Source organism: Cucurbita pepo, chromosome 1 (genome assembly GCF_057944985.1).
Source record: "Cucurbita pepo subsp. pepo isolate OVF chromosome 1, ASM5794498v1, whole genome shotgun sequence".
In the NCBI taxonomy this organism is placed as follows: domain Eukaryota; kingdom Viridiplantae; phylum Streptophyta; class Magnoliopsida; order Cucurbitales; family Cucurbitaceae; genus Cucurbita; species Cucurbita pepo.
In genome coordinates this window covers 13,461,247-13,533,335 of record NC_141798.1, presented here as the reverse complement: position 1 = coordinate 13,533,335, position 72,089 = coordinate 13,461,247, and the positions used below count along the sequence as shown (strand labels likewise).

Below are 72,089 nucleotides of genomic sequence, written 5' to 3'. Positions count from 1 at the left end.
TCAAATATCATGAGGGGAACAAAGACAATCTTCAAATCTATAACTGCAGTAAAATTAAGCTGCATTAAGATTAAAGTACGAGTGATTATTATGAAATAGTATCACTTTATTCTAGTGGACCCATATTAATGAGCCTACAAGCAAGAAAAACTTCCAATACATGGAATCAAACACTCCACAAGCCCAAGGAGAAACAATAACTAAAGAGACTACCTACCATTACTGCACTCTAAATATATACAAAGAAGTACTTCGAAAGCAACAAGTAATGGTGTTGCCATGACAGCATGCCACGGTGCCCACTGTGCATCACAAAGGAATGTTTAAATTTGTGTTCTTTACCGAGGAAGAACAAAATGAAATTGGTTAGGTTATATGAGCTTAGAAAACAAAGTAGACGAATCACATACATATCGGTCATGAGGCATTGATGGAGCAGGTAGAGAAAATCTGCCTCTTGCTGCAACTAAATGAAAAAGCCATAGGGGTGAAAAGACAACCCTGCAGACAAAAAGGATAAATTGATTCTATCTATTAATTCAGATGTTAAGAGCGGGAAGGACTTTTCCAATGCATTCCCACAAATCTCCAAAGAGAAAATAATAGAACATGTAAATGGCAGCTCATTCATGGCAAAGAAAAAATCTTCATGCATATCTAGGGCTGAGTTAACCATGTTAAGCATGAATTGCAATGTAACTTGCATTCATATGAACAAACCATAAACTACCCCAGAGTTCCAGACTAAACCCAAGAAGACACTCTTCAATATTTGAACCTACTTCAAACTAGGCCTTATAAAGGACTAAACGAGCTCTAGATTTTGGTATTGCATAAGACTCCTCTACATTCAAGTTATGGCTGGATATTGTTCTTCCACAATTCCATGTCAAGACAAATATATTATAGACGCACAGTCACAATATATTACAGTAATGTTCTAATTTCATAATATAAGACTTCCCGTCCTCTTAAAAAGCAAGTTTATGTAATGACAGCTGACAGGTATTAGCAAGCCAAATCTCAATAGCCAGAGATTATGAGTGCCCATCTGAAATTTACCCTTAAATATACCCAAGAGTGGAAATAAATGCCGCAACCTTCTTTTCAACACAAGCACAGAGATGAAATTTCAGAAACGATTAACCAAGGCCTTTCAAATTAGGTGGGACCCAGATGCAGGTTTCTCTATAATACCCACCAGACAGTGAAATAACTTCGTTTGGGAGTTCAAACCCAAGCCCATATGCAGGCCCCTCCACCCATACCAGAAAGTAATACAAATGACCAATCAAATCCAAGCAAACAGAGCCTCAGAAACATTTTTATATTCAAATTTCCTTATGAGGTAGAAAAACAAAGCAGGGCAGAAATTGTTAGCAGAAGATAAGAGCAGAGAAACACAACAAAATGCTAGCGAGATATCAGGCTAACACCTCCAAATTCATTTCTACATTCTCCATACCACCAAATAATGAAGGAACTTCAGAATTCAGACCCAAAAAAGTTCAAATTACACAAAATTACAAATGGGTTCCACTAATTTTCTGCAAAAAAAACAGAAAAGTTGAATAAGGAATTGAGAGAGGTACGAACCACCAAGAGTAAGAGACGAGATGGTCGAGCTTGAGAGCAAGCGTAAGCGTGAAGGACAAAAGAAAACCATGGGCTGCCAAAGCCTGGAGAGACTTGAACACCCTCCTCCATGTCAACACTCTAGTCTCCACCACCATACCCAGAAGAAGAAGAAGAAGAAGAAGAAGAAGAAGAAGAAGAAGAAGAAGAAGAAGAAGAAGAAGAAGAAGAAGAAAAAGAAAGAAGAATTTGGTCTGTTCAGAAAAGATTAAGCAAAAGAGAGAGAACTGGAGTCCTCTCCTCAACCCCCGCCACCTCTCTTTCTAAGAAAGTTCGGCCTCAACGCTGAAATTGAGAGAAGAATTGAAATGGGGCAGTGGAAGGTGGGGTTAACAAATATTCCCGAGCGCCAGCGGTTTCATTTCAACACTTTGCTTTTACGCGAAAGGAGGAAAAAGACGTTTAATTAAATGTAAGCGTTGAATTTTGAAAATTATTCGTTTTCTTTTTCCCCAAAATACCCTTTTAGGTCTTTTTTTCCGATCAATATCCATTTTAATTATTTTAATTATTTTAATTAATCAAACTACTTCCGCCACGAAAATTTTTGTCCACAAATTTAAATTCTCAATAATAAATAAGTAAAAAAATAATAGGGAGAAAATAAAATTAGCTATTTAGTTCTTTAATTTTCACTTATTACCCCCACCAAACTTGGGAAAATGGTAATTTTCTGTTTGGGTTTTTTATATTAATACCTATTTTTCGAAACTCAATAACTAAGTTTCATTTCGTTTTTTCTTTTAATATTAAATCTATAAATATCACTGCAAATAAATATGAGTTCGAAAAATAGGCTAAAAGTGATATTTACCTTCCAAAATTTTAAGATGAGTTAAAAGGGAAACATGTTTAAAATAATCCCAATAACCTGAGAAAAATATGAAAGAAAATAGTGAAAAATTACGAAAAAGTCGCCCAAAGACTCTTCAGGGATAAAAATGTCATTTTGAACCCTCTTTCTTTATTGGGTCCGTGAGTGCCCTAAGCATACCATGAAAGAGGAAGAAATAAAAAGAAAGAGTAAAAAAGAAAAATAAAAAGGGTTAGGATTTTGAGAGAGAATTAGATTAAGAAACCAAAATCCGCTACAAATGACGGTTTAGAGCCTGAATTTCATCAAAGTTTCTTCTCAACACATGTTCAATAGTCTGAAGAGAACAATTCTAGACTTATGAATCACTCAAATCCACAAAGAATCGAGGGAGAACATAAAGTAATATTTCATGATTTTGGTTTTCTCTCAAATCCTCAATTGGATTTAGGTTCTTAGTTTTCCACATGTCGTACTTGGAGATGTTTCGCACAAGTTTCGTGAAGAGATCTTGAGTTGAATCAGACCCACTTCCCGTATGTATTTATAAATTACAAAAAAAAAATTTTATAAAGATAGATAAAATTTATAAAACTTTAGTGAAAGAACCAAGTTGATTCGAGTTACTTAAAGAAAGATATGAAAATTAAAAAAAAAAAATGGAAAGAATCTGAAAAAATCGCGATGAATTCTAGGTTTCTGCGCACGTGTGAAGATGTATTGTCAAGCCAAGCCTAGGTTGGTTACGGTTGTGTGACCGACAGTTCAATTGGACTACCTTGCACAATAAATTTGTCTTGAGAGAAGACATGAGATTACACGGGTAATCTTAGTAGTTGACAAGCACAAGAGGGTCACTCCCCTAACCTTGTGTGACTTGATGGACCTATAGAAAGGGTTCACCAGCTAACCTCCCAAAGATGACGAGAGAAGGCTAGCACACACTATGTTATCCCCACCAAAGAGAGAATTTTATGAGGTAGCGCCTCAATATTAGGATCGCACAACAACGCACACACTCGATCTAGATGAACACAAAAAATAAGAGAGAGAAAATGAGAGAGAAATATTTAAAGATTTTGTGTTGATTACTTCATGGATGTACAAGAGAATACATCATTTCAAATAATATATATGGTTCATTTTACTACATTTAGTTTTACTATATATAATCATCTACTATATAACACTACCCATATATAAATTTACGGGATATAGATTTTTACTCTACATAACTATTTACTATTTATGACAATTTAATTTACCATATATAGCTTTACTATGTATAACCGTTCACTAAGCTATAAATAAACAGCAGACTCCATAATCTAACAATTCTCACACTTTGAGACGGATTCAGTCAACTAAGAATTTCATTCTCAAACGACCATCATCATCTTCACTACACCATACCAATTAAGGCTTTGTGCAACCTCAATATTCCAACATCAACCCATTTTGTTAACATGTTTGCTGGATTCTTTGCACCCTCTATCTTCTCTAAACATGTCACCATTTTCCACTAACCTGCGATTGAAATGGTATTGTCTTCTGTGTTTTGTCTTTAAATGATAGACAGAGTTCCTCACCAACTGTATGTGTAACGACCCGGGAAAGAAAGAAAAAAATATATATAAATATAATAATAAATAAATAAATAAAGGAAAACGAGAAAAGGAAAGAAAAAAAAAAAAAAAAACTCAAGTCGCCGGAAAACCCGCGAGTTTTCCGGCGATCGTTGAGTTTCGCGGAACCCACGCGAAACGACGGTCAAAGCACGCCCACCCTCAGCCCACGACACCCAGCATCTTCAGAAGACCTGCAAAGGGAGAAAAGAGAGAATTTTAAGAGAGAGAGAGAGAGATTTCGGACAAACGTCGGCGAGTGTCCAGTTTCTCCGACGAGCCCTCAAACCACCCTCCAACCGACACCAAACGACCTGTTACCACCATAAGAGGGATCCCTAACGAAACCACAATGACTCAGGGTGCGTTTTGTGTTATTTCGTAAGCGTCGTCGTCGGTAACCGAGGTCGGAAAATTAGGTTTCTTAATCGATTCTTAGATCTGTGGCTTTTAGGAGCTTTTAGGCCGCAAAACTCCCAGAAAGGAAAGAAGGACGACGAACAAAGAGGAAAAGGGAAGGAAGAGGACCGAAATCGGCAACGGAAACGCCACGGGAAGGAGAGAGAAAGCTCGCCGAAAAATCGGCCGAAGTCGGGTAAGGAAGACGAGATCCACTGATCCGGGTCAACCCGAACCCAGAACCCGGGAGAGCCAGCCCGTTCCTCCCTTGGCCTCTGCCTTCGGCCCAGCCCAACTACAGCGGCCCAAACCTCAAACCGGCCCAGAAGCTACGGTTCAGTTGAACCAACCCAGACTAGACCCACGGTCCAATTGAGCCGGCCTGCAAACCAAACACTTGCGGCCCAGCCCAGTAAGCCTTGGCCCAACGATTAGCCTTGGCCCAGTAGCCTTCCACAGCCCGCGACCCGAACTACGACCCGAACCGGACTGCGACCCGCGCTTCGACCCGACACTATCGCCCAACGTGGCTTTCTCTGCTACTGCCACGTGTCACACAGCGGCGCGGCAGTCCCTCGGCTCGGCTCGGTGCAAACGGCTCAAGCTCCCTCCGGTGACGCTCCGGCGGCTCCTTCGACGGCTCCAGCGGCTGTTTGGCTCGGCTCACCTGTTTTCAACTCGGTTTCCACTGTTTCGACCCTCCCAGACCTGTTTTCGGCCCCGATAAAGGTATCTGATGCCGTTTTAGAGCCGTATTTCACATTTATTAAATTATAGGTAAATTAATTGTGAAATACTAACGGAAAGTGGTGAACGGTGTGATAGGAAACAAACCCCGGCGAAGTAGGAAGCAGCTCTCACGGAACGGGAGCTTACGTTTAGCTATTTAGGGAGTACTTCGGCCGAGGCCAACCAAGTAAGTGGCCTTACTATAGGATAGGCTAAATAATTGTATGAGTTATGATGATGTGTGGATTATGATGCTTGATGATATGTGCAGTATATACATATTTTGTTGAGTGACGCTTGATATGTTTGACGCACGTTGTGGCATTATGATGAGCATGATGATTGCATGATTTTTACCTTAATATGATGATGTTTTCCATATTGAGCATGCTAGATGATGATGAGTGCCATATTGCATCATGTCGTTAGATCGACGTAGGACACAACCCTAAGAGCATGAAAATGATATTAATATAAATATCCACGAGTATGCGTTACCTAGAGTAACAAAGAGATGAGACTAGAGGGTTGTGTCAGAAGAGACATTACGATGGATTTAGAGGGACCTCATGCATTTTGTATGTTCATAAGCATAGGGCTACTCCCCCTAGAGATGATGAGTGCGGACGCGCACCTTATGATGAGCGCGAATGCGCACAGGTGCGAAAGCACACAGATGAGGGTGTTCATGAGGCGCATGACACTATGGGGTTCCGCTGACCTCCGGACGTCGCTACAGATTAGCTTGACCAGAGGGTCCAGGGGGTGTGCGAGCGCCCTGGGGACTCACACTCGCACGTGTGAGTCGTGTGTAGGGAAGTACTACACATCCAATTTGTCCGAGACTGGAGGCCACCCCTAAGATGATTAGAGATAGGTCCCTATTCATGGTTGCATGTGTTTGCATTTGCATGGCCCCTATAGCGGGGCCACTTACTGAGTATTCTTTGAAATACTCAGGCCGTGTGCCACATCATTTTTCAGGTAAAGGCAAGGCGCACTTGTACGGAGGACGGCGGCATCGCGAGCAGAGACTGTGGCACGTGCATAGGGTAGATTCATATTTAAATTTCTAGTCTTAAGTTAGAATAGGTTGTTTTGCATTTCATTGTTCTAAATTATTTTGTATTTGTTTTTGTTTTCTCTAAATTTCAGTATTTCATACTTAAACACGCAAGACCATGGCTGTGTTTTCCAGAGAAGAAGTTGTTTTAAACGTTTTTTTGAAAGTTTACGTTATCAACTATGTTCATGTAAGAGTTATATTTCCGCATTATAGATGAACATGAGACGTTAGTAGCGACTCTGAGTATGTGGAAATTTAGGGTCGTTACAGTATGGCACTCTAACCACTCTATAAAAAATCTTTTTGTGCTGCTTCTTGCCTAATTCTCCCAGATAGTCAGATCGTCTCCTTTCCAGCTTCAGCTATTGTCACGTACTCAACCTCAGTACAATGTATTTTTAAAGTCTAGACATCCCATCATTCATGGATTGCTCCCACTTGGTTGTATCCTCCAACTATAGGGTGTCATCAAAGGACTCTAGATCCCTTTCATCAAAGTAAACAACAGATACTATAATGAAGGTACATACATATCTGGTACTCTGATGGTATTGGATGTTCTTCTCAACACCGGTTCAGGTGTCACTTGCTCCGTCGTTGGTTCCTATGCAATAGTCTCAGAAGTTTCTTGAGTATCTGCTACAACATCACTAGGTGATTTTTTCTGCAACTCAACCTCAACTTCCACTTGCTTCGCTGTCTTGGAACTTTTCTCCACCTCTGGTTCCTCAGCAATAGTCCAGAAGTTTCTTGAGTTTCTACTACATCACTAGGTGATTTTTTCTACAACTCAACCTCAACTCCCACTTGCTTCGTTGTCTTGGAACCTTGCTCCACCTCTAGTTCCTTAGCAATAGTCTTAGGAGTTTCTTGAGTATCTGCTACATCACAAGGTGAATTTTTCTGCAACTCAAGCCAAACTCCCACTTCCTTTGTTGTCTTGGAACCTTACTCCACCTCTAGTTCCTCAACAATAGTCTAAGGAGTTTCTTGAATATCTTCTACAGCATCATTAGTTGAGTTTTACTACAACTCAAGCTCAACTCCCACTTGCTTCGTAGTCTTAGAGGTTATCTTCTCTTTGTCCTTGTACAAGACATTTTCATCAAATGTCACGTCACAATGTCTCAAGACTTTTCTGTTCTTGTCATCCCAAAACTTGTACTTGAACGTATCAGAACCATAGCCTATGAAGTAGCACTTCACAGCCTCAACGTCAAGCTTGTGGCTCTTCTTTGAATCAACACGAACATACGTAGTGCAACCAAAAATTCTCAAGTGAGAGTACTTGATTTCTTTTCCTGTCCATATTTCTTCTAGCAACTTGAACTCCAAGGGTACTGACGAACCTCTATTGATCAAGTAGACTGTTGTATTTACAGCATCAACTCAGAATGTCTCTAACAATCCAGAATGAATCCTCATACTTTTTGCCCGCTCATTCAATATTATGTTCATCCTTTTATCAACATCATTTTGTCTTTCTTTACTGGGAACTGTCTTTGTTAATCTAATTCCCTCAGGCATTTGATCTTCAAGTCGGTCTGATTTTCAACTTTAGCTTTCCACTTCTTGAAGGTGGCAAACACATCTGACTTGTGTTTTAGGAAATAAACTCATACCTTCGTGCCGAAATCATTGATGAAGATTGCGTAGAACTTTGATCCACCGAGTGATGAAACTGGAGATGGTCCACAAACGTCCGTATTTACCATTTCCGACCGCACTTTCTTCAATTCTCTGGCAGTCCTTGTGAAGCTAACTCGTTTCTATTTGCTTATAATGTAGTTCTCACAAGGATCCATATCAATAAATTTCAGACCTTCAAAAACTTCTTTCGCAGCCAGCATCTTCATTCCTTTGACGCTCATATATCTAAGTCTATTGTGTCATAAACTTGAATTTGAAGCACTCTCAGTAACAGCAACCATGTTCATACACCTTGTAGTGGTGTATAAGGTTCTAGATTTTGTGCCACATGTTACCACCATAACACCCTTCATAATCTTCCACGAACTCTTCCCTAAATCTATTACGTAACCTGTGTTGTCCAACGGATCAATAGAAATCAGGTTCTCTGTGAGAGCAGAAATATACTGACATCCTTTAATGTTCACTGATTTCCTGCCGGAGTTTTTATGTAGACATCCCCTTTTCCTTCAATCTCCAAATCTTTGTTGTCGACAAAATACACCTTCTCAAGATTTCAAACTTGAAATTCAGGAACAACTCTTTATTTGGAGACGAATGAAAAGATTCACCTGAATCCAAAATCCATGATTCAATCAAACTGTCCACGCTGAGGATTAGAGCATCCATAATGTCTTCTACTGAATTTATAGAATCATCATCATTTCCAGATTTGTATTTTGCTTCCTCTTTGGTCTTGTACAATCTGTTCGAAAGTAACATTTTTCTTCACAATTCTAACACGTTTCGTTTGGTCTATTTGGAGATTTTTCTCGGTTCTTTGATTTTGCTCCCCCTTTGTTTGAGCCCTTCGATTTACTTCTTCCCCGTTGGTCAACACTAAGAGCACTACCAGGTGATTTCTCAATTTCTTGTTTGCGAATACTTTCACTGAGAACTACATCTTGAATTTCATCAAACTTCTGTTTATCAGATCCTCGGGAACTGCTGATTGCGATAACAACAGTATCCCACACTCGGGTAAATATGACATCAAAATCAATGCTTTAATTTCATCATCGAAATTAATTTCTACCAAACTCAGTTGACTTACAATCATATTGAATTCACTTATATGATCAACAACAAATCCACCTTTAGACATTTGTAGATTGAACAATCTCCGCATCAAATGCATCTTGTTCATAGCCGACGATTTTTCGTACATATTCGCAGCTCCTTCAACAGATCTAACGTTGTCTTCTCCTTGATGATGTTGAACGCCACATTTCTGGATAGCGTTAATTGGATCAACCTTAAGGCTTGTTGATCCTTGAGCTTCCACTGCTTCGTGGTCATGGTATCCGGCTTCACCCTCAACAGGGGTTCGTGAAGATCTTTCTGGTACGGATAATCTTCAACCTGCATCCTCGAAATTAAAGTACATCTTCAAAGCTCTGCCTAAGAGGATATATATATGATTCAGTTTACTACGTATAATTTTACCCGATATAATCATCTACTATATATAACCATCTACTATATATAACTATCTACCATATATAGCTTTACCGGATATAGCTTTTTACTATACATAGCTATTTACTATTTAGGACAATTTAATTCTAGCCTAACACTCAACCCAGGACACCAATCTCACACGGCAAAGCAAGCTAAAGTCAAAGAACAGAAAAGTAGTTCAAAGAACATAGAAACTAGAGAAAGGTAAATGGACGAGTGGATGTCATATCCTAGGAATCAAGGATAAGAAACTTTTGTGAACGAAAGTTTTTAAGGAGAGAAGAAATTGTAACACCTGAGTCACGAAGAGGAACTAAATATCCAATTTATTTTATTAAGGGTCTTAAATGTTGAATTTAAAGATGAGGTCGAAGAGAAAATTATTTGGAATAATCCCAAACACCTCATAAAAACATGAAAGAAAATATTAAAAAGGTTGGAAAAAATATGGTCAAAGTCGCTAGGATGTGCTAGCATGCGAGCATTCCTTACCTTAGGTCTTTAGAAAATGCATGTTTAGGACTTCGGGAGGACATTTTTGTATGAGTATGTGTTATATGTATGTGATGAAAATTACCGTTAGGACTTCGAAAGGACATTTTTGGATGAGTATATATTGTATATATGATATAGAAATTATTGTTATGTCCCTAGGTTTAGATTTTTTAGAAGCATGTTGTTTTATGTTTTATGCAAAGCTAGAAAGATAATATATATGACTAGAATATGAGTTGGATAATATGGATGAGTAAACTATGTAAGGTATAAGAAATTACCAAAATGTCTCTATGATGAGATTTGTGATAAATGTTGTTTTATATGCTTTCTGCTGTGTTAGAAAAGAAGATGGGTTATTTTGATCTGTGCTTTGAGCGAACGATAGATGTTATCTCCCTGTTAAGCTTGTTTGCTTGTTTGTTTGCATCAAAGTTTTAGTTCTGATTTAGTGCTTTAGGTGATTGATAAAATATCTCCCTAATAAGCTTGCACACATATTTAGATTATGTATATTGAGCTATAGGTGATTAATATGATAATCTCTCTAGCATAACATGCACAAGCGAACCAAGCTAAGAATAGAGTGCTAGAGCTAAAGGGTTGTAAGTTGACCAAGGTTAGTACATTTCTAGTAGACACTACACCTCAGGATCGTGAGCGACAAATAAAGGTATAGACCTGTGTTTATTCGGAGAGTGTATTAGCTCGAGGAGTTGGTCCTAGACGTCGTAAAAATAAGACATAAAGTTTAAACCGCCTAGACAGTTCCAAGAACCTAATAACCTCCACGACGTCCAAGAATGACAAAAGTAGTCTCTAGGCCATTAGTAGTTACTACGGTGCCAATAGAGCTTCCACTTCCCTTTCCACTCTTGTATAAGTAATATCGAGCCAAGCCTAGGTTGGGTGGAGTTGTATGATCGACAGTGCAATTGGATTACTCTACATAACATATCCGTTCTGAGAAGGAACGTGGAATTACGCGAGTAGTCTTAGTAGTGGGAAGCATTTGGGGGGGGGGGGGGGGGGGGGGGGGTTGCTCCCCAACCTTGGGTGATTAGATGGTCTTGTGTGAAGGGTTCACCAACTAACATCCCACGGATGACGAGAACAAGCTAGCACACATCATACTGTCTCCATCAGAGTTTTACAAGGTAACACTTTGACTTAGGACATTGGTTTCACACTACTTAGGCAAAAACAAGCTACCCTAAGTTGAAGAACAAAAAAGTAGTTCACCAGAAGGTTGAACCGCCTCCTCTCCACCTAGAGTGGGTCTGTGAGTAGTTAAAGTACCGCTTAAGACTAGACCTAAATTTCCTTGAGCCCAAAGTAAAGCTCGTGGATATCTACTAGGATAAGGATGCAATGAAAGCCTACAATGAGGTTGCTTAGTGAGTATTTATATACTCACTCTTTTCTCCTTTCTGTTTTAGGTGTTCGCAGACTATAGATCGAGGTGGAAGAGCTCATTCGGGAGCTATACGGTCATTGAGGGGGTCGTTCCAGAGAGTCAATCCATTTTTGTATTTGAGTTTTTTGTATTTCGGTTTGTAACTGTACACCAAACCTATTTTTCCATTCATAATAAACTTGAACAACACCGTCTTATTATTGAATTTTATTTTGTATTTAATTTTGGTAGTGTTTGTCATTATTTTGATTTAAATTTTATCATATTTTAATATTTTATTTTATTTTAATTTACCTTTTCTTCTATTCATTTTTTTTTATTGTCATAATACAAGTTTCGAAGCCTTGAAAATCGGATCATGACACCCTTATCTTATCAAATAATATAATCTCAGTTTAATCAACCTATTTATATAATAAAATATATTTACCATCATGTAAAGAGTTTATACAATCTCCGGCTTGTTTCAAGTTGAACCAAAATTTTATAATTTATTTATTTCTTTAAAGAATTTATATATTCCTTAAAAAAAAAAAAAGAAAAAAAAAAGTCAAAAGAGTAATGAGAAGTTTGGATTAATAACAGGTAACCACCCTGACATTATTATTATTATTTGACAAGTATTGGCTGACTTCCAACTACCTTAACGCAACCAATAAGATGCCCTTTTCAAGAAATTCATTCTTTCATTTTCTTAATATTATCTTTTCAAAAACTTTTTATAAATATTTTTTCTTTTCAAACTTTATTTTGATGTGAAATCGTGTTTCCATGTTTCCAACATAAAATTCTCTTCAAAAATGATTTGTGTTAATAAATATATATATTTGATCCATGATTTAGAACTTGAATTTTAATTTAAATAATTGTTCAGGTTTTATAATATATCTATAAACCATACAATAATTGTACTTACCAACTAAATATTATATTTTTAGTTAGTTTAGGGCTATAGTCTTTATTATAAACGTAGGCTTATTATTTTGCAATATTATATAAATTATAATATACTATATTATACCTATTTTAATTTAATAAAATAAAAATAATTCATAATATTTCATTAAAGTTTTATTGTGTTTAATATTTGGAAAAAGAAATATATATTTTAAATGTAAGTTCAAGACTTGAAATCATTTTTTTTTTTTTCTTTTTTAAGAATTTGACAAGTTGGATAACCTTATCTTTTTCTAAAATTTTAAAATATTTCTAGAAGGGCAAATTTGGGAAACTACAAAAAGTAATTTTTTTTTTATTTTTTATTTTAATTTTTATCATGTTTGAGTATACATTGAATCTGGAATGAAAATTTTGATCCATCATCATTATTAAATGAAATGTATCTCAAACTTAATTTGAAGTTAAACGTTGGAAAACCTTAAACTATAAGGCCACATGGCTTCGTTATAACCATTTGACTAAATAATTAAATTTCGTTTTGTCAAATGACTTCATATAATATTTGGGTCAGCTTAAAAAATTCAAATCTAAATGGTTTAAGGTGAAAGCAAGCCAAACTGAAGTCTAAATGGTTAGACCCAAAATCTATTGAAGCTTATGCCCACATGTTGATGAAAAATTCTATAAGCATCTAAGTTTCAATTTAAACCCGGAACGCATGCGTAATAACACATGACAACTAACTTTGATCCAACAAGGATCATGAGTTAGTGTAACGACCCTAAATTTTTATTATTTAATCTAAGGCCATTACTATACTTCTAACCTTACATTTAATGCAGAATTACTCTAATGAATACACATAATGCATGAGATCTCAATATTTTTTTCGTTTTCAACGTTATTAAATATAACTTCGCTATCTATTTCATTCATATCATATTACTTCTTATTTCTCAGTCCTCCTATCATGCATAATTCCAACGAGGTTATATCTCATGCTATAGATTGTGATTTCATGTCATACATATCATGTTGTTTGCATTACAATTTAAGGAACATAACATCACAATTTATGCTTTTGTTATAATATATTATAACATGCGATTCATACAGAAAACATCTCAACGATCACATAAACATTCTAAGCACAACACATCACGTCACATTATGTCGCACATCAATCATTTTGAAAACAACATACATATCAAATCGTAACAGTCTAACATACAATTTATGACACGTGCGAATCCACGGACATGTGCCAACATACAACATACAATTGCCTAACCTACGACGGTAGAGGCACTTACTTGGTAGGCCTTAGCCAACGTACTCCGTAGAATATATACATAAGCTCTTAGCTCCTAGTATGCGTCCTATGCTTTCGTCGGTGGTTGGTCCTATTGGATCGTTCAACACCTATGTTAGTTTTCACAGCATAATTAAATTCCAACTTGAAATTTGTAAAATACGGCCTTGAAATGACCTATTTTACCTTGAATAGGGTCGAAATCAAGTCTGGGAGGGACGAAACGGTGCCGAACAAGTCAGAAATAGGTTTTCCAAGCCAAATACGCCACCAGAGCTAAGGTGTAACGTCCCTAATTTTCTAAACCTAATTAGTGACGTCACCCATGCATACATAATTCATTAAGCGGAAGCTCATCGTAAATAACCTTGGAAACAAAACAAAGTCTTTCATAAACATTCATAAATCCAAAACAACCTATCTTAAAAAATAAACCTTCAATAACGAATTTAAAAAAGAATCTAAATAAAGAAATACTCGATGCTATAACTTAAAACAGTCCAATAAAGGTAAACTCCTAAAAATATCCCTTCTCCAACTTCCATGGTGTCCCTAGCTCTACCGTCAACCGTACATTGGCGCCTTGCCTTTACTTGAAAAATGCAGGTAGCACGTAGCTTGAGTATTTTATGAAATACTCAGTAAGTCACCCCACTGTTGGGGTTAGGAATGCAAACACATGCAACATATGAGCGGGACCTAACTTTTCATAAACTTTTCATAGCCTTGGGCGCTTTCCTATTCTGGGTAGGATTGGGTGTGTGGTACTCCTTCACACATGGCGCATGTACGTGTACATGGACCCACCAGCGCGGGCTCATAAACATATACCCCCTGGGGCTGACTTGGTCGGGCACAACGTGTTACACGTAGTCGGACACCACAGAACAGAAAAGGGCCCGCATGATATCATGACGAACATAAATATCGTATTTCATTCTTTCGTAACATAAAGGGGAAGAATCCCAATGCACGTGACATACATATATGCATGAGGTCCCTTAACTTATCTAACATGGCATTACATAAGCAGTGCTAACATCGCATATACGTTTCTTACATTACATGGCATCACACATGACTTACATTACATTGCATATTACATAACATGAAAGTACATTCCAGTTGCATAAAAATCTCATGACATGACTCGATAATTCTACGTGTATCTATGGCATCGATCAACATATTCATGGCATATAATACTAGCATCTCATTCATAACTTCACATAACATAAACAGTCAATAGTCAACATCATTCATACATCACATAAATTACACAATCTACAATCAACACAATCTATACATCACATAATCATATCACATAAATATGGTGTATGTAGGGGCCGCAGAGTACGCACCATCATACAACACGTAGTAAGCTAACTCCAACAGTAAGGTCACTTACCTCAATGGTCTTGATTGAAGTCTCTCACAATGAGCTAATCCCAGCGGTTAAATACGTCCTATGATAACCACATAAAAACTTAGTAACCTTTCATAACATACCCTAGCTAAACCTCATGTTATTTATCAAAATAAACCCCCGACTTAATCTGTCTTTAACGTTTAGGAACCATACTGACCTCGGATGGTAAAACTAAGGGCAGAAACAGCTTCGGAAGGGCCAAAAGCCTTGGAATCGATATATTATAGTGATACTTTGCTGCTAAGCCTAGTTGCTGAGCTAGCCAACTAAACCGCCAAGTCGAGCTGCGGGAATTGACGGAACCGAGCCGATTTCGTACACGTGCGAGCCGACCCGCACTGTGTACGCGTGCGAAGCTGCCGGAGCTGATGGGTGTGCATCTGAGGCTCAACCCTATTCCAAAAACCTTGCCTTCCTTACCCGATTCTTTCTCCGAAGAGCAACCCTAAGTTCTGGAGAAAAGTTTGGAGAAAAAATCGTTTTCAAGGGAGGTAAAAGGTTGGACATAGGAATATAAAAATAATCTGAAGTCAAATCAACCATAATAACTTCCGAGTTAAAAATTGCACATTTTACGTCGACAATAAATACATAACATAATATCTTAATAAAAATCAACCAAGCAAAAATGGAAAAATCTGAAACGTTACCTAAGGAGCCGCTGCTGACCCGATCAAGCCGTTGGAGCCAAGGGAATCTTTGCGCTAGACACTCAAACGTGACGAAACCAGAAGCGGCCGCGAGTGCAGGTTGAAGTCGGGTTGAGTCGCGGGTCATCAGGCGAGTCGGGCTTCGGCCACGGGTTCTAGGCTCGGTTCTATTGTTGGGCTGCGGGGATTCTATCTGGGCTGATGGTTATTTCGTTGGGTCGAGTGGGTTTGGGCTGCGAGTGGCTTGGACCATGTGGGCTCTCAGATTCTGGTTCATGGGTCGGTCGCAGGTTCTCAGGTCGATTCTTGGTTGCGGTTTCAGGTCGCGACTGATGGGTTAGGCTGAGGTGTGGATTGGGTTTTCTAGATTGGGCCGAGGAGTCTAGGCCACGGGTATTGGACTTGAATAGGTTGGTTTTTTGTTCGGGTCGCGGGTCTGGATCTCGAGTCGGGATTCTTCTCACCCGATTACCAGAAAAAGTTTTGGTTTCTCTCTCTCTTAGGTAACGCCATTTTCGATGTCCATTTTCCTCCTTTTTCTTTCGTTTTCGAGTCTCCTTTTCCTCCTCTTCCCGTTTATGGCATTTGTTCGGCTCGTATAGGTCGAAAGCTTCTAGATCTAGGGAGATCCAAAAACTCGAGGTCCTGTCTTCCTCCTCCGACGGTGTACGATGTGTATGAAGCGTCGAAATCTATCCCTGGTGTGTGTACAGGTCTCTGAGATTATTTTTATGGTATAAATCAGAGATTTCAACATCGGTTTCATATAGGTTCACTTTGTTGGAGCTTCGTCAGTTTCACTGCCTTTCTCGTTTTCTCACTGTTTTCTTTTCTTGTAGGTGATTCTGATGTGGCTGAAGTTTGGTGTTTGGTGTTTGGTGTTGTAGTGATCTAGAAGTTGGGCGAGGGTAGTGTGACTATCGGTCATGTGAGAATAGCCGGAGTTTTTAGGTTTTGTCTGATCCATTACATTATCGGTAGAAAATAAATTTGCTCTAATACCAATTTGTAGATATTAAAGGCCCCTCCGATACCAACTTGTACAAAATAGACGCTCGCTCTGAAACTAACTCGTTTAGATAACTCTCACCGAAACTGTGAAGGGGTATCAAGACCGGAGAGACAAGGAGACAAATAATTCTCAAAAGCCTTTTTCTATTACATTTTCTGCACTTTTTTTTTTTTTTTTTTGCTTTCTTTGCTCTTTGCTCTTTGTTTTGATAGTCTATTTATAAGTTTTCCTAACGCTAAAAATGACCATAATTATCCCTCGTTTTGTTATGCGTTTCTCACCCATAAGCCATTCTTTTCCTAAAATACATACTTTCTTATTGGATTTAAAAACTAAAATTAATAACCCCTTCTTTCCTTTTTTTTTTTTTTTTCCTCTCTCTCATTACTCCCCCGTAAACTTAAATGCTCCTATTCAATGATTACACGTGCGCCGTTTTCGTTTTCTCGAGCTAATCTTGGTTTCTTCAATTTTCTCTTCTTTTCCCTTCTTTCCTTTTTTTTTTTCTCTCTCTCTCATTACTCCCCCATAAACTTAAATTCTCATATCCAATGATTCCACCTGTGCCGTTTTCATTTTCTCGAGCTCAGTCTTGGTTTCTTCAATTTTCTCTTCTTTTCCTCCAACGGAAAAATAGGGTTGTCCTTCTCTGATGAGACTTCATTTGGATCTTCTCGAGAACAGCCCATCTGAGACACAAATTCTGCATTTCTCCCGTTCTCAGCCACGCTTGACTCAGACTTCATGGCTTCGTTCAATTTGCTCAATTCCCTCCGTAAGTCCACAGCGACATTTACAGCTAGCATTCTTGTTTCCTCTAATTTGGCTTTATCACGAGTGAGTGTCTCAATCGTGTGTCGTAAATTCACTGCCTCCTGTTGGACTTGATTTAGGTTCACGTCGAGTGGGTTTCTCTGTTGAGTCAGCATTTCTATATCTTTCTCCCTCACTAGCTCGTCCACTAGACCCTCAATACCCATGAATAGGCCTTTCTCTTTCTCTACACCTTCTTTAACTTTCTTCATAAGATCGGAGATTATTTTCTCATTCTTTTCCTTCTCCTGTTTTAGACAGAAAGAACTCTTACTCAACTCAGCCATTTCTTTCTCTCTAACCTTTCAACTTTTGTTTACAGCTCTTTCTTTTCTTCTTCAATTTTCATCCTCTTTCTTCTTTCTTCCTCAAATTCTCTTTCCCGCCATTGGAGCTCTCTCTCTTGAGCTCAGGCTCTCTGTTATTTGGTTGTTCATCTTTATCTAATTTTCTCGTCTCTGATACCGAATTTCACCAAATCCGCTGCGTATCACCTCGTTTCCAACAGTTTCTACCATCTCAAGACTACCGCCATCATCTTTCGCGCCGCCGTCTCCTTTTGTATTCGGCTCTTCGTTTTGGGCCATCAAGAGAATGCCTCCATTTGTTGCGTCATCCAAGGCTAGGTTGATGATTTCTTCCACCTTCTCTTCGGCTCGACAATCTCTCGCATAGTGACCCATTCTGCACAATTGTAACATCTGTCGAAGTTACAATTATTTGCATAGTGGCCATATTTCTGACATTTAAAGCACTGGATGTTGGAATTGTATCCTTGACCGTGTCGTTGATTGCGTCCTCTTCCATGCCAATTTGCTTGGCTCGACAGTCTCTTCTCCTGGTAGTTTTCTTCGTAACTATTGCCTTGGCCACCTCGAGCATTCCCGCGGCTTCCACAATCTCTACCTTGAAAATTTTGTGAGTAGAGTGCTTTTTCATCCTTTATCGATGCCTTCGTCTGAAGCGCTTTATCGAGTGGTTCCTCCTTCTTTTTCTTACGTTGCTCGTGTGCCTCGAGAGAACCAATAAGCTAATTGACTGTGAACTTCGCTAGGTCCTTCGACTCTTCTATTGCACATACGACATTCTCGACGTTGTATGTTAACGACCTCAAGATTTTCTCCACAACCCGCGTCTCGGGTAACATTTCTCCATTTCGATTTAGCTGATTCGCCACGGTCTGTACACGTGTAATATAGTTAGATACATTTTCTTTCTCCTTCATTTTCATGCTCTCCAACTCGCCACGCAGAGTCTAGAGACGCACCTACTTGACTCGGTCAGTTCCTTTGAACACCTTTTCTAGAGTGTCCCACGCTTCTTTTGAAGTAGTTGCCCTTGCAATCTTCTCAAAGCCCGACTCGTCAACAGCTCGGAACAGCATGTATAATTCTGCCTTATCCTTTGAACGTGCCTCCTTTAGCGCCTTGTTTAGCGCCACCGTATAACCCGTGGTATCCTTCGGTTCTTCAAAACCTTCTTCGACCACCTCCCATGCGTCTTGTGAATCGAGAAGAGCTTTCATTTGGATGCTTCAATTCTCGTAGTTCGTCTTCGTCAATCATGGTAGCGGTATTTGTCCCATCATGTTCGCCATCGGCTTTGATACCAATTTGTAGAAATTAAAAGCCACTCCGATACCAACTTGTAGAAAATAGACGCTCGCTCTAAACTAACTCGTTTAGATAACTCTCACCAAACTGTGTAGGGGTGTCGAGAGGGAGAGACAAGGAGACAGAGAATTCTCAAAAGCCTTTTTCTATTACACTTTCTGCACTCCTATTTTTTTGCTCTATGCTCTTATAGTAGAATGAGAGGTAAAGACTATTTATAAGTTTTCTAAGGCTAAAAATGGTCATAATTATCCCTCGTTTTCTTCCACGTTTTCTCGCCCATAACCCACTCCTTTCCTAAAATACATATGGCTTTTTTATTAGAATTAAAAACCAATAATAAACATTTCTTTCTCTTTTTTTTCTCTCATTTAAGTTTTTTTTCTCTCTCTCTCATTTAAGTTTATTTTCAACCTTATCTACCCCTGGAGAGAACTTTCGTCCTCGAAAGTCTCAAATTCTTGGAAAAATTCGGGGTATTTTTCATTTATTCCCACGTAGCTTCTTTAGTTTGATGATTTCGCCATAATACTTTAACAAAACCTATGTCCCTATTATGTAAGGCTTTCACTTCCCGAGCTAGGATTTTAATCGGTTTCTCTTAGTAACTTAAGTTTTTCTCGATCTTGAGGGTTTTGTAGTCTATCACGTGCGTAAGGTCTGTAATGTATTTCGTCAACATGGACACATGGAATACGTCATGTATGCTCGAGAGTGAAGGTGGTAAGGCTAGCTTGTATGCTACTGAACCTATTCGATCTAAGATTTCGAAAGGTCTGATAATACGAGGGCTTAGCTTTCCCTTGCGTCCGAATCTTATGACGCCTTTCATGGAAGCTACTTTTAGGAACACCAAGTCCCCCTCTTCTAACTCTAAATTCCTACACCTAACGTCGTCATAGCTCTTTTGCCTACTTTGTGCAGTGCACATTCTTGCTCTAATTTTCTGTACCACCTCATTTGCAGTGCGGACCAACTCGGGCCCTATTAATTCGCTTTCTTCTACTTCGTCTCAACACAATGGGGATCTACACCATTTTCCATGTAACGCTTCAAACGGTGTCATCCCAATTGTTGTTTGGAAACCGTTGCTGTACGAGAATTCCATTAAGTGTAGTTTGGTGTCCCAACTTCCCGTGAAATCCATAACACACGCCCGAAGCATGTCTTCTAAGATTTGGTTCAATCGGTCCATTTTGTCATCAATCTGTGGATGGAAGACAGTGCTAAAGTCAAGGTAGGTACCCAACGCTTTTTGGAGTCCGTGCCAAAAGGCTGATGTAAAATGCGCATCTTGGTCCGACACTATTGATACTGAGACCCCATGCAACCTCACGATTTCTTTCACATATAGTTGAGCCCATTTATCTACTATATATGTTGCCGACTTTGTTAGTCAGTCAACAGTTACCTAAATTACCGTGTAACCCTTTTGTGTTTTGGGTAAGCCTACTATGAAATCCATAACAATATTCTCTCACTTCCACTCCGGTATGCTTAGAAGTTGTAGTAGTCCAACTGTGCCTAGGAACTTTTACTTGTTGGCACACCAGACATTTACTCACATACTCCGCAATATCCCTTTTCATACTCTACCACCAAAAGTGTTGTTTCAGGTTATGATACATCTTCGTACCACCTAGGTGTATCGAGAATGGTGAGTTGTGTGCCTCGGTTAGGATTTCATTCTTTATTTTATTTACAGCTGGGACACATAAACGTCCTTGACATAATAGTCCATTGTCTATTGACTTAGAAAAATTGTTCACTGGGCCTGCAATTAATTGGTCTAGATTTTTATTTAGGCTAGAGTCCTTTCGTTGTGAGTTTGTGATCCTCTGTCTGAGCGTGGGTCGCACTGTAAGTCGAGCTATTTCGGCTATAACCTCCTCGGTTACTACCGCTATGTTAGCTCGTTTGAAATCAGCTCACACTCGTGGTCCCTTATGATGAGGCAAGATCTTGGCCGTCCTCAGTGCCTCTTCGTAGGTTCTTGGGTTAAATGTCTCCACCATGCGACGGGCTTTCGGGTTTAGTCCCAACACAATTTTTTAGTCTCTTTTTCTTTAGCGTCTACTAGTGATGGTGTGAACCTCTTTAACCTCACAAATTTCTAGTCATACTGATCTACGGTGCGTTCGCCTTAGGTCAGGTAATTGAATTCTTGTTGTTTCTTGATGTGGGTTTCCTATGGATAATACTGCTTCAGGAAGGCTTCCTTAAATGTATCCCACGTCATGATCCTCTCTCCTGGGCTGATATTATTTTGTTATTCGTCCACCACACTTTTGCGTCCTTTTGTAGCACATATGTCGCACAAGCTACTTTGTGGTCGTCCAGACACCTCATTGATTCAAATGTCGTTTCCATATTTGTGATCCACATCTGAGCACTATAGGATCTTCCTTTGAACCGATGAATGAACGAGCGTCATACCATTTGAAGTCCCGAACCAGTTGCCCCTCTGCCCGGTTGCTGATAGTTGGCTTGTTGTGTGGCCATCCTTGTGACTTGTTGTGTAGCTGTCATTGTGGCTTATTGTGTGGCTATGATTCTTTGCGATCATGATCTGGAATGATTCCCATATAATCGTGTGGTAGGATCCAATCCAGCCGTTGGTGCTATTGGAGGTGGTGCAGCTTGTGGGGAGGTACATTTTCTAGAGGGTGTACAGGTTGTAGATCGGGTTCCCTTGGTGGTGGTTCAAGTGCATAGAGTCTAGTAGTCGACCCTTCTTGGAAAGAGCTTCTTTCAGCTTCCCCCCTCTCCCTTCCCCTAGTGGGAGGTCATCCTCTTCCTCTTTTACCTCTTCTACGTTCTCTAGGCGACATGGTTCTAGAACCAAGAAAATAATTCTATCTAAGTCTATAGTTTACTAACAGACTCACAATCTACTATATAATTCAAGAAAACATTAATGTTGGAACATAAACAGGCATTAGCATAAGATTATATCATAGCAAAAAAGCATACATTACCATAACATTCAATATTTAAAGCCAATCACATTAAATATATCACAAAATGTCCATCATTCCTCATCCTATGCAAGGCGTACCTGACAGCGACAGAGCATCGATAATTGGACTGTGGAACATGTCAAGCCTACGTCGTAGGCTAGTTTACAAGATCTATAACCTAAAGATTTGATAGCAACTGTAACGACACTAAATTTTCCCTATTTAATCTAAGACCATTACTATACTTCTAAACTTACATTTAGTGCAAAATTACTTTAATGGACACTTTATAGTATCGACATTAATTCATACCTTCTTTATTACCCCGTGAATAAACAAATACAAGGAAAAGAAAGGAAAAACAATGTTGAATTAAATACCCTATACTAACCTATAGTTTATTAATGCAATTTCAATTCAACCTGTACTAACCTATACTAATAATGCAAATGAAATTCAACTTATACTATGATGCAAATACAACTCAACCTATACTAACCTAAACTATTAAATTGGAAAGAAAATCTATCCTATGCATGTGCCACAATCACGGGATTTGCGATGCTTCCATTGGTCTCACATGAGTGCCTTGCCTTTATTTGAAAATGTAGTAGCACGAGGCTTGAGTATTTTAAGAATACTTAGTAAGCGACCCCCAATTGGGGTTATACAACAAGAACATGCAAATGCAATGATGGGACCTATCATATCAGTCTATCTTCCTATGGCACTGTCCTAACGGGCAGCTTGGATGTGTACCATATACTCTACACACAGCCCATATGTGCGAGTATGGGCTCACCAGTCAGTTCGTCTGCTGGGCCCCTTTTCTTGTCGGGCGAGCCTGCTTTGGTAGCTCTTTATGCCGGACACCAATTAAAATTAGTAATTGTCACGACAACATTGTGTAAAACATAACAATACTTTACCTACCTAGTGGTGTACGCGTCCGTGTTAGGATCGATACAAGTTGTTAGGATCGCACAACAACGCACACGCTCGATCTAGATGAACACAAAGAGAAGGATAGAGAGAAGTTGCAAGGAGAACTCTGGCTAAAAGGTTTTTTTATTGATGACTTCAGGCATGTACAACAAGAGAGTACAGAGAATAGAAAAGTACATTTAAGAGCTTTACTGGACGGGATATATATATGGTTCAGTCTACTAAATATAGCTTTACCAGATTTAACCATCTACTATATATAGCTATGTACCATATATAGCTTTACCGGATATAACCGTTGACCAAGCTATAAATAAGTATCAGGCTCCATAAGCCTAACAATTCTCCCACTTGGAGACTGATCTAGTCAACCAAGAATTTCACTCTCAAACGACCACGAGCATCTTCACTGCACCATACCAATTGAGGTTTTGCACAACCTCAATATTCCAACATCAACACATTTTGTCAACATGTTTGCTGGATTCTTTGCACCCTCTATCTTCTCAAAACACATCACCATCTTCAACTAACCTCCGAGTGAAATGGTATCGCCTTCTGTGTTTTGAATGATAGACCGGGTTCCTCGCCAACAGCATGAGTCACAGGAGTTTCTTGAGTATCTGCTACAACATCACTATGTGAATCTTTTAGCAACTCAACCTCAACTCCCACTTGCTTCCCTCTGGTTTCTCAGCAAGAGTCTCAGGAGTTTCATGAGTATCCGCTACAACATCACTCTGTGAATCTTTGAGCAACTCAACCTCAACTCCCACTTGCTTCACCTCTGGTTTCTCAGCAAGAGTCTCAGGAGTTTCTTGAGTATCCGCTACAACATCACTCTGTGAATCTTTGAGCAACTCAACCTCAACTCCCACTTGCTTCACCTCTGGTTTCTCAGCAAGAGTCTCAGGAGTTTCTTGAGTATCTGCTACAACATCACTCTGTGAATCCTTGAGCAACTCAACATCAACTCCCACTTGCTTCACCTCTGGTTTCTTAGCAAGAGTCTTCCGGCCCATGCAACCTCCTCTGGAGTTTCAGCGACGCTTCCAGCCGACGCAACCTCCTCTGGAGTTTCAGCGACGCTTTCGGCCGACGCAACCCCCTCTAGAGTTTCAGCGATGCTTTCGGCCGACGCAACCTCCTCTGGAGCTTCAGCGATGCTTCCGGACGACGCAACCCCCTCTTGAGCTTCAGCGACGCTTCCGGACGACGCAACCCCCTCTGGAGCTTCAGCGACGCTTCCGGACGACGCAACCCCCTCTTGAGCTTCAGCGACGCTTCCGGACGACGCAACCCCCTCTGGAGCTTCAGCGACGCTTCCGGACGACGCAACCCCCTCTGGAGCTTCAGCGACGCTTCCGGCCGACGCAACCCCCTCTGGAGCTTCAGCGACGCTTTCGGGCGACGCAACCCCCTCTGGAGCTTCAGCGACGCTTTCAGGCGACGCAACCCCCTCTGGAGCTTCAGCGACGCTTTCAGGCGACGCAACCCCCTCTAGAGCTTCAGCAACGCTTCCGGGCGATGCAACCCCCTCTGGAGCTTCAGCGACGCTTCCGGACGACGCAACCCCCTCTGGAGCTTCAGCGACGCTTCCTCCGGTACTTTTCTTCAATTCTCTAACAGTCTTTGTGAAGCTAACTCGTTTATGTTTGCTCATAACGAAGTTCTCACAAGGACTCATAACAATCTCCGCATCAAATACACCTTATTCATAGCCGACGGTTTTTCGTACATATTCGACAGCGTCTTCAATAGATCTGACGTTGTCTTCTCCTTGATGATGTTAAACGCCACGTTTCTGGATAGCGTCAACCGGATCATCCCTAAGGCTTGTCGATCCTTGAGCTTCCGCTGTTCCGTGGTCATGGTATCCAGCTTCACCCCCAACAGAGGTTCGTGAAGATCTTTCTGGTACAGATAATCTTCAATCTGCATCTTCCAGAAACCGAAATTGGATCCATCGAACTTCTCAATTCCAATCTTTGAACTTTCCATCTTCACAGATCGTGGTGAATTTTGCCTTGCTCTGATACCAGTTGTTAGGATCGATACAAGTTGTTAGGATCGCACAACAACGCACACGCTCGATCTAGATGAACACAAAGAGAAGGATAGAGAGAAGTTGCAAGGAGAACTCTGGCTAAAAGGATTTTTTATTGATGACTTCAGGCATGTACAACAAGAGAGTACAGAGAATAGAAAAGTACATTTAAGAGCTTTACTGGACGGGATATATATATGGTTCAGTCTACTAAATATAGCTTTACCAGATTTAACCATCTACTATATATAGCTATGTACCATATATAGCTTTACCGGATATAACCGTTGACCAAGCTATAAATAAGTATCAGGCTCCATAAGCCTAACAGTCCGTACCCTCATGATGGAATAAGGGTATCACCCAATGCATGAACACACATAATAGATGAGGTCCCAATATTTTTCCATTCTTAACAATATTAAATATAACCCCGCTATTCATTTCATTCATATCATATTACTTCTCATTTCTCAATCGTTCTATCATGCAAATTCTAACCGGGTTATATTTTATGCTATAGATTGTGATTTCATGCCATACATATTATGTTGTTTACCTATTATAATTTATAATTAGCTAGGGACCATTATGATATTGATGGCCATGAAAGTTATCACCTTTCAATTAACCATAGTTTACTATCAATATTTATTTCCAAGGCGGTAAATTGTTACTCATGTACTTTATTTAGTAGGAAGATTTTGAGTATTGCAATGAAAATGACATATTATGTTCTTAAGCCATGAACTTGTTCCTCTGCATTTTTTGTGTTTAGATTTGTATGTTAGAGTCATTCAAGTAGTCTTAATCAAGCTATCTTATAGAGTGATTCAAATCAAAGTTTAAAAATGAGTTTTCCTTATTCTTAATTTTAATTATCAAGGTAATTCGTTTCAAAACTTTCTTTTGTATTGATTTCTTATCGTTTTTTGGATTTTTTTTTTTAATTTAGATCTAAATGTTTTGTTCTTCAACAAAGTAGTTAGATTGAATCCCAAATATCATAGACTTATACGTTTCCTTTGTCACTTTCGGGCTATGTTATGAAATTATTATAAAATGGTTTATCCATTTATTTTGTATTATGTTTTACATGTTTTCAATAAGATCCAAAATAAAGAATTTTAAAAAAAAATATATATTTTTCTCTCGAGAGTTATCAAATGTCCTTATAACATTTTTAGATATCCGATCTAGTTGTTACAAACCACGAAACGAAAAAATAATAATGGTGACCGACCCTACTGAGGGTTGAGACTCAATGGGTATGACACAATAGTCTCTGTCTCCTTTCATAGCAATAAAGTAATGGCCGTCGATATTTTGAACTAACATTTAAGGTGGATGGATAAGAGTGAGAGATGATGCTACGTATCAAATTTAAACAACATTTAAAGGATACCATTTATTGATTTATTTATTGCAAAATGGGGGTTATTAAAATATTATAAACTTTTTATAACAGTTTTATATTTGTTACAACCCATCCTATACACTTTATTATATTATATTTATTAAAATTTAACTTGACTAAAAAATAAGAAATAAGAAATCCAGTTATCAAATACTATTTTTTTCAAAAAATAAGAACACGTTTTTGTGACAAATTTAATTATTTTTGCCATTTATGTGACTAACTATTACTTTTCCATAAACTTTTTAATGAGAAATTTTGGGGAAGGCCAATCATAAATTATAAATTAATATATGTTTCGAAATTAAAAAAATAAAATAATAACAATGATACAAGTCTATATTGGGTCATTTTAATTTAACCCAATAAAATTAGTTATATTATAAATGAGTCCAATCAAAATATGTTATGTTGGCATGATAATAGTATGGCATGTGTATCGACATGACCGGCCCAATCACATTGGCCCAAGAGGCCTAAACTCTTCCAACTCTATAAATAGAGGACTCACTCCTCATTCAAATGTAGGTGAAGGAAGACACCAAAGATATTCTCAAAATAATTCATTCAAGAAGATTAATTAGCCAAATGCCAATAATTCACGATGATCAAATGGATGATCATCTAAGAATATCAATACTAAGTAATTGATGTTCGTGAATTATTGATTATGTATGCATAATTCATTTGCACATAATATCAGGAATGAAATGATGTATGATTTGTGTTTTTAAAACAAATGAAATGATTTTAAGCTATGTGGACTCATGCATTTACGTGTGTCATGTGCATCGAGTTACTTACTCATTATGATTAGTATGGATGCGTATCTTACGATATTTGTATTAGCACAAATAATAATAATAATAATAAATAAATAAACAAATAAGTAAATAAATATACAAATAAAACTAAAAGCACTAACCTCTCATTCCACAGTATCACATATCATGAAAAAAAAATAGAAAAAAGAAAAAAATATCCCAATCCTGCACAAAGAAATAGACAAATAAATATATACAGATCCTGCAAAAAGAAACAAAAAAACAAAAATAGTCTTTAGGCAGAGGCAGATTCACGTGGAGAGATGTGGTCGTTAAGGTGCATATTAAATATTTCCTTTTTGTTTATCCTAATTTCATTTTTAGGAAATTAAAGGAAGAAAAAAAAAACAGGAAAATAAAGAGAAAGGAAAGACTAGAGAGGCAAAATACTGTTAACAAAATCAAAAAGAAAGAAAAAAAAGAGAAATTACATAGAAAAAATAAATAAAAAGAGCAGGAAAGAAAGAAAAAAAGAGAAATTACATAGAAAAAATAAATAAAAAGAGCAGGAAAGAAAGAAAAAGGAAATATAGATAATGCCATAATACAAAATCAAAAAAAAAAAAGAATACATAGAAGAGAAAAATAAAAAGGAAGAGTTGGGAGCAAGAATGATTAGAATCAACCAATAATATGATTAACTAGTAATCGATTAAAAATTGACTAAGAATATCTACGAACAAAAACTAAAAGATAAAGTAGAGTACAGAAACAATATCACAAGACAAGAAAGTAGTCACTCAAAATAAAAAATAGAAAATAGAAAATGAAATCCTAATAAAAATAGAATATATATATATATGTGTGTGTGTGTATATATATGTGTGTATATTATAATGTTCTAAGACTTTATTTATGCAAAGTCTTTAATGCTCGCATGAAGTCTAGCACATGAACCATTGTAAGAGTTAGAGAATTGAACGTGAAATTGATGTCATGGATTCATATAGGTTGACTTGGATACAAATGACAAAATCGAACTTTCATTAAGGATAAATTAGTGACACCAGTATAAGCTAATCAGGTAAGTGACCTTACTATAGGATGCGCTAAAAATTGTAAGAATTATATTTTCGCATTATAGATGAGCATGAGACGTTAGTAGCGACTCTGAGTATGTGGAAATTTAGGGTCATTACAGTTGGTATCAGAGCTCTAGGTTTTGGATTCTGTATACTAGCCTAAGATGTAGGCTTGACACGTTCCATGGTCCCAACGTCGATGCCCCGTCACTGTCAGGTACGCCTTGCACAAGATAAGAAAAGAGAAACGTTTTTGAACTCGCATGCATTTTTATGTTAATATTACTAAAATTGTTGTGATATTTCACTTATTTATTTAAGAGTATGATGTGATGTGTTGCATGTTGAGTGATTTTGTTTGCAATATGATGTGAACTTAGTATATGTGATGTATAGCATAAGTTCATAAGTAATGAGCCTTAGACTTAAAAGATGTTATCTTGATTTCTAGAACCATGTTGCCTAGTCCATGTGAAAGAGTAAGACAAGGAACGGGACGATCTCCTATTAGAGGTAGAGGACAAGGTGAGGCTTAAGAGAGCCCACCTCAAGAAGGATCAGAGACAGGGTTTGAATTAGAACCCGTATTGCATGAAATGTCTGTAAGCACTCCTTCGAGGATAGACTTAGTAGCTAGGGATAGAGTAAAGAATGACCAAGTAATCATAGGGAACCAAACTCTAAGCATTGACCTGATGGTAGTAAACATGGACTTCGACGTCGTACTAGGCATGAATTGACTAGCGAAAACCATGCTAATATAGATTGTTGCAAAAAAGGAAGTATAATTTTCACCATTGGTGGGACCTACCTTTAAATTTAAAGGCACAAGTATCGGGATTACCCCCAAGGTAGTCTCAATGATGAAAGCAAAGAGGATAGTCCAACAAGGCGAATGGACTATATTAGCATGTGTTGTAGATGTAAGAGGAAAAGAAAAGACCTTAGAAAACGTGCCAATAGTAAATGAGTTTCTGGATGTATTTTCGGACGACCAACCTGAAATACCCCCTTCCCGAGCGATCGACTTTGTCATCGAACCCGAGCCGGGAACTAGGCCTATTTCCAAAGCACCTTATCGTATGGCGCCAACAGAGTTGAAGGAACTCAAGGCTCAATTACAAGAGTCACTGGATAAAGGGTTCATTTGACCTAGCGTATCCCCCTAGAGTGCACCAGTGTTGTTTTTTAAGAAGAAAGATTGATCGATGCGTATGTGCATCGATTCCAGAGAGCTAAAAAAAAAAAAGAGAACCATAAAGAACAAATACGCTCTACCAAGAATAGAAGACTTATTCGATCAACTCAGAGAGGCAACGGTATTTTCTAAGATAGATATGCGGTTAGGTTACCATTGAATAAAGAGTAAAGAAAAAGACGTACCAAAGACAACATTTAGGACAAGGTACGATCGCTACAAGTTCGTAGTGATGTCATTTGGCCTCACCAATGCCCCAGCTGTGTTAATGGAGTTAATGAACTGAGTGTTTAAGGACAGTCTAGACACTTTTGTGATCGTGCTCATTGATGACATCCTAGTGTACTCGAAAACAGACTTGGAACACCTCTGAAAAGTCCTAGCCACCCTAAGAGATAACACGTTGTACGCCAAGTTCTCAAAGTGCAAACTTTGATTTACGACAAGTCTCTTTCCTAGGACACGTGGTATCAAAGGACGGAGAATCTGTAGATTCTACTAAGGTTAAAGCGGTCACAAAGTGGGAACGCCCAACTACGGTAACATCAGTATGAAGTTTCTTGGGACTAGTGAGATACTGTCGAAAGTTCGTGCAGGACTTTGCTAGGATAGCCTCGCTTTTGACACAGTTAACGAGAAAATTGGTACCATTTATATGGAATGATGCTTGTGAGGCAAGCTTCCAGAACCTAAAAGAGAGATTGGTAACCGCCCCGGTACTCACAGTACCCGAGAGCTCAGAAGGGTACGTAATCTATAGTGACGCATCCAAGAAGGGACTAAGATGTGTGTTAATGCAACACGGTAAAGTTGTTGCATATGCGTCCCGTCAACTAAAAGAATACGAAAAGAATTACCCTACCCACGACCTGGAGATGACCGCTGTAGTGTTCGCGCTGAAAAATTTGGCGACACTACCTGTATGGAGAGAAAATTCAAAGTTTTATTGACCACAAGAGTTTAAAATAGTTCTTCACCCAGAAAGAGTTAAATATGAGGTAGAGAAGGTGTCTAGAATTGATGAAGGACTACGATGTAGATATCCAGTACCACCCTGAAAAAGAAAATGTGGTCGCAAACGCTTTAAGTAGAAAGTCGGCCCGCTCTTTGGCCCTCATTAGGAGGAAAGTAAGGGTACAAAGAGAATTCGAGCGAGCCAACATAGCTGTAGCGACCGAGAGAGTCATAACACAACTGGCCCGACTCACAGTGCAACCTATGCTTAGGCAGAAAATTATTACCTCCCAACGAGAGGATCCAAACCTATAGAAAGTCCTAAGCCAACTAGTCAAGAGTCTAGTAGATGGATTCTCGAAATCCATAGATGAAGGGTTATTGTATCAGGGACGCCTATGTGTCCCGACAATAGAGGAGCTACGGAAAGAAATAGTGATAGAAGCTCACAACTCGCCATTTGTCATGCACCAAAGAGGTATTAAGATGTACCAAGATTTAAAACAACATTTATGGTGGAAGAGCATGAAGAGGAACGTGGCCGAGTTTGTGAGCAAGTGCTTAGTTTGTCAACAGGTGAAAGCTCCTAGACAAAAGACAGGAGGGACGTTACAGCCCCTAAGTATATCAGAGTGGAAGTGGAAAAACATAGCAATGAACTTCATAGTAGGATTACCCAAAACGTTTAGCTATATAGTGATCTAGGTAATTGTCAATAGGTTGACCAAGTTAGCACACTTCTTACCTCGGAAAGCCACAAATACTGTTGATAACTTGGCATAAATGTATGTGAAAGAAATAGTAAGACTACATGGAGTTCTAGTGTCTATAGTTTCGGATCGAGATCTATGCTTTAGTACCGCCTTCCACCCTCAAACAGATAGATAAACGGAGCGCCTAAACCAAATCTTAGAGGACATGTTACGCCCTTGCGTATTAGACTTTAAGGGAAGTTGAGCTTCCAAGTCACTATTGGAATGACACTATTCGAGGCCCTGTATGGGAAACGGTGTAGGTCCCCTCTATGTTGGGACCAGGTAGGCGAGAGAAAGTTAGAAGAACCCAAGCTGGTCCGAGTCACCAATGAGACTGTCCGAAAAATTTCAGCGAAGATGCGTGCCACTCAAAGTAGACAGAAAAGCTACGTCGATGTAAGGATTAAAAAAAAAAATCACCAAGATAGCAATGAAATGCTAAGAAATTGATTAAATATTGATATAGTTGGTGAAAGGAAGCGCAGTCTTGAAGAAAGTGAGAAAGTTGAAAGTAAGGTTGAGTTAAGTATTTAGAATTTTCCAACCTTAATGTCTACATGAATATTGATTCCAATAAAACCTCGGAGCCGCAAATCTACTAAATGAATTAAGTTGCTCATGAAATTTTAGGAGAATGCTTAATATGACATAATAATATTATGTATGAAATTTGGTGACCATCAGATTATGATAACTCGCTAAACCAATGGTAGGTGTAAAATGACTAAAATGCCCCTATAATTATGTACCACTAGCTTATGACCAAAGTGACCTCTAAATGGCATGAAATTTGATGAGAAGCCTTATGTCATGGCTTAAAGGGATTATACAAAGTTAGGCCATTGGAATATGTTGAGGACTTAAACAAAGAATTGGGGTGGTAAGTGACGACCAACATACCCCATAAGAATTCTAAGATGAGGAGATTTAAGACAATTTTGAAATGTGAACAAGGAAAAATAAATAAATAAATAAATAAATAAAAATACAAAACTAGCCCTCATCAGTTCATAAGAAATACCAACTGAGAAGATGTTTATACAAGATTTATAGATACAAAGAAATGTTTATGATTCATATGGATGAGGGCGGACTTTTTCTTTAGTTGTACTTCCAAATTTAACAAAAAAAAAAAAAAAAAAAAAAAAAAAAAAAAAAATTAGATAAGGACCCAAGATTAAAACACTTTGAGACTAAAGTTTGTTTTAAGGTATAATGTAATAGCCAAATAATAATAATAAAAAATAAATAAACAAATAAAACTAAAATCACTAATCTCTCCTTCCACACCATATCACAAATCAGGAAAGAGAAACAAACAAAAAAAATATCTCAAACCTGCACAAAGACAAAAAAAAAAAAAAAAATAAAAAATAAAAAAATAAAAAAATAAAAAAAATCACAGATCTTGCAAAAAGAAACAGAAAAACAAAAATGACCTTCAGGTAGATGTAGATTTAAGTGAAGAGAGATAGGGTGGTTATGGTACATATTAAATCATTCCTTTTAGTTTATCCTAATTTCATTTTTTGGAAATCACAACCAATACCAATGATATCTTAGATCTTCTTTTTGCAATGATTTAGGTCTATAATTTTATTAAATCTTTCCTTTTAGTTTATCACAATTTCATTTTTAGGAAATCACAACCAATTATATCTTAGATCTCCTTTTTGCAATGATTTAGGTCTATAATTTTATATGAATTCGGGTAAATGAAGCCAAATGAATCAATTAAATTGAAAACTAATAATATATGTGAATTTAAATGTTAACAGAATTAAAGAGAAAAAAAAAAGAAAAAAAAAAGAAAAAAAAGAAAAAAAAGAGGAAAATACAGATAAGAGAAAGGAAAGATTTAGAAAAAAGAATTTATCTAACCTGTGAATTTAAATGTTAACGGGAAGAAAAAAATATAAATAAGAGAAAGGAAAGATTTGGAAGAATTATTTAGAATACAAGAAAAAATAATAAGGGAAGACTAGAGAGAGGCCAGAATACTCTTAGCAAAATCAAAAGAAAAAAAAAATACAAAGAGGAGGCCAAAACAGGTAAACAAAATCAAAAGGAAAGAAAGAAAAGAGAAAAATATAGAAATGAAGAAAAAAAAAATACAAAGAGCAGGCCAAATATGGTAAACAAAATAAAAAACGAAAGAAAGAAAAGAAAAAAGTACAGAAATGAAGAAAAAAATAAATAAAAAGAACGGGAAAGAAGAAAAGAAGGAAAAAGGAAATACAATAATTGCCAAAATACAAAATAAAAAAAAAAAAAAAGAGAAAAATGGAAGGGAAGAGTTGGGAGTAAGAATGACTGGTGGACCAATAATATGATCAGGTGGAATCGATTAAAAATTGGCGAAGAATATATCTAAACAAAAATTAAGAGATAAAGAGTACATAGAGAATATCAGGAGACAAAAAAATAGTCACTCAAAAAATAGAAAATGAAATCTTAATAAAAATAGAATATATATATATATATATACACTTAGATGTATAGCAAGACTTTATTCATGCAAAGTCTTTAATGCTTGCATGAAGTCTAGCACATGAATCATTGTAAGAGTTAGAGAATTGAACATGAAATTGATGTTATGGATTCATATAGGTTGACTTGGATACAAATGACAAAATCAAATTTTCATTAAGGATAAATTGGTAACACCACTATCATCTAATAAGTAAGTGGCCTTACTATAGGATATGCTAAAAATTGTATGAGTTGTATCATATGATGTAATATGAGTATATGATGATGTATGAGTTATGATGCTGGATGATGTGCGTAGTAATATAACTCTCTATTTTTCGCACTTTAATTATTTACAACATTTTTTTTTCAGGTAAAGGCAAGATGCACTTGTATGGAGGGCGGCGGCATCGCGAGCAGAGACTGTGTCACGTGCATATGGTAGACTTATATTTAAATTCCTAGTCTTAGGTTAGAATAGGTTGTTTTGCATTTCATTCTTTTAAATTATTTTGTGTTTGTTTTTATTTTCTCTAAATTCCAATAATTCGTATTTAAACACATAAGACTATGCCTGTGTTTTTCAAAGAAGAAGTTGTTTTAAGCGCTTTTCGAAGTTTACATTATAAATGATGTTAATGTAAGAGTTATATTTCGGCATTATAGATGAGCATGAGACATTAGTAGCGATTCTGAGTATGTGGAAATTTAGGGTCATTACATTATTTATGTTTGTGATTATATTACATGTGTCTTTTCCCTCCGTGGTGTTTGGTGGCATGAGAGCACGCTAGCCCAATGATTAGTATGGATGCGTACCTTACTATATTTATGTTTTTTTATTATATTACATGGGTCTTTTTCCTCGGTGGTGTTTGGTGGCATAAGAGCACGCTAGCCCAATGAGCCAGTCTCTATGTGGAAATTTAGGGTCGTTACATTATTTATGTTTGTGATTATATTACATGTGTCTTTTCCCTCCATGGTGTTTGGTGGCATGAGAGCACGCTAGCCCAATGATTAGTATGGACGCATACCTTGCTATATTTATATTTTTTTTATTATATTACATGGGTCTTTTTCCTCAGTGGTGTTTGGTGGCATAAGTGCTAGCCCAATGAGCCATTCCTAGGGAGTACGTTATGAGCCCGCTTGGTGGGTCCATGAGCACGTATGTGGGTTGTGTGTGGAGAAGTACCACACATCTAACTTTGCTAAGACTAGAAAGCAAAGCCCAATGCCTTGCTTTGATATTTTATAAAAGGATAGGTTCCACCATGATTACATTTGTATGCATTTTCTGACCTCAATAGTGGGGTTTCTTAAAATACTAAGTCATTATTTTTAGGTAAGGGTAAGACACCTCTACATGGATGACAATATTGTTACTACGGCTATGGAAGTGGGGTAAGACACCTCTACATGGATTACAATATTGTTACTACGACCATGGAAGTGAAGCTAGGTTAGTCTTAGGTAGATTAGGGTGTCTATTATTATGTTGTTGATAATGTTATTTAAATGAATGTATAAGTCCATGACATTATTTTGAAATGTTTTAATGATTTTTTTTTTTTGTGCATATTAGTCATGTCATGCATGTAATAGCATTTCTATTTTAGTAGGAAAATAAGGTCGTCACAGTTGGTATAAGATCTCTAGGTTTATAGATTATGTAGACTAGCCTACGATGTAGGCACAACATACTTCCATGGCTTCCCAGCAGACGCATCGTCATCATCAAATATGCCTTACAAAGGATAATAAAGGACATTGTTATGTTATATTATAATTTATTAGGTTTAGAATGTGAGTATATAATGTTTGGAAATTCGAGACATATTTAGATTTAACAAGATTCATAATTACGATAAGATTCAGAATGTGATTATGAAGTTATGATTGTTGGATGATGGAAGTCCCACATCAGCTAATTTAGGGAATGATCATGGGGAATACTAACTCCATTGGTATGAGGCCTTGCAAAGCCATGAGAGCTTATTCTCAAAGTGGACAATATCATACCATTGTGGAGAGTCGTGTTCGTCTAATTCGTCTAACAATGATCTCATCAAAAATGTTAGTAGGCTACTTAGTATAGGCATGAAAGTGGTTTTTTTTTTCAAAGTTAGATAACGATACGATGTTATGATCATAGGAAAACTACCTATATACTAGTGAGTAAACTACCCATATACTAAGAGGACATGTTAAACAATAATATTCATGGAATGTTATAGGTATTTGAGTGTAGCTGAGGTTGAAGAAAGATTACGCCACTATGAAGTACATAATAGGAAATTAAAGTGTCTATATGAACATGAAAAAGAGAGATTTGGGCTTATCAAATGGAAAATTGACAAGCTAACCCCATAAAACTTCAAACACTCTATACTTTTAACTAATTTGTGATCGCTATGAGTGCATTCAATGAAAGTAGAATTTTGGAAGTAATGAAAGAAAGAAATCTCCCCATTCCAGCACAATTGTAATATATAAAGCCAAGTTTAAGAACAACGGTAAGTATGAAAGTTATGAGGTGATTTAAAAATATCTAGTTACAATTTAAATAAAGGTGTTACAACTGTAATATATGTCTTACATTTACGAAACCATGATTTAAAATTGATTTAAAATTTTAAAATTTGTCTCAAAACCAATAAGAAATTCGATGGCAATCTTGATGAACCTACATGAATACATTTCAATTGTGCAGTATGAACCCGTTGTTTTAGTAACTTGATGTTGGATTTTCTTAGCTATTTCAACAAGTTTCAAAGGTAGTACCATAGTTGTTTCAAGATGCTTATTTGAAAATAGACTTTTAAGTATTCGAGATTTTCCATTATAGATAGACAATTTGGACTTTTCTCAAGTTTTATCAGTAGAAATCGCCTACGAATCTATGTGAATCCTAAGTTAAGTAACATTTAAAAGATTTATGCAAGAGTAAGTGGAGAACCAAAAGTTTGGTTCAAGTGACTTTAAAATTACCTATTAAATGAATTTTGCTGCTCATGAAAGTTTAATAGAAGGCTTAAATAAAATATAAGGTTATATATGAAATTTAGTGGAGGTCGAATTAAGTTAAGGGACTAAACCAAGGATAGATGTAAAATGACCAAAATGCTCCTGTAGACACATACCACTAATTTATTACTTAAGTGACCCTAACATGAAATCTCAGGAAGAGCCCTATTTTATGGGTTAAAGAGATTATGCAAAGATTCAAGACCATTGGAATATGGTAAGGATTTAACTTAGGATGTGGAGTGGTAAATGACCAAAACACCTCTGACGTTAAAGGACACCAAATGCTATAAAACTTTATAAGAGACTTATTTATGACCTTAACGGTAATTATACAGGATCACAAGAGGATTAAAACATATTTGAGGTATGAACCTAGAGGAAAATGATGAAAATATCCTTGAAGACCCCTTACAAGAAACTAACATTTTTATGGATACGAGATGCTTATGAAAGATTTATGTATGTGAAGAAATGTTTATGACTCATAGGGATTAAGACTTACATGTTAAGAATTTTTTCTCGAGTGTGCCTCAAGATTTAATAAAGAATTCTTAAATCTTGAACCCAAGAAACCTATGAACTCGAGATGACGCCCTATGAATAAGGACCATGCAAAAAATGCACAACCCAAGCCCTAAATCTACTATGACATGAAGACTGCTATGTACCACTCTACCCAAAGTACCTTAAAAGACCTCCTGATATTTAGTGTAATATGGTCCTATAGCACAAACCATGTCGGAGGGAATGCATGAAATCCAAAGTCCTAGATGCAGGCATCAAACCATGTCGTGGGGAGAGCATGAAGCCTAGGGCAGAAGTAAGGATTGAGTTGTTCACTAACCATAGGACCCCACAGATCTCCCAAGGGAGTGTATAAAGGACAAGAACCAAGGTTTTCAGTACAAAACTATGAACCAAAAGGGGGTTATCTTAAGGGAAGTGGGAAAGTTGGGAATTAAGATTGAATTAAGTATTTGAAGATTTTTAGCATTAGTAACCCTAGAGGTTGATTTCAATAAAGAGCCTGAGTCATGAAATCACTTCAAGTTCTTAAGATTATGGATAGAACGATGAGTAGAGTTGAGGTAGACCGAGCCATATATACGCAAGTTACTAGTTAGGACTTCAAACACCCTAATATTTTCTATTTAACATATTAGTTTTAAGCATTAAGAGGAAATGATTGGTCTAAGTGGCGATTTATTGAATATCAGGAACTAATCAATGTAGCAATCAAGAAGAGGTATGCTCCCACTAGTAATCAAGAAGAGGTATGCTCCCACTAGTAAAGGTTCTCTCAAAGTGTATGAACCAAGAAGGAGAAGGTTCAAAGATTTCCCCTATGTTTGAACATGGTTGTTAGGAGTAACTATGAGGTCTTTTGACTCATTAATCCCAACAAGTTGTATAATTTTCATGAACTAGATTTTTGAAGAGGTTATACTAATTTATAGTAATGTGTATCGTGAACATAGTAGTTTAATCAAGGTCTAAAAAGGACTAACACAATAAACCCTTAAACTAATTTGAATTTTTTTTTTTATGATGAACAAAAACCTTTCCTTAAACACCAAATATTAATGATGTAGTCTAGTGGACTTGTAACAGTCCGGTTACAAAAATAAATAAAAAATAAACCATGCAAGAACCACGCCACGAAAGAGATCGTTAACGTACACAGAAGGTACATTTCACGCCTTACCAACGTTCATAATAGTCGGAAACCAGATCTGAGTTTTGAGTTTTTGAGAACCTCACGGATCTATCATTGTAGGCATCAACGTGTTGCAAAACAACGTGTTGCAAAACCTCGTGGGAGTGAAGAAAAGAGGTCAACAAAGAAGTAGAGGAGGAAAAAGGATGAGAAACGGCGTTGGGAGACGACGTACAGAGGAGAGGAGAGAAAAAAGGCGATGAAATATCAGAGGAATCAGGCAGGAATCCGACTAAATTGGACTGACATTTGTGTCAAAGAAGTTGTTGCTAGGGACTGAATTAGGTGAGGGATAGTTTCTGTTGGACAACAAATATTTTGATTTTTAAAATTATTAGATATGGATGCACCTTATTATACTGTAATGAAATGTTATTTTGAGAAATTATGGGACGTTCTTACACGAGCTCCGTGATTCAAAACTTTGTGCAAATACTTATAATATCATATGTGGTCTATTTGATTTTGTGCAATTAATTATTGATTTGGAGAATTGTACCAAGAGGCAAGAGTTGTGTATTTTATCTCTTGTGAAACTACTAATATGTGTAAACAAAAGTTGTATGGGAGGTAGAGAAATCTTGGTCCCTCTATTTTATGTATATTTTTGTTGCGTGTATGTGTATGCATATCTAATCCTAACTCGAAAGGTTCCTTACGAACTATTTTTAAATATCTTATCTTTTTAAGTAAAGAGAAAGGTTCCAGAGGAAAGATTGATGGTTGACTTTTAATTTTGATGTTTTGTTTATGGGAATAAAATTTGTTTTTCTAACCATTTTTTATTTTTTCTTAATAAACTGGTCTATATGCAACTGCCCAATTGATTGGATTATTGTACTACTAGCTTATTCAAGTAAACGAACCTAAAATACAAAAAAAATCAATTTTATTCGAGTTTAAAGTAAAAAGATTATATGATAAAATTGAAAACTTTGGAGGTAAAAAACATTATATATCATCAAATCTACCGTAAAAATAGATTGATTTCGCGTATTCGTAGCTTTTTCAAAACATAATCTCTTACATGTTTGAAAAGATACATAATACAACAATAACAACACAAAATAATTTAAAGTTGGGTTGTTGGTCCACTAGAATTCTGTGAACATATGACAAAACTAGATGTCGTTAACATTGTCTCATCCATGACATAATTCCCACCAATAAAAACTGTAAAGAGACAGAAGCTGCTCTGCCAGCCACATACTTGACTACAAAACAAACCCAAACTCCCTCTGCAAATTTGGGACCAAACTCAGATCCTTCTGTAACCTCAATACACATTCATTTCACTTCTTCTAATACTCAAAATCACAAATTTCTATCTTCGATCCTCATATTTTGGTTTCCTCCCCACGAAAAAGATCCTTACCCTTTTCCATCACAAACATCATTACATTCCCTTCTCATCCACTGCTCTCTAGTACACATAGTAATAATAATAATTGTACATACGAAAGCCACACCAAACACAAAGATCATAATTTTATGTCACATTTTTAATCCTAACACACTTACTTAACATACTATTTTAACAAATATCATAATTTTATGTCACACTTAAACCCACCTCTGCTCCTAAATATTGACGTTGTTGTGATTATTGGTCCTTTGTCTTTTGATGCTGCCTGAGGATGATTGGTCTTCGCTACAAACCTTTTCCATCACTCCCTTTAGGGCTTCCTGAATGGAACTGATGCTGTATTGGTGCTGCTGCTGTTCAGCCTCCTCTTGGTCGCTGGACGAGTCGTCGTCCCCGGTGATAAACAATACGTTCTTTACTCGGCCGCCCAGCGTCGTGATCTCCGCTTTTAGGGTTCTCAAGCGGAGGGATTTCAGGGTTTTAATGATCTGTGGGAGAAGATCGGACCTGTCCTCACAACAAAGTGAGGCTTTTATCACGAACTTACCGTCCTCGTCCGATGCATCGACGTCAACTGATAGCTCGTCGAGCTCGGTCGGAACTGGACTTACATCAGCTATCAATGTCGTCTGGCGTTTCAGCTCTTTTACATGTTGAATTACCTCTGCAAGCAAGGAGGCCTTGTCCGTCTGCAAAAAAACATTGTAAAAATGATTTCTTTGAGAATAGTAGAAAATATATTAGATGAATTCATTCAATTTTAACGAAATTGATTGAATAAGAGCTTCCATTTTATATCGCATGTGGAAAAAAAAGTAAAAAAATGTATAAAAATCTTGGATTTTAGAAAATTCCATAACATACAAAACAAAAAATAGCTCAATTTGGGAGTGATTTTGAAGTAAAGAAATTGATCCCATTTGTTTTTGGGTTTAGTTTGAGGAACAAAAAGAACTTACTTTGGTGGTACTTGGGAGTAAGCTTCGTAACTTAGCAAGATGATTATTGATTCTCTCTCTTCTTCGTCTCTCAGCTTCACTATGGCTTTTAGAGGCAGCAAGAGCTTTGGCGTCCATTATTTCTTGAGCGCTCATCTTACTGAGCTCGGCCTGCAGCCCAAAGGGGCAAGACCCAGGCTGACCCATCTGCCCAATTCCAAGGCTATTGTTCCCAATATCGTAAGGGAACTGCAGAGAAGCATTTCTCCTATTGAAGAAGCTGGCGTAGGAAGGTGGGGGCGGCGGCGGGATGAAGGGGTCGTGGTGGACTTGAGGGATGGTTGTGGTCGCGGTCCACGGAGGCGTAAACATCATAGGAGAAACTTCAGGAAAAATCAAGCCTCCTCCTCCTCCTCCACCACCTCCTACTCCAAAAACGTCGCTGTTTTGTTGCATAGTCTGGAATTGTTGCATTAGGAGGTGGTCTTGAAACCCCTGAAAGCACTCTCCTTCCTCCTTCATAATATCCCAAAAACAAAACCCTTGTGGTTAAGATCTGGTTGGTGCGTGGGCAGTGGGAGTTTGAAAAGGATGATGGGTTTGAGTTGGTTGAGATCAAAGGTAGGAGCAGCTTTGGTTTTTCAACCCTTCCACTACGCTAAATATATAGACGAAGCAGCATCCATAGGCATTCTTTGTCTAACCCCCTTTCCTTTTCCTTTCCTTTCCTTTCCTTTCTTCTTACGGCATTCTTTGTCCACTTCTCTTTCTTTCTTTCTTTCTTTCTTTCTTTCTTTACACCAAAACCCTCTCTTTCTCTCTCTCTCTCTCTCTCTCTCTTTCTCTCTCTCTATATGTATATATATATATATATATAATATGTACACACACAAACACAAACACAGCTTAGGTTTCTCGATTGTGTTACATAATCATTATTAAATACACTTTTGTTCCACTTCATCTTTCTAGATGGTAAGATTAACATGCTTCGACAACATTATGATTCTTCACTTAATTCAAATAATAATACCTATGTAATGCATTTATATTTGTTTAAAGAATTTATTTTAGACTTCAAAGGATAAAAAATGGTTACTTTTTACCATTATAGATATCAAAATTGATGTTTTGTAAATACAAGAACTATATCAACTTGATAAAACTAAAGTGAATGTTTGAGATGATGATTGAATGGACATTTTGGATTTTAGTTGATGAATTAATTAGTTTGGGTTTAAGTGAGTTATCTTTTCTTTTCCTTTTTTTTTTTAGTTAAAAAAAAGGCATGAGGAGTGTGAGATTTTTTAAACTATCTAACTTTTACAACATTATTAATGCCTTAATTATTAAGTGCATCTCAAATGAGTTAAGTGTGGGCCAAAGGAGATCAAACCAACCCCCACAAGTTACTTTCATCATTTGACCAACTCACCTCGACCCAACCTTAGTTCAAGCCCGAATCTTGTACTGTATTGTGCAAATATAAATCTTATGTTAGGATCGCACAACAACACACATATTATCAAGATGAACATAAAGAATAAGAAACAGAAAATGCAACGAGGAACCACCTACTATATATATATATATTGGAGGCTGATCCAGTCAAATAAGAATTTCATTCTCAAACGACTATTAGTATCTTAGGCTTTGCACAACCTCAATGTTCCAACATCAATACATTTTGTGAACATGTTTGTTGGATGCTTTGCACCCTCTATTTTATCCAAACACATCACCATCTTTCACTGACATGTGAGTGAAATGATATTGTCTTCGGTGTTTTATCTTTGAATGATAGATTAGTTTTTCACCAACTGTATGATACTAGAATCTTCTCATGCTGCTTTCTGTCCAATTCTTCTAGATAGTTTGTCATCCATATCATCTCCTTTCCAGTTTCATCTATTACCCACATACTTAGCCTTCATAGATAAAAGAGCAATGCATTTCTGAAGCCTAAACATCCCATCACACTTGGTTGTATATTCCAATTGTACGACCTCATCAGAGGGCTTTAGCTTCCCTTCATCAATCAACAACAGATAGTGTAATGAAGGTACATACCTATTTGGTCTCTGATAGCTCTGGTTGATTTTTTTCAACACCTGCTCAGGTGTCGCTTGCTCCACCTCTGGTTCCTCAGCACCAATCTCAGAAGTTCCTTGAGCATCTACTACACATCACTAAGTGAATTTTTTTGCAACTCAACCTCAACTCCCACTTGCTTTGTTGTCCTGGAACATTTCTTTTCTTTATCCTTGTATAGGATATTTTCATCAAAAGTCACGTCACACTGTCTCAGGATTCTTATGTTCTTGACATCCCAAAACTTGTACCTGAACATGTGAGAATCATAGCCTATGAGGTAGCACTTCATAGGCTCAACGTCAAGCTTGTCGCTCTTCTCTAGATAAACACGAACATACGCAGTGCAGCCAAAAGTTCTCAAGTGAGAATACTTGAGTTCTTTTCTTGTCCATACTTCTTCTGGCAACTTAAACTCCAAGGGTACTGACGGTCTTCTATTGATCAAGTAGACTGCTATATTTACAGCATCGACCCAGAATGTCTTTGGCAATCCGGAATGAATCCTCATACTCCTTGCCCGCTCGTTCAATGTTATGTTCATCCTTTTAGCAACACCATTTTTTCTTGCTTTACTAGGAACTATCCTCGTTAATCTAATTCACTCAACTGCACAAAATGCTTTCAATTTTGACTTGTCGTACTCTTCTCCATTGTTAGACCTCAGACATTTGATCTTCAAGCCGTCTGATTTTCAACTTCAGTTTTTCACTTCTTGAAGGTGACAAACACATCTGTTTTGTGTTTCAAGAAATAAATCCATACTTTCTTGCTAAAATCATCGACGAAAGTGATGTAGAACTTTGGTCCACCCAGTGATGAAACTGGAGATGGTCCCCAAATGTCTGTGTGGACCATTTCCAACCGTGCTTTCTTCAATTCTCTGGTAGCTTTGTGAAGCTAACTCATTTCTATTTGCTCAAAACGTAGCTCCCATAAGAACCCATATCAACAGATTTTAGACCTTCTAAAACTTCTTTCACAGCAAGCATCTTCATTCCTTTGGCGCTCATATGTCCAAGCCTATTGTGCCATAGATTTGAATTTGAAGCACTCTTATCAACAGCAGACAAGTTCATACACCCTCCAGTGGTGTATAAAGTTTTAGATTTTGTGCCATATGCTACCACCGTAGTACCATTCACAATTTTCCACGAACTCTTCCCAAAATTTATTGCATAACCTCTATTGTCCAATTGACCAATAGAGATCAGGTTCTTCTTGAGACCAGGAATATGTTTGAGATCCTTTAATGTCCACTGATTTTCTGCGGGAGTTTTTATGCCGACATCCTCCTTTCATTCAATTTCCAATGCTTTCTTGTCGGTAAGATATGCTTTCTCAAATTTTTAGACTTGAAATTCTAAGACAACTCTTTATTTGGAGACGAATGAAAAGATGCACTTGAATCCAAAATCCAGGATTCAATCGGACTATCCACACTGAGGATTAGAGCATCCCGTCTTTTACTGAATTTATAGAATCAAAATCCTCCTCTGATTTGTGATTCTGCTTCCTCTCTGGTCATGTACAATCTGCCTGAAAGTGGCCATTTTCTCCACGATTCCAACATGTTACGTTTGGTTTGTTTGGAAAAATTTTAAGGTTCTTTGATTTTGATCGAACTTTTTTTTTTGGTCTTTTGATTTACTTCTTCCCCTCGGGTCAACACTGAGAGCACCACCAGATGAATCTTCAGTTTCTCGTTTGCAAATACTTTCGTTGAGAACTGCATCTCATATTTCATCGAACTTTAGTTTCTTAGATTCTCGGGAACTGCTAATCGCGGCAACAACAATATCCCACGACTCGGGTAACGATGACATCAAAATCAATGCTTTAATTTCATTTTCGAAATTAATGTCCACCGAACTCAATTGACTTAAAATCATATTGAATTCATTTATATGATCCGCAACAGATCCACCTTCAGACATTTGTAGATTGAACAATCTCCGCATCAAGTACCACTTGTTCATAACTGATGATTTTTTGTAGATGTTCAACAGTGCCTTCAACATATTTGACGTTGTCTTCTCCATTATGATGTTCAACGTCACGTTTCTAGACAGCATCAACCGGATCATTCTAGGGCCTGCCGATCCTTGAGCTTTCATTGCTCCATGGTCATCGTATCCGGCTTCACCCCCAACAGGGGTTCGTGAAGATCTTTCTAGTACAGATAATCTTCAATTTGCATCTTCCATAAACCAAAATTTGATCCATCAAACTTCTCAATTCCAATATTTGAGATTCCTATCTTCACAGATCGTGGTGAATGTTGCCTAGTTCTGATACTAGTTGTTAGGATCGCATAACAATGCACACACTCGATGAAGATGAACACAACGAACAAGAGAGAGAAAATGCAAGACGAAATATTGGCTAAATGTTTATATTGATGACTTCAGCTATGCAGACCAATAGAGAATATAGAAAATAAACAAAGTACATATATAAGGTAACGGGTAAGGGTATATATATGATTTCAGTTTAATATGTATAAATTCAACAAATACAACCACCTACTGTATATAGCTATGAATAGGCAGCATGCTCCATATCTCAATACCTTCAACAATCGATCTCACAGACTACACATGTTTATGGAGCAGAGTAGAGATAGGGAAGTCTTCTCCATTCCTTTCCCTCCACCTATTTCATTACCCATTGCTTTTCTTATTTATTTTTGTGAAGAATGGGTAGGAACTCTCTCGTGATTTTTTTCCTTTATTATTCTTTTTAAAAAATAGTTATTTTAAAGATAATTTTAATGTATAATTTTTTATTTGTTATTAGCAATTAAAGTTGGAACTTGTTGTAAACTATTATTTGTTAATAAAGTCGTTTCACTCATAATAGTAAACAAAATATAAATTAATCTATATCTAAGTTACAAAAACAAAACTTGATTACATGTTTTTCAAATTTATGTAAAATAACACTAAAAAAATAGTGATTGATTTTTTTTTTCAATTAATAAATAAATATATGAATCAATAATGACGATGAACAAAAATAAAATAACCCATATGACATAAATATAAGTTAGTCCAATTAGCACAAAAAAAAATCAATCTAAATGTAAACGAACATTTGTTATTACAAAATTCAAACCAACCTAAAAAAATTAAATCCATTGAAAATTAGAAGTTTTAAAAACCCATTGAAAATTGGAATGTTGGAAATATATGAAACTTGGAATGAAATTTAGAAAGACTATATGTGAAAATACATTTAAGGTGACTTTAGTCTGTTTTACTCGTGACTCAACCCTTGTGTTTGACTCATGTGGATGAAATCACATAAAGCCTCTGAAGATTAAAGAGGTGAGTTAAACATGTTATAATTAGATGTGTTGGGCGTTGTGATAGGTCGAAGTAGTATTATAATGGATATAAAAGAGAGAGAAGAAAAAGAATGCATTAGAGAGTGTCGACCGACCAGAAGCCAAAAAGGGGCGATGATAAAGAAAAATGGAAAAAGGAAAAAGGAAAAAGGAAAAAGGAAAAAGGAGGGGCCTTTTCCTCTTCCTTTTCCTCTTCCTCCGTCGGTCAAGGGCACCCACGTTGTTGCACAGGCTTGGCTAATTCCAATTCCACGCCCACCCTTTCAGCTTCCCCAACACCATGTAATCATTGTGTCTTGGAACACACTCTTTCTCTCTCTCCCCCCCTAACATCATCTCATTATTAACTTCCTCCCCCCCCCCTTGGGTTCACCGTTCACCCTTCCTTTTAATATTATTCTTATTTAACTATGGATCATATATATTACATCTATATCTCTCTCTTCCTTTCAATCTTATTACAATAAATACAAAAAGAATCTCGGTTTTAGTAATATCAATTACTTTTAATACCTAATGGCTCAACCTAGTTTCTTATATTAAATCAATCAACTTCCTTTCTCATACAAAAGGAACATGTAAAATGATTGTATTTGTAAAGCTTCATTGCTTTCTTCATCAACTTACTTTGACCATGGGTCATTTTTTTCATGAGTGACATAAAATCAGCTTTAGCTTTGAACGTAAAGACTAAAAACAAAAAAGAGAAGTAGAATTCGTTCAAATAAACCCGAGTAGACAAGAAGAAAAATCAATCCAAATGAGAATTGGAATTGGATAAAAGATACATGGAAGTTAGGATGAATTCCAAATATGATAAACTAGTGGGTTGGTAGGATTTGGTGTGTTAAAAGGAGGAGAGGGCACAAGTGTTTGACAAAATAGGTGGGTTTTTGGAGTGAAGTTATAGAAATGATAAAATGCTCGGTATTCGAAGAAGCAGCTCTCGGAGCTCTCCTCTCGTGTAGGGTTGCTGAGGCCTGGGGTGTGGTTGGGCTAAAGCAAGCGGTTCCCTTTCCCTTACTCCTTTTTGGCTGTTCCAACTGACTTTTTATGTTAAAAAAAATAAGATGTAGAACAAAGCATGGCCTTAAAAAGCTCTCTTACCACCGGCAACCTTCTGCGTAATTACACTGTTTTATGGGCGCAGAGCTTGGTTTACTAAAGCAATAACACAAATCATTAACCCTATTCACCTTTTTCTACTTCCCTTTTCAACACTACCATATATAATATAATATTCTTCACCCTTTCTTTTTGTCTTTCAACATTTCAACATTTCCTTTCCTTTCCTTTTCTTTTCCTAATTTCTCTTCTATACCCTATGAACATAACACTTTTACTTCCCTCTCTTATTCCATTTTGACTTTTAAACCCATGTCCAAATTTCTATGATTATATCTTAACAAAAAATCAAGTCAAATTTCAAACATCTATCTCCAAATTAACCTACAATGTTGTAAATTGTGTTTCTAGAAGAATCCTTCTTTTTTGTTCTTCTTCAAGCACGTCTAGAAGGTTACTAAAAAGTTAAAGCACCTGTTTTCAAAACTAAAATTTCTAAATTAGCCGATGTGAGACTCTCTTCCAACAATTCTCAACACACAGAGAAGCTGATTTTAAAAAGTGATTACCCTAATAGGTTCATACGCAAGTAAAGAAAGCGTTGATTTTGTGAGTGTTTGGTTCAAAAGGTTGAAGAAGAGGGTTGGTGATGAATGGGTTTGAAAAGAAAAAGGAAAGGGGTTTGTTGTATATTAGCAAAATTGGGTTTAGATTCTTTTTGTAAGGCGTGGAAGCTTTTGAGGGTCATTGGTGGTCACACGCATGGCTCCATTGGTCCCCAATCCTTTTGAGTTTTATCTTTACATTGTACTATGTGTTTAATATGTATAGAGTACCCTTTTTTTTAATACCCCATTTTTCAAAGATTTGATGATGCCTCCTCCCACCCACTTTCATTCTCCCCATCACACGCCCACTTAATTCAAATCATGACATCAATCCCACCTTCCCATGACGTTATTCAACTCTATCATAACATTTTGCTTCCATCTATTCTCTTTACTCCTACCATTTTTTCATATACAAAATATTTACTTTATTCATCATGATCCTAATTATACCTTTCCAATTTTTAAATTTGTTTTTTTTTTTTTTTTTTTTAAATACTCTAAGAGAAAATTTCCCAATTAAATAAAATCATAATGAATGTAAGTAACATTATTGATAAGATTATTTATGATATGAACCAAAACATCTTAATCCTTTCATATGAATTTTAAGGAACATGAATTTCATTTATTCTCAGGTGTTACAAATTTTGGATGGATGATAATTTAGAGTTTATGATATTTCATTAATGTAGTTTAAGACTTTTTTACTTTGTTTAAGGTTACATTTACCCCATGACTAATTATGGTCATAAAGTATGAAAGTTACCACTCTCGAGATGCCTCAGGAAGGTTAAGAATTTTCATTTTGAGACTATATAAAGCCATGAATGTTGTATTTATAAGGTACACTTGAAAAATGTAGTAAAAAAGAGTATTTGTGCTCTTCTTTAATCATTTAAACTTCACATGATCAATATGGTTTATGAAGTGATTTCAATCTCAAACTAGCGATATTACCTTAAAATATTCGATGAACCAGGTAATGTGAATCTTATTTTCCCTTGGAATGATTTCTCATCGATTTATGTAAATAATTTTGACCATTTATTTGTACAAAATGATTTTGTGAATTTTATTATTAATAATAATATTGTTATGTTTTATAAGGGAAAAATTAAAGAGAATATTATTTTTAAGTTGAAATTAAATAAGAACAAATTTTAATCTTCTATATAGCTGAAATTGAACGATAAATTATATATCAATTGTGATGCTAATTTAGTCATTCACAATATATATATTTTTTAGACACCAAATATCAATTGTCATAGATTCGTATTCAAATTTGTAGTTTGAATGGAGTAAATTTTTTTAGCTTTCTTAAAAGAAAAAAACAAATTGTATGGGTTAAAAGTCATATCAACTTTCTCATATTTTCTGATATCGTTAAAGATTTTGTTGGGTGAAAAGGGGTAATAATTAATGAACTTTCATTGCAGCAATAGTGCAGTGATATTTGTTTTCAATACCCTATTCCTGGTTGGGGCTCTTATGATGATTCGGTGTTTGAATTTCTTGTAATTTCATTCAGTATATGATTCCAGAAAATATTGAAAGAATTTAAGGCTAGGGTTTCATGTTGAAGATTGCTTGAATAGCAGATAATATTTAAATAGGCTTATATTAAAAAATAAAAGAGAAAGATTACTTTGGATTTTTAAAGATAAAGATGGTAATATATAAATAAGTTTAATCAAATCCCACCCTAACACTTATGATAATGTGATGATAAGTTGATTGAAAAGTTTATTAGAGAAAAGATGAAGACGTCAAATTGAGAGATTTTGTAAGCAAAATAATTTGTAAGTTAGAAGAGATGAAATTGTAAGCAAATAGTGTCAACTGGAAAATGATAACAAATCATACACACTCAATTTCAATATGCTTAGCCCACTTAGGAAAAAAGTTAGAATTGTGTGTACAATTATGTGAACCATTTGTAATAGCAGCCTTAATGTCATCAATACAATTTATTAGTTTGATGGAAGAAAAGTACCCATTATGGCACATCCATCACAGCTTTTTTTTTTTTATTTTAATTTTTTTTTTCTTTTGAAGATTGGACATGTAACGATTGATATTTTGAAAAAGAAAAAAAAAAAAAAAAAAAAAAAATTCAAAACTCGCTGGAAATCGCAAGATTTCCGGTGAGGCGCAGAATCCGTGGAAACAAACCGCTACACACCTCCTTAAACCCCTAGTTGCATGCCCTTATTCATCCCATCCATTTCTGCTTTTGCTCTCCAAGTTACCTACGCACCCGAGAGAGAAAGATAGAGAGAGAACGAAGGGTTCTCATCGATGAAAATCACGACGACAACATAATCTCTCCCTCTCCATGACAACCACGATGTGGTAGTAGAGGCATCACGGTCGTCCTTAGTAGCAAAATTTGTTGAAAGGTCACTTGTAGATACATGTATAAATACATGTATGAATAGATACATGTAGGTTCATTAATTCATAATTGCTGAGGTGCATGACTTTTGGATAATGAATGGTACTGGAGAATGTTCCAAATTATCTATATATATATATACATGTATGTTGGCATTGGTGGAAGATGTATAAAATCAATTTAGCATCCTTTCCTAGTACTACAAAGTTCTATTATCCCAAAAGTTCTACCAAATTTCTCTGCTGTCACCAACAACTGGTATCAGAGTGATCTTGCAGCAGCAAAATGGCAGCAGAGAGACAAGTTGATAATTTCATTCAACCCGCTATCCCGAGATTCGATGGTCACTATGATCATTGGGGGATGTTGATAGAAAATTTCCTCATATCAAAGGAGTTCTTTGATATGGTGGGGACGGGATATGAAGACCCAAGTGAAGGTGAGGTACTCTCAGCTATTCAACAGCAAAGGTTGGCAGCATCAAAGTTGAAGGACCTGAAGGTAAAAAAAAACTACTTATTCCAGTCCATTGATCGAACTATCTTGAAACAATGCTTCAGAAGAAAACATCTTAAGATATTTGAGATTCAATGAAGAGGAAATACCAAGGCTCAACAAGAGTAAAACGTGCTCAACTTCAAGTAATTAGAAGAGACTTTGAAATTCTCCAAATGCAAAAGGGAGAAACAGTGAATGATTATATTGGCAAGGTTATGAGTCTTGGAAATACAAAAGGATGCATGGTGATTCAATCACGGATCTTGCAATTGTAGAAACAATCTTGCGGTCTCTTACTCCAAAGTTTGATTACAATGTATGTTCGATTGAAGAAGAAAACAATGTCGAAGAGATGCAAATTGATGAACTTCAAAGCTCCTTGCTAGTGCATGAGCAGAAGCTTAATTGCACGAGTGCAATAGAGGAGATGACAACCTTAAAGATATTCACACTAGGTGAAGCTTCAATCTCCAGAGGTAGAGGGCAAAGAAGAAGCAGAGGTCGTGGAAGAGGCAGTTGAGAAAGAAGTAGAGACGATGGCAGGTCAGCAGATCTAGTCAGAGACGATTAGGACAACAAAGGCAAGGGATATTTTGACAAATCTAAGGTGGAATGCTATAGATGTGGACGCCTTGGACATGACAAGAACGAATGCTATACCAGGCTTTAAAAGGAGAAAGGAGAACAATTCAACTTTGTAGAGAAGAGAGAAGAAGAAACTGTGTTAATGTCATTCCATACAATGAAAGTTGCAGATCAAAGTGTGTGGGTCGTAGACTCTAGATGTAGCAACCATATGCCAGGTTGTAAGGAATTCTTCTCAACTCTGGATGAAGTTTTTCGTACTACTGTTTGTCTTGGCAACAATGCAACAATCCAAGTAATGGGGAAAGGAGTAGTAAATATCAAGACTAGAAATGACTTCGTAGAGTCGATTTCTAATGTGTTTTACATTCTTGATTTGAAGGCCAACTTGCTTAGTATCGGTCAATTGCAAGAGAAGAGTTGTGTGATCACATTTTAAAATGATGAATGTGAGATTTATGACTTCAGAAGAGGATCGATCGCTAAGAAGAAGATGACCACCAATCGGTTATACCCGTTGACGTTAAATATCGTTGACAAAAGTTTGGTGGTGAAGAAAGAAGATAGCAACTGATTTTGACATTTTAAGTATGGTCATTTACATTTTAAAGGGCTAAAGACGTTGTTTTCAAAGAATATGGTGACTGGGTTACCAAACATCACTCCTCCAACAGAAATTTATGAGAGTTGTGTGGTAGCAAAGCAGGAAAGAGATTCATTTCCTTCCAGAAAATCGAGAAGAGCTCAAACAATTTTGGAGTTGGTTCATTCAGACATATGTGGTCTGATCTCTCCAACATCAAATGGTAACAAGAAATATTTCATGATCCTCATCGATGATTTTAGTAGAAAAACATGGGTTTATTTCTTGCACGCAAACTCAGAAGCCTTTGATTGCTTCAAGAAATTTTGTGTTATGATGAAGACGGAAACTCGAAAAAGAGTTAAGACTTGAAGAATTGACAAATGCGGAGAGTTTTTCTCTAATGAGTTTACAAAATTTTGTGAAGAGAAGGGCATAACAAGGCAGACAACAACATATATATCACAACAAAATGATGTGGCCGAAAGGAAGAACATAATCATTCTCAACATGGTTCGAAGTTTGCTAAATAAATGAGAAGTTCCGAAGAAATTCTGGCCAGAAGCTGTTATGTGTTCAGTTCACATTCTCAACCGAAGCCCTACTTTCTCTGTTAGAGATATGACTCCACAAGAAGCATGGAATGGAAGGAAGCCTGTCATAGATCACTTTAGAATCTTTGGGTGCATTGCATATGCACATGTTTTTTATGAGATAAGGAAGAAACTTGAGGGTAAGAGTTTGAAATGTGTGTTCCTTGGAGTAAGCGAGACTTCTAAGGCGTATAAGCTCTATGATCATTTGACAAATAAGGTAGTGGTAAGCCGCAATTTAATCTTTGACGAAAAGAAGACTTGGAAAGGGGAAGAAAAGATCACTGTGAATCAGCAGATTCCTATAGATCTTGAAGAAGAACAAGCTGAAGCCTCTATTCAGCCTCACTTTGAGCATGAAGAGAGCTCATCACAAGCTCAATAAGAAGGTTCAGTAGAAGAAGAAAATCATGATCACAATCAAAGAAATCCAAGAACAAGAAGGAGACCAACTTGGATGATTGATTATGAGATGGACAATGACTCAAGTGATAGTGCTTATTTTGCCTGTGTCGTAACCTTTCACTAGTTCAACCATCTCCGTTGCCTCATGTTCAGCTCTTTCTGGGTGAAGAATTATGTCAAATTCTTGTGATCGGTGTAAATTTTGGTCTTCTTTCCATATAGGTAGGGTCGCTTAATTTTTAATGCGAACACTACTGCGATGAACTCTAGGTCGTGTGTGGGACACTTCTGCTCATATTCCTTTAACTGACGGTAAGTGTATGCAAAAACCGTACCGTGTTGCATCAACACACATCCTATTCCTCTTAAAATCATCACTATAGATTATGTACCATTCTGTACTCTCTGGTGCCATGAGCACTAGGTCTGTTACTAACCTTTACTTTAAGTCTTGGAAGCTTGCCTCACACACATCACTCCACCTAAATGGTTCGCCCTTCCTTGTTAGCTATGTAAGTGGTGAGGCTATCTTAGTGAAGTCCTGTACGAATCTTCGATAGTACCCTGCTAACCCCAAAAAGCTCAACACCTTTGTAACTATAATTGACCGTTTCCACTTCAGAACCGCTTCAAATTTGGTGAGGTCTAAGGAAATTCCATCTTTTGACACCATATGTCCCAAGAACGAGACTTGTCGTAGCCAAAATTCACAGTTGGAGAACTTGACGTACAACTTGTTCTCTCTCAGGGTGGTTAGAACTTTTCGAAAGTTGTCTTGGTATTCTTGGTCCGTTTTCGAGTATACTAGGGTATTGTCTATGAACACAATAACGAAAGTGTCTAGACATTCCTTGAACACTCGATTCATTAATTTCATAAACACAGCTGGAGCATTGGTGAGGCCAAACGACATCACTACAAACTTGTAGTGACTAAACATCGCCCTAAACATTGTCTTTGGTACATCCTCTTCTTTGAAATTTGATGGTATTCTGACCAAAGGTCTATCTTGGAAATACCATCGCCTCCCTAAGTTTGTCAATAGGTCTTCAATATGAGGGAGGGGGTACTTGTTCTTGATGGTGTTAATATAACACATGCGGAAGCAATTTGGATTTTAGGCACTTTTAGAACATCAATTATAGTAAATAACTAGCATGTTCACAAGTATTAAAACTTAATGAGTTTAGATATTAACCTTTTGTAGTTCAAACTTCTTTTTCCTCATGAATCGGTTTCGAACCACCACTAGTGTCTTCTCCACTATCCTCCGCCCTTAGAACGGGATTGTGGAATCCGGTGAGTGACTAAACTTGGGAGGGATTTTGTATATGTAAAGAGAGTGTTTGTGAGAGGTTTTTCTCAAGGTTTTTTCACCAAGAAGAAGAAGACCTTCCATGTACCATGATCACTCTATTTAGAGAGTCATGTTTGCATGTTCATGCAAACATGAGATCACCAATTTTGACACTCAAAATTCCACTCAAATGTTTGGGATTATGTGGCCCGCATGCATGTTTGAGTTAACCAAATTTTGACACTCAAAATTCCACTCAAACTTGTGGGGTTTATTTGGCAAGCATGCAAGTTTGGTTAAACCAAATTTTGACACCTCAAAATTCCACTAACATGGATTTTTCCATTAAATGAAGTCAACATTTTGACTTTCTTCATATTAATTCAACAATTAATTTGAATAATGAATTTCAAATCAAAGTAAAATGAAATGATTAATTAAACTATTTAATTAATTTTAATATTAATTCAAATGCCAATCCCAATCAATTCCAACGCATAATTGATTAAGATATTTAAATTTTATTTATATCTCATATTCTCTCTTTTTGTTTAATTTGTAAATAAAACAAAAATACGGTTAAATATATCGTATATATGTAGCACATATTCCCTAATTTGAATTCGAACACTTCGAACTCACTCGTCACACTGTTCTATGGTTTAGTCCGATATGAGTTAGTAGGGGACCTAATGGACCTATATATCATGGGCTCCAACGATCCAAGATTAACCGGTTAAACTCGTTAACCTTGTTAACCAACATTCGTTAACTACTAGGACACTCCACTATAGCCTAGTAGTTGCACTCCCCTCACTATAGATATATTTCTGTCCATTTGATATAACCATGAGTCGATCCTTCACAGGTTGTTCGTTACTAGAGCTGGGTCAATTTACCGTTTTACCCCTAAAGTTACTTCTTGTTCCTTATGTCTCACTGATCCTCTAATGAACAATTGGTTTGTGGTCCAACCAGTAAACCGAATCCCTCTCAGGCCAATGAGAGGGTGGGGCCCCTTGTTCAAGACCTGGAGTCAAGTGCTTAAGGGAACTACCTCTCTTTTATCCCTAAAAGTGGGTAGGAGTGAATTCCATCTTGCACCCCACGTCCCCAGCCATTCACCCAGTCTTACCCCTGAAATGGGAGGCCTATTGAGTCGGCGAACTAGAGCCACTCTCACCCATGCAAATCTAAGAATAATTTCGAATAAACAGGAGTTCATGGTTAGCTCACGATTAAAACCGAGTTACCTAGGTTATCAAATGAAAAGAAAATCAGTCTCAACAGTAAACGACATTATAAAGTGAGAGTGGTTTTCTTCATGGTCCGATCTTATGCAATACTCATTGCATAGGACGCCCCCACTCACATGTCTCCACATGTACAATTTAGTGATCACATTGTTTATATCATATACAAAAGTGGGCCGCATCCATAGTGTTCCCAGAATAAGGTACTCAACCTTATCCTTATACTATAGATCATTTTGACTATATACTTGAACTTGATCCACTCTTATGTCTCTACATATAGTTCAAGTAATCATACTATAGCTAGAGTGTTCTTAACTTATGGGATTTAGATTAATGATCGTAAAGTTCACTTTATTCAATAACAATCTTTACTGAATAAACAACAATAATAACTTTATTGAAAATAGAATATCTTTTTGTTTAAAAACTATGAGTTTTAGGACATAAAACCCAACAGTTCTTTATCGTCCTCTTATTTAGCTCTTTGTGATTGATGCAAAGGCGCATCAAGCTATCCTTATTCTTGACAAACAACACCGACGCGCCCCAAGGGTATAAGGTCTTGTAAATGCGCCTTGAGTTCTTCAAGCTCTGTTGGCGCCATGCGATAAAGTGCTTTGGAAATAAGCCCAGTTCACGGCTCGAGTTTTATGGCAAAATCTACCGCTCAAGAAGGCGGTATTTCTAGTAGGTCTTCTGGAAAAATTTCTGGAAATTCATTCACTAATGGTAGTGTGTCAAAGGTCTTTTTCTTCTATCTTACATCTATGACACATTCTAATATAGTCCAATCCCCTTGTTGAAATAGTCTCTTAACTTTCATCATTGAGACTATCTTTGGGGTAGTCCCAATGCATGTACCTTTAAACTTAAAGTTGGGTCCCAATAGTGATGATAATATTACTTCCTTTTTATGACAGTCTATACTAGCGTGGTTTTCAGTAACCAATTCATACCTAGTATTACATCAAAGTTTGTCATACTAACTACTATCAAGTTTACGCTTAAGATTCGATTAGCTACGGTTACTTGTCCATCTTCTACTCTATCCTTAGCTACTAAGTCTACCACTGCGGGGTACTTACATACAAAACATGCAATAAGGGTTCTAGTTCAAACCCTACTTGTGTACCAAAACGAATAGATATAAAAGAATGCGTAGAACCATAAACATACATAGTGAAAGCGTAATGTATTAAGACTGATAGGGTACTTGTCACCATGGTGTTGGACCTTCTAGTATCTTTGCTGGTTGACATGTTATGCCCTAGCTTGAGCATAAGTTTGCACAGGTCTGTCAATCTCTTCCAATACTTTGGGTGGATTAGGTGGGTTCAGTATTCTTGGCCGTGCAGTTGATGGTGAGATAACCCTCTCGATCACACCGAAAACAAGCCCTCGTTCCAGCCATACATTTTTCTCCATGTAGTTTTCCACAGATTTTGCACCCTACCTCTCCCCATCCTCTAGCTCCATCTTGGTTCCCAAGGTGTCTGTCCATACGTCAGGGAGGATTCCTCTCAACTTGTCAAGGGACAAGTCGGTCGGCATAGCGAGGTCTACATGCTGGTGGCTGACGATCTGAGTCCCTCAAGTCATAGGGCCATTGCGTCCAACTGTAACTGACTTCTCCCGGCATACATCATCATCTATATGTTTCTCTAGGGTTTTGGCAGTTCTCAACGCTTTCTCATATGTCTTCAGGTCTATGGCTTTCACCATGCGGCAGATCTCTAAGTCCAGACCCATAACAAATTTCTCAGCCAACGGTGCAAACCTTTTCATTCTCATAAATTTACGGTCGTAGCTGTCCACTGACCGTCCACCCTATGTCAGATGGGTGAACTTCTACTGCTTTCTACGTTGGGCCACTTTGGGATAATAGTACTTTAGGAATGCTTCTTTAAATTTTTCCAAAGTCATGATTCCCCTATCGGGATTGAGACTACCTCTGTTGTAGTCTACCATGCTTTCGTGTCCTTTAGCAGCATTAAAAGATGCTCAAGACACCTTTTGGTTGTCCAAACATAGCATTAGTATAAATATTGTCTTTAGGGACAAAATCCAAATTTAGTCTTCCATCAGATCTCTTGCAGTGAATGGGCTCGAATTGTACCGCCGAAGTCCCATAAATAAGTCGTTCCCCTAGTAGATTGTGAGCTGTTGGCCTATTGGGTGACCATCATGGCATGCACCATGGCCTGAAAACGAATCCCACATAGACTAGTAATGGGATCTATTCCAGCCACTGGTGTTGTGAAGGTGGTGTAGCTTGGGACGACACAACTTGAGGTGGAACAGCTACGTCTGTTCTAGTGACTGAACCTTCTCAAGGTGGGCTCTCTTCAGCCTCACCATTTCCTCTACCTCTAGTACGGGGTCGTCTCCTTCCTCGTCTTCCTCTTCTACATTCTCTGGGCGGCATGGTTCTAGACAACCAAGATAATTCTATTTAAGTCTGTTGTTTACTACATAATATTATCATCTTGCACACTATCAAAATCATACAATATAACAAGCATATAATAACGCAATTAAATCAAGCATCATGTTGCAATAATTGATATATTTATAGATCACCAATTTTCAGGTTACATAACATTTACTACTTAGAACAAATCACAATAAATATCATTAAAACATTTTCCTTTTTCTTATCTCATGCATGACATACTTAATGATTTTGAGTAATATTTTAAGTAATATATGTGCATTAGTCTTCATATCTTCATCATCATTAACATTAACTAAGGTTGTGTCCCAAGAAAATCATCGTCATAATGCAATATGACATTCAAAACATGTTTTTCATCTTAATATGGAAAATAACTTCATATTAAGGAAATACCATCATCTTAGTCATATTTGTTGGCTTTTTTGCCCTTGATCTCACTTTAACTAATTTCAATCAATTAATTGATTGATGTTTTGATGATAACAAACCTACTTTTAATTATTAACTATTTTTCAGTATTTTGAACGGTATACAGTATAAGGTCGGAAATAATGATTTCAACGACTTTTCAATTACTCAAATCAGAGCTAAGACGAAGAAATTACAGTCGAGACAACATACCCGACGTGACGATGCGGCAGCAAAATCAAAATGATGGACAAATCAAAATATATCAAAGTATGACATTTATAATTTTGGAAGAGTAACAAATGGTGAAGTTTTTCTTATTATTATATTTCTAAATAAAATGATTTTTACATAATATAAATTTGAATCTAACCGTTACTCACATCGATGTTTATGATTACTATATTATATTATTATATTTTAAAATTTGGGTGGTTACTCACATAACTTTTTATTATTATTATATTATTATATTTATAATAAATTTTGAATTTGTCTTTTGAACGTTACTCGCATTGATTTTTATTATTTTTATATTATATTATTATTATATTTAAAAAAATTAAATAAATGAATTTGAAAAATTTTCTTATTTATTTACTTTTAACCTTCTAGGGTTCCTAACACAATCCAATGATCAATATTAATTCCTATATTTCCAATGTCAATATTAATTCCTACATTTTGCCACTCATAAACTCAACTTCCCCCATTTTAAAAAACACACAACTTCCATAAATTCTCTTGTTCAAAATCTTCATTATTGTTTGTTGCTCTCTCCAAGCTTCCAATTTTATTTTTATTATCTTATTATGGAGAGAGATTTTTTTATTGTACTGTGAGAAAATAGTTGAGTGCTTCAAATTGTAAATCTAGAGAGAGTTGTGGTGTGTTACTATCAAAATCAAATACTTGTACCAGTTTGATCCTGCGCTATGGAAAAGATTGAGTTTGCTCTTGAACTTGTAAAAAGAGCGGTGTAGGGGTTTGACTCTGATCCGTGGAAAGAGTCAAGAAATTTCTTTATTCAAATTCCCAAGAGGCGCTTGGGGAGTGGAGTAGGTCGAGTTTGACCGAACCATTATAAAACTACGGTGTCATATTTTCTAACTCTTTCCTATTTAATTTCAAAATTATTATTGTGATTTATTGCATGTTCTACTTAATTATTTTGTTCTAATAATTATCATCTTCTACTTATTTGTAAAAAGTTTTCATCATTAGAAAAATTAATCACGTTTAAACACTTTTATTGTTAAAACCCTATTCACCCCCCTCGGGTTGTCATACCGATCCAACAATATTAGCATACATCGTCATCATCATACAACGTCAAACACATCATAATCATAGTAAAACATCATAAGGCATCATCATAAAACTTGTTTGCGTCATCATACGTTATACACATCAAGCATCATACGTATAAAACATAATGTGTAGGGGCCACTAGGCACATGTTTTCATACATCATCAAATTGTCCAGCCTATCCTATAGTAAGGTTATTAACTTGGTTGGCCTTAGTCGGCGTTTCCCGAAATTTGAGTACGCAAATCTTTTGTTCCTTAAAATTGTTCCAAACTTTATCGGAAGTTGTTTCCTATTATGTTTTCTGTTTTGTTTCATTAGTATTTAACAATTCTAATACAATTTAACTTGAAGTTTGTGAAATAGGGCACATCATGCTGACCTTAATTATCTTAATTAGGGTCAAAATTGGCTTTGGGATGGTCGGAACTATGAAAATTGGATAAAATTTCCTTCATCGAGCCGAACAGCTGAGCTTCAGTCATGTGAGCCGAGTCGAGTCGATTCAAGCTGTTGAAGCTAAGGAAGTGTTTTTGCTGTAGGCGTGACAATTGGCGTAATCGGGCGCTGACATGTGTGCAGGCTAAGTTGGGTCGAGGTGCGGGTCTTTGTGGCACGTGGTGTTGGGTTGCTCGCATGCCGGGGCCAAAACGATGGATTTGGTCCTCGAGTGTGGTCTGCTGCGTTTTGGGCTGCAGGCGTTCCTGGGTTGTAGTGGGTCTTGGTTTTTGAATCTGGGTCACGCATGTAGGATTTGACCCACGATTGTAATTATGTCGAAATAAGTACAAGAGGCAAAGGAAAAACTTGAGGGGATAGAACTTTTTGGAACAAAAGAACACTTAGCTTTTTTATTTTTTTTCTTGTTGGGTTATTGTGAAGAAAGCATACTTCTCCTGAGTATTTATAGCGGTTCCTAAACTTTCTCATCAAGCTAAAAACTACTAACCATCTTCCTAATTAAAACATAAAACGCAACAAAACTTGGTCCACAATTCCATCCAGTCTACTAATAGTTCTACTAAAGTTACTCAATAAATTAGTGACTTATCCTACTAAGTCAAGTTTATAAGCTCACAATCTCCTTCGTAAACTTGACTTTGTTCGAGATTCTTCACTCCCATTAATTCCTGCATCTCTACAAACTTAACCCTTGCTAGGGCCTAGGTTAGAATCTCTGCATGTTGCTGTCTAGTGCATACAAACTCCACAACGATATGTCTTTTCTCAACACACTCACGGATGAAGTGGAAGCGAGTGTCAATATGTTTGCTGTGTCCGTGAAATACTGGATTCTTCATCAGTGCAATTGTAGATTTGTTATCGACGTAGAGAGTTATCGACTTTAGTTCACTTCTAGTTACTTCTCTCAACAAATTTCTCTAGTTGCATTCATGAACTCGACCTCACAAGAAGATAGTGTCACAGTTTGATGCTTCTGAGATTGCCAAGAAATCAAATTTTTGTTGAGATAAAATGTCATTCCTGTGGTGCTTTTTCTATTGTCAATGTCTGTAGCTAAATCACTATGAGTAAAACCGACTAATTCTTCAGGACCTCGCTCTCCTTGATACTTCAACCCGTAGCTTGTGGTTCCCTTCACATAGCGGAATGTGGTTAACCTCTTGATGATGCATCACAATGGGCTTTTCCATGTACCTACTCATTATTCCAATAGCATATGAAAGGCCCGGACGAGTATGAGTCAAGTACCTTAGACTTTCGATGACACGCCTATACTCAGTGAAATTCACCAAGTTTTCTTCAACATCTTTTCCGAGTTATAACTTCGCTTTCATGGGATACTTGGTTGGGTTGCACTTTACCATCTTAAATTACTGCAACAAATTCTTAGCATAGGTTGATTGCTTTAGCATGATGCAATCTTTCCCTTGGTTCACTTCAATACCGAGGTAGTACGTGAGTAACCCGAGATCAGTCATCTCAAGTTCTTTCATCATTTGCTGCTTAAACTCTTTTAACACCTTCCACACTTGTATCAGTGACGATTAGGTCATCAACATACATGCTAACTATGAGTGTTTCAGTCCTATTGTTTCTTGTATACACTAATTGCTCTTGCAAGCACTTCATAAAGTTTAGACTCTTAAAGCTCTTGTCCAAACGTATGTTCCATGCCCTCGGTGCATGCTATAGACCATACAAGGTCTTTGACAACTTGTACACTTTGTGTTCTTCGACTTTAATGACGAACCTTTCAAGTTGGGCAACATACACTTCTTGGAGGTCACCATTTAGGAATGCTGATTTGATGTCCAAGTGATAGACCTCCCATCTGTATAGAGCTGCGAGAGCAAGAATCAACCTTACAGTGCTCAGTTTAGACACAGGCGTGAAAACCTCCTCAAAATCAACTCCTTGTTGTTGCACGTATCCCTTTGCCATGAATCTTTCTTTATGTTTGATGACATTTCCTTCACTATTCTTCTTCAACTTAAACACCCACTTCAAACCGATGGGCTTGTGTCCTGACGGTAAGTTAGTTAATGTCCATGTCTTGTTCTTCTCAATGGCTTCAAGCTCTTTTTGCAAAAATCGTCTATTGACTTACCGTCCTCATGCGGATAGTCTTAAACTCACTCTTCAAGGTCTGCACCTTTGCTTCCTTGACACGTTCCACATCCACATGCATTGTTTGTAGCATCTCCCACGCTGCCTTTGTCGAGTCCTCTAGCAACATGAGAAGAACGTCCTCTGAGACTGTTTGGTAGATGGCGGCAAGAGCCATCTTATCCTTATGCTCCTCAACATCACCATGCTCAATGACATCCCACATGCCTTGTGCCTGTAAGTTGACACGCATCGCCTTGTGCTTGTAAGTGGACACGCATCGCCTTGTGCTTGTAAGTGGACACGTGTTGCCTTGTGCCTGTAAGTTGACACGCATCTTGATCGACCATGCTATGTAGTTACTCTTCGTGAGTAACGGTTACTGGAGCGTTACACTCCTCTCTGGTGGCTTTGTATTGTGACGACATTTGTTTCAGAATCCTGGAAGCTCTGATATCAAATGTAGGATTTGACCCACAATCGAAATTATGTCAAAACAAGTACGAGAGGCAAAGGAAAAACTTGAGGGGAGAGAGCTTTTTGGAACAAAGTACACCTTTTGCTTATAAAGCCATGATCATTCCCTAATGATAAGGCAACTCTAATCCTCAGCCCAACTATCCAAGCTTTTGTTGAAGCAAGAACCCTTGAATCAAAGTAATTAACACATTCTTATACGAAATTTGGATCAACCAAGAGATAAGGCTAGAATTAGATTATCTCTTATGATCGAAGATCTAGAAGCAAGATTTGGAAACCTTGTTCTAAATTGAGTCACTCCATAATTGAACTTGATCAAGGGTTGATTGAATGGCTCGAGTGCAATTCTACCACAAGAATTGCTTGAAACTTAGAAATAGCAAATATGATGCTCGGATTTCTAAGGGAAATGTCTCAATTTGAGATCTGAATTACATTCATCCACGAATTTGAATTTTACATAACAAATTGTGGATATTTATAGTCTCCCGACAAAAGACGTTTGTGGACGGAAATTATTCCCGATCCCCTCTAATCTCCACAAAAGAATAAGTCAAATTGACCATTTGACTTTTATATAATTTATAAAATTAAAAATAGTTCTTTTTAACAAATGTTGATGTGCTTGAGTGGCTAATGCGACAGGTTCGAAATTAATTGAGCTCTCGTCAATCGTATCAGCTTCTAATTCAAGAAATGATGGTTGAATCGAGCCGATCCAATTTGTAGATGAAGAATGAATATTTGTTGAATCTTCTTCACCTTGTATCGTGTAATAGGTCCAGTTGGAACATAGGTCCATTTGGAATAATTCTTATCACCTAAATTAGCAAATGTGAGACTCACTCCCAACCATTCTCAACAACCCTCCCCTCGAACAAAGTACAACATAGAGCCTCCCCTAAGGCCTATGGAGCCCTCAAACAAAGTATACCATTTGTTCGACACTTTAGTCACTTTTGACTCCACCTTCGAGACTCACAATTCTTTTTGTTCGACATTTGAGGATTCTATTGACATAACTAAACAAAGTACAACATAGAGCCGCCCCTGAGGCCTATGGAGTCCTCGAACAACCTCCCTCCTTCTTTGGAGTCCTAGAACAAAGTACACCCTTTGTTCGACACTTAAGTCACTTTTGACTACACCTTCGAGGCTCACAATTCTTTGTTCGACATTTGAGGATTCTGTTTAAATGATTAAGTTAAGGGCATGACTCTGATACCATGTTAGGAATCACGACTCTCCACAATGGTATGATATTGTACACTTTGAGCATAAGCTCTCATGGCTTTGCTTTGGACTTCCCCAAAAGGCCCGATACCAATGGAGATGTATTCCTTTACTTATAAACCCATGAACATTCTCTAAATTTGCCAATGTGACACTCACTCCCAACAATCCTCAACAATCCTCCCCTCGAGCAAAGTACAACATAAAGCCTCCCCTGAGGCCTATGGAGCCCTCAAACAGCCTCCCCTTAACCGAGGCTCGACTCCTTCTTTGGAGCCCTCGAACAAAGTACACCCTTTGCTTATAAGCTCATGATCATTCCCTTAAATTAGCCAATGTTGGATTCACTCCTAACAATCCTCAACAGCGCACTTGGTGATGCGGGTGATGCGGGTTGGTGTGCGTTTTTGCGTTGCAGGTTTATGTGGGCCGAGGCTGATGGATTGAAAGTGGGTCACCTGTTGGATACCCGATCTGGATCCGGCTCGAAATCCACGGACTTCGTCTTCTTTACCCGGTTCACACGAGAAAGTCCAACGATCTTTCTCTCTCCTTTGAAACGGCACTTCGGTGTTCATTTCCCGTCCTTTTTCCTCTCCTACTTCTCTGTTGGCCCCTTTTCTTCCCTCCCACAAGGTTTCGCGATGTTTGACACCTATAATAACAAGATTTGTGAGGTTCTAAAAACCCAAAACTCAAATATGTTTTTCGACTAAACACGACGTTGTTAAAGCGTAGAAAGCTTGCCTCTCGTGTATGTGCAATCGTCGATGATCCTTTTCACACTGTGGCTCCTCTCCAATCCCATTTTTTGATCGACAGGTAGGGTTGGTCATTTCGATGTCCCATTTGGGGGATCGACCTCGTCGAAAAACCTTCAAAGTCTCTCTCTCTCTCTGTTTCTCTCTGCAGAGTTTGGCTGAGGTTTATGGGTCGTGCTTTGGCGTGCTGTGGAGTCGAGAGAGTGTGTAGATCGAAGACACAAGAATTTTGGCACCCCCGAATTTCTCGCGCATTCTTCGGCGACTGAGTATTTTTTTTTATATCCGTTACAATGCACTAGTAGTATTTCAAATACTAAAACTTTTTTTAATGGGAGCGTCAACTTGCTATAATGAGAACTAATCGATTTTTGTGAACGTTTTGAAGATAGTTACCATTGCAAATTTCAACATTTAGTGTTACAAAAACAAAAATATGGCTATTGAAATCACTTGAGACTTGTATTTTTAGAACTGTTTCTCGTTTCTCTTTTGTCCCCTACTTCATCTCTCAGATCTTTCTCTCATCCGTAAATCCCATCCTCTCACTTGAGCCTTCTACTTTTCTTTTTTTTTTCTCTCCCTATTTTCCCATATTTTAAAGGAATGGATATTCACGGGCATTTTAATGATTCTTTCATATTAACAAGTCATTTAAAAATTTTCTATATTTATAAATAAAGAAACCTATGTTGTCCCCCATTATAATAACCCTACTAACTATATCAACTTACCAAGGCAACTTAATAACGTTGGAGAATGGTACTTTAAATAAATCTCAAATTAAATTATAATATATCGAACAAAAGACAAGTTAAGTAATAATTACGATTAATGATGTAGGTTTGAGATGTTTCCTTGAGACAATAAAAGTTTTTCCTTTTTCCTCTATATCCATTCCATATTGATGAAGAACTCTTGGAAAGCGTTAAAAATGTTGCAAATATCTTGAAGACCACCACACAAAAGGGTTATTTTAATATCAAACTAAGATACACAAGCCAATAATAATATTGAGAAACTACACATATATTCAACAATAATCCAACGCTTACCTCAGACCCACAAATGTTTGATACTATAAAACACCAGCGAGAGCCAATTACGTGTTTAATTTGGCAGAAAGAGTACTAAATTCAATGCGTGATGGCAGCAGTGGCTAAAAAGATATAGGTTGCAACCAAAGATGGAATAGCAAATTGTCTTTTTGTAGGACAAAATGTTCAAAAGAAGCCAAAGAATTGCCATAATAAGAGTGAGAGGTTAGTTTAAGGGATAATTTGTAAGCAAAATCATGATCTTAAAAGGTGATTAATTAAGTTGTGGAGGAAACTCAGATAGATAAATGGAGAGTCAAGTTCCATAATTTTTAATTAGGAATAAGAACTCTCAAGGAGTCGCATCATAAGCGAGAGGAAAGTGGGAATAAAGTGATGTAATGGCGTCAAAATTAAGAGAAAAGATTGCATGTAAATAAGATTAAATTAATGGTTATGGTTTAAGAATTAAGAGGAATCAAAAAGAAAGGTAGCTCTCGAGAAATTAACATGATATGACATGTAACTTTTTAACAAGAGGATCATACCAATTAATGATATCACCTTTGACTCGTTCCATAACCTTAAAACTCACAAAAATAGTAAATATGGGAAGATTATGACGAATAAAACAAATCAATTTCATTCCCTGCCATTATGGCTCTCTATTTAGTCACCTTCTCAAAATTGTAGGCATATTAATCCGTTATAAAAGTCAATTTTATTCATGCAAATTAAAAGACAAACTCTCAATATAGAAGTATATAACTTATTCCGGATTAAGTGACTCATATATAATTATTATATAAAATATTAATTTTTTCAATTAACGAATTTATAAAAGAGATTAGATATTTTATGGTCTAATCTTATAGAAACTCGTTCTATATAACACTCCATTTTCATATCTCAAATGATTTGGTTGTATCTATAGTGTTTCTGGGATAAGACAGTCCAACCTTATATTATTACTTGAAATTCTCACGTTTGTTAACCACGTATTATTTAAAATTGTGTTAAGAATTTTGAATATTTGAGGCAAATGAAATAATCAAAGTTATTATTAAAAATTAATTAATTAATTAAAGTCTCTTCTCTCGATAAACTAAATAATCACCTTCTAGCATATAAAGTGAACTAATGATCTATTTTTATTTCAAGTAAAATAGTAAGACAATGCTGATTGTAACCCATGTGAATAACAAGATTCCACTTCACAACGTAAATGTCCTTAGGACGGGTACTCTATGTGCATCATATTTTCCATGCTTGCCCTGGTGAGAGATATATCTTATAATCCTATATTCTCTAAGTGATTATCGAACACTATAATCTAAGAAGCCTGCTTAAGTGATAACACGTTTTGTCATCATCATAAAACTTTTTAAAATGCAGCTCCCTAAATTGTGGCTTAAGTCCCTTAAATTACTCCACTCAACTTCTATTTCATAATAAATATGATTATATCAATGTGCGTTTGGAAGACAATCCAGATGGACAAGAAACTTCTTGAGCCCTAAAAACTTCTTTCATATCTTCATAAGAAGCAAGTATTCAGTCGATCTATCAAGGAATTAACAGTTACAAGTTTGTTTATTTTATTAGAACTCAAAATTATTCAATGAAAAACATTGGGATGCAGTGATGAAGGTCTACATATTATTCAACCAAGATTGAGTCACTTTCCTATGATTGAATATATGGTATCGGGACTATTAAGAGTAGTTAGTAAAATTTTAGTAGTGAGCCTGTCTTGATTGATGGCAGTCGATCTTTGTACTTAGGATAACTAGGATTTGGTATAGATAGGGTAATATCTTAAGATTAGCTTATGTGCTATAAAAATATCAGGGGGTGAAAACACGTAAGGGATCCCAACAATCCAATGGTCATAAACTTTCTCATAGCAAGAGAGCACATGGGTATACACTAGTTTACAAGCAAGAGGGTCGCTTCCTCCCAAATTGCTATGGCAATAATCGATCAATAACTTTCCATAATGTTATGTCGATTTATGACAAGTACTAGTTTTGGTCCAGCACAGAAGTAGTTGGATCGAAAAAGGACGTGTCGATTTACAACAAAAGTAATAGCAAAGAGCTAATTAATTTTCATTAGGATTCAATACCGAATCTTGAGGAGTAGACAGTGTTACGACCGATTTTTTAGGCTTTCGATGCACGATTCAGGACTCGTAAAAACACGATCAATTTTTTCGCAAAATAAAAACAAGTTATTTAAACAATAAGTTCATACATGTATATATAAGTAACTTTCCTACGAACAGAAAAAAAACATAAAAAAAAATATAAAAAACATAAATAATAAATAAATAAATAAATAATAATAATAATAATAATAATAATAATAATAATAATAATAATAATAAAAGTGTGTGAATATAGAGACTCAATAACTAGCTTGGTAGGAGGCTCTTAATTGTGTGCTTAAGCTAGTGTACTATAACTTCCTAACTTAGTACATAAAACTTAACTTGGTTCATATCACATGACCAACCTAGAAACTACCCCTAAAGTGGCCCTTAGATCACTCCCCATGAATGACCGACATGGTCACATGGTTGATGCAAGCTTGACCATGACATCTTGCTAATAATGCACGATGCAGGGTATCTATTAAAGATCACATGTTTGTTTAGATTGCTATCAGTTAGTATATAATTATAATTAAATCTCCTTATAGTTAGGAGCTCATTTAATTTTGATTTGTTCAGTGGTTTGCTATTTTTTTTTTTTTTTTTTTTTTTTTTTTTTTTTGCAGATTTTTAGGTAGATTTTCAAAATATCTTTTTGTATTCTCTGTATATATAGAGCCTTCTTGCTCTTCATACTACAATCTTCTCATCAACCATTCAATCACTCACTCTTTTCACTAACAATTGGTATCAGAGCTATCTTCTTAAGGGGTATGTAAGATCAAAATGGGAGGAGAATCCAGTTTTTCAGCTGTTGCACCACCAATCTTCAAGGGAGACAATTATCAAATGTGGGCAGTTCGTATGGAGACATATCTGGAGGCTTTGGATCTTTGGGAAGCAATAGAAGATGATTACGAAGTCCCTCCACTTCCAACAAATCCTACTGTAGCACAAATCAAAGCACAAAAGGAAAAGAAGTGTCACGGCCCGATTTTTAAGGCTTCGAAGAATCGAAATTGTGACTAAAAGGACGAAATCGAAAACAAACAAAAAGAAAAGAAAAGAAAAGAAAAGAAAAGAAAAGCAAAGTAAAAGGATAAAAATATCATTCAATTAAAACAAACGAGAAAGAAGATTTGTTTCGAAAATATTACAAAGAAAATTGCAAATGTAAAAATGAAATACAAAATTAAAATAAAATATTTCAAATGGAAAATACAATTATGAAGAAAAATACAAAAGACTCTAAATATGAAAACGGACAAAGGACTCTAAAAGACCGACCAGGGACTGACGCTCCGGAACGACACCCCTCTGTGACCGCACAGCTCTCGAACACCTCCCTGTATCGACTGGTACCTGAAAAAAAAGGGGAGAAAGGGGTGAGTATAAAAATATACTCAGTAAGCAGCCTACTTGTAGGCTCTTTTCGCATCCTTATCTTGGTAGGTAACCACGGTCTTTCTCGGGTTTCTAAGGAGAGTGATCTAAGCTGCAACTCTCTTTTCTGTATCATAAAAGGCTTGCCCATCTTATGCAGTGAAATGATCAGTGTCCTGAGGTGAGGCGCGACCTCATAAGCAATTCTGAGGGGATCGTATGGCTGGATCTGAATACGTGACTCTCTCTCTGAACATCATCCGTGGAGGTTAACTGACGACCCTCACACGGGACCATACATCCACAAAACGGGGTGCGACCCCCTATGTGCCGGTCAGCTACTGAGTCATCCTAAGTGGCTCCACGTCCCCCGCTCAGGGACGGGTTTCTATGTCCCAGGAGTCCTGTTCAGAAGACCCCTTAGCTATCACCACTAGGTCTGGGCACCTGTCACACTTCCCTATCCGGATCTGCAAAGCTCAATGATCACCGTACCGGAGCTCTGTCTCGACGATATGGTATCGGAGGAGAGAGGGAAGTGAAGGTTCTAATGACACTATCTTCACTGCTCAACTCTAGCGGGCTACCTACAGTTACCGTGGTGACCTATTATTCTTACTAGGGTGGAACTTGGTGCCTTAGACTTAGATTCGTGTTTCTCTAGAATTCTCGTGCCTGGTGTCACAAACCTATCGAGTTTGGAATTCTGGGTTCTGGTTCCGTCGGTAATCATTTCGCGGGTCTAATTGCACGGTATTCTAGAGGTCCCCCAATCTAGGGTCTCGTCTAGCCTACTTAGCCATAAGCATCCTAATCTAAGCTCATAATTTCTTCCTATTCATCAAGAAAGATAATATAAGCAATCATCATACAATAGAGTTTACACGCAGCAGTTCATGCAAAATTATCAAACATGCTCAACGAGAAGATAACGTCCATCTTTACCCGGAGCGCAGATTTCACAAGTTTCCCAACCTCCTCATGCATACATACATTATCAGAGTTCCAATCAAAACAGATTTAATACACATCTTGTATCTAGCTTTCCATAACCATCTCATATTCGCAGTTTCTATAATAATATGCTAAGACCGGCTAGCTAATTTCATAGGTGGTAGCATGCATGCTTGTTCCTAGCGGTTCCTACAAGTACTGCTCGTGGGAATCCAAATGGCTACTTACTTGGTTGACGCGTGCCTTCCTAAGCTCGAATTATTTGCCGGAAAAGATTCCAAAATTTTTGGAATTTCCTTGATAGGTCCTAATTCACATAAAAATAGGATCAGAGTTGAAATCGGTGCGAAAAACAAGCAAACGGAGGTCGAACGGAGGGAAAAAGATCAACCACACGCCTGCATGTGCCCCGGAGGGTGTTTTACGCACGGCTTTCTACGCGCGCATGTCCACGCGCGGCTTCCCGTGCAGTCGCGGGCCAGCGGCTGGTTCGGTTCGATGTTCTCGGGTCGCGTGCGGAGCGCCGGATCAGACTCGGGTTGACCCGAATCTGTGCCCTGATGCGTGTCGACTAGCCAGTGGGGCACGCCTCCCCAACCCGCGGTCGGCACGTGTCACTCGTTGGTCCTGCCGCGCTCCTCCATACGCCGGCCGACGCGTGGCGGCAAGGCCTCCTCTCTCTCCTCCTACGTTTTTCCAAATTTTCCAGAAACGTGAGTTTTTGGCGTTTTCGATCTATTTTCTTTCGATTTTCTTATCTTTCAATCCGTAATCCATATCAACAAAGTTCCTACACACAAATTGTAGATCTCATATTCTACTTCTACAATATATTTTTCCTTTATTTTTTTCTTGAACACAGGATGAGTTAAGGCCGTCCAAATATACAGAAAAACTCACATTTTCTATTTTCGATCGCTCTACCCGAAGTCAGACTAAACTCTGATTTTCGTCCGATTCTCGTCCAAGAACTTCAAGAAACCTGTGAGAATCTTATTTTAGTCACATACCTCAAAAACTCCAGATCTAACGCTCATGAAACTCCTCACATCTAGATAAAATCGAAATAAGAAGTTCGGAACATTACTTTGTCCGTTCTCGGATTTTCTTGCCGGAATGAGTGGATTCCACCACCCGAACTCCTTTTCCAGCACTGAGAGAAGTATTGCTTCGAAGTTTCTTGCCTTGGATTCGATCTCCAATGGCGATTTGTCATCTCTGTTCTTCCTCTCTCCCAAACCCTAACTTCTTCTCCTTTCTCCATTCTCTCTCTCTTTTTCTTTTCTTTTCTCTCTCTTTCTTCTTGGAGCCCAAACAACCAGACCCCTTGGATAAGAGTAGGGGCAAAATGACCCTTTTGCCCCTATGTTGTTATTTTTTATTTTTTTATTTATTTATCTAAAAATTCGGGTATTACAAGAAGACAAGAAAATCAAAGGCAAAAGCTTGCCTATTTGCCGTTGTATCTCAAATGATCTTCATGTGAATAATGTCCCTTAAAACAGCAAAGGAAATCTGGGATTACCTCAAGGCTGAATATGAAGGAGATGAGAGGATTCGTGGAATGAAAGTCCTGAATTTGATTAGGGATTTCGAGTTGCAGAAGATGAAGGAGTCTGAGTCGGTGAAAGAGTACTCTGACAGACTTTTCAACATTGCCAACAAGGTGAGATTGCTTGGTTCTGTGTTAAATGATTCCAGGATCGTTGAAAAGCTGCCAGAGAAGTTTGAAACCACCATTACTACTCTGGAGAGACCTATCAAAGATTTCTCTTACAGAGCTCTTGAATGTTTTACAAACACAAGAGCAAAGGAGGCCTATGAGGCAAGAAGGGGTGATTGAAGGTGCCTTACCTGTTAAGCATCAAGATAACAACAGGTATAAAAATAAGAAAATGTTAAAAA

The 72,089-nt window shown here is 37.2% G+C and overlaps 2 protein-coding genes across 3 annotated transcripts in view; both read right to left on the bottom strand.

The window, feature by feature from the left end:
* LOC111779463 (uncharacterized) overlaps positions 1-2,069 on the bottom strand; it is a 7,691-nt gene extending 5,622 nt beyond the window's left edge. The window contains exons 1-4 of one of the 2 annotated variants that reach the window (XM_023659594.2): positions 1,597-2,066; positions 411-501; positions 218-302; positions 1-43 (exon numbers count right to left, since the gene is read on the bottom strand). The exon at positions 1-43 is cut by the window's left edge and continues 27 nt beyond it. In XM_023659594.2, the coding sequence (XP_023515362.2) occupies positions 1-43; positions 218-302; positions 411-501; positions 1,597-1,733 (356 nt within the window). In that variant the 5' untranslated portion in view covers positions 1,734-2,066. Of the gene's footprint in view, positions 44-217; positions 303-410; positions 502-1,596 lie in introns of both variants that reach the window. The other variant, XM_087128758.1, reaches the window with a different exon arrangement.
* Positions 2,070-39,514: 37,445 nt separating this feature from the next.
* LOC111791215 (transcription factor bHLH30) lies at positions 39,515-41,452 on the bottom strand. Its single transcript, XM_023672479.2, has 2 exons — positions 40,729-41,452; positions 39,515-40,458 (listed from the first exon to the last, which is right to left on the bottom strand). Exons 1-2 carry the CDS (start codon positions 41,227-41,229, stop codon positions 39,985-39,987), a joined length of 975 nt encoding a protein of 324 aa, XP_023528247.2. The 5' UTR covers positions 41,230-41,452; the 3' UTR covers positions 39,515-39,984.
* Positions 41,453-72,089: the final 30,637 nt, after the last annotated feature.

Bases quoted from the DNA above. Each gene is read 5' to 3' on its own strand.
- LOC111791215 (XM_023672479.2), bottom strand. From the start codon at position 41,229: ATGAAGGAGGAAGGAGAGTGCTTTCAGGGGTTTCAAGACCACCTCCTA. The intron at 40,459-40,728 runs GTAAGTTCTTTT...GTTTTTTTGCAG, and splicing joins TACTCCCAAGTACCACCAAA to ACGGACAAGGCCTCCTTGCT.